This window comes from Triticum urartu, chromosome 3, assembly GCF_003073215.2.
Source record: "Triticum urartu cultivar G1812 chromosome 3, Tu2.1, whole genome shotgun sequence".
Taxonomy (NCBI): Eukaryota; Viridiplantae; Streptophyta; class Magnoliopsida; order Poales; family Poaceae; genus Triticum; species Triticum urartu.
Window position 1 is genome coordinate 38,727,075 of NC_053024.1, and position 72,089 is coordinate 38,799,163.

Genomic DNA, 72,089 nt, shown 5'->3' on the forward strand with positions numbered 1-72,089 from the left:
AATAACAGTATAAGTTGGACTCCGTCGCCGCACGCCTCTGTACCTTTGAAATACCATATGGAGCCCTGTTTCAGCACCCTGCCGGAGGGGGAAATCATCAGCGGAGGCCATCTTCATCATCCCGGCGGTCACCATGATGAGGAGGAATTCTTGATTTGGCACGATCTTGATGTAGCGCGAGCTTTGGTAATATAGTTGGATAATATGGTGTTTTTCCCTCTCTATCTTGTTACAATTATTTGAGTTTTTACCTTTGAGGTTTCACTATTATCGGATTGAATATTTTTATGGATTTGAGAACACTTGATGTATGTCTTGCATATGAATACTCGTGGTGACAATGGAGTATTATATTAATTCACTTGATGTATGTAGTGGCACTTAGCTCGCGGATTCCTGAGGTGACATTGGGGTAATCTATGCATAGGGGTTGATGCATGTTTTTGTCCTACTTTCTCCGGTAGAAATATTGTGGCACTCTTCGAAATTCTTTGTGTTGGATTGAATATTATGAATCTGAAGTTGTTTGATGTGTATCGTATAATTGACTCATGAATACTTGTCGTGACATTGGAGTATCTAGGTGACATTAGAGATGGATGATGCGTATCATATGGTGTTATTTTAGTACAAACTCTAGGGTTGTTCGTGACACTTATAGGAATAGCTTAATAGATTGATCGGAAAGGATAACTTTTTGAGGTGGTTTTGTACCCTACAAACAATTTCATCTTATTTTCTTCACTAGATAAAAACTTTGGGGTGATTTTTTATCGCACATTGAGGGATTGTTATATGATTCAATTATGTTAGCATTGTTGAGATATGGAACTAGTGAAAGTATGAACCTTAGGCCTTGTTCTCAAGCATTGCAATACCGTTTGTGCTCTGTTTTATCACTTTCTACTTTTCTGTTTTTATATTTTCAGATTACATAAATCTATATCTACTATCCATACTACACTTGTATCATCATATTTTCATCGAACTAATGCACCTATACAATTACCATTGTATTTGGTGTGTTGGGGACACAATAAAGTTCTTGTATTTTGTTGCAGGATTGTTTGAGAGAGATCATATTTATCCCACACCTCCCACCGATTGATAAATCTTAAATCATTCACTTGAGGGAAATTCGCTACTGTCCTACGAAACTCTGCGCTTAGAGACCCAACACGAGTCTACAAGAATAAAGTTGTGTAGTAGACATCAGTCAACGACAGCCTGACCAGGCATGAAATCAGAAAAGCCCAGGCGCTGAAGCTAGGCAGCATACTTTTCCAAACATGAAGCTGAGAAAACGAACCAAACTCACCCTGCCTCCCTAATGGCATCAAGCCTGGAGTTACAGACTTGCCGTGCGGTGGAGACAAGACGAGGCAGACCTAATAATGTGAAAGGGGTTGTTCGGCAGTCACATGGTTTTCGCAACTCCTTCGCTCTGGTGTCGCGTGATAGCTTCTCAGTAGGAGTTGCCCATGTTAGGGCTGCAAAGGCATATCTCGCCTATTGCTACATACTAGAAGAGTTGGATGTGCTTTGCTGCATTGTTGGAGATGTTGGATTTTCATAATTTTTCTACTCCCTTTGTTTCAAAATAAGGTGTATTTGTTTTTCGAAAAGTCAAACCTCTTTAAGTTCGACCAAATTTGTAGGAATATTGTAAGTGCATCTAGTGCCCCTTAGTGATTTTGGTGTATTGAAGACTTATACATTAAGGGACTAATGCGTTTGTGAGTGTACACAAGTCTATAAGTCTATGAGGAGTTTGATATTTACAGAGAAAGTCGACCCCTAAAAATGAAGTTCTTCGACTGAAGACTTTGGATTTCTGAAGACTTTCTGAAGACTTTGAAAGTGAAGAAATTGGTGTGACCGTGAAGACTTGGTATTCATTCGAGGAACATGAAGCGTGAAGACTTTTGTTTTCGTAGTTTCATTTTCTCTCTCTTGAGTCATAGGAAACACCTTACTGTTAAAGGGGGTCGACGAAATACTAAGGAAAAATTTCCATGTGATGCTCAACTCAAAATCCTACACCTACCAATCCCTTCGAGTGAAGCCATTGGAAATCTCATACAGTCCAGTCATATTCTTAAGTGACAGAGACGAAGTTCTTCTAGTCTCTGAGGAATTTGTTCTGACTGAGGAGTTAGGAATTCGCCAGTGCGGATTTCCTACACAGTGAGGAACATGATAGCCCTGAGGATTTTGCTACTCAAAATTCCGACCGTTGCTGTGCTATGCGCCAGCTGTCCTAAAATATCTATCCACCTAACGGTCATATCATTGAAGGGCATTTATGTCTTATCATGTTGGGCTACTCCCTAGGTTATAAATAGCCGCCCCCTACAACCACTAGCTGGTTGGCTGTTCCGAGAGAAACTGACACTTGTCATTTGAGAGCAACCCATCCTCCGAGGACTTTGAGCGAAAATCATCAAGTGAGGAAAAACCCAAACCCAAACACCCACAACCCCCAAGTGATTGAGCATCACTGAAGAGATTGATCCTGCGTGGATCCGACGCTTGTTACCTTTGAAGACTGTCTTCTTCTAGACGGTTAGGCGTCATGGTCTAGAGCATCCAAGAGAAATTGTGGATCGCCGAGTGACCAAGTTTGTGAAGGTTCGGAAGTCATCTGAAGACTTACCACGAGTGATTGGGCGAGGTCTGTGTGACCTTAGCTCAAGGAGAATACGGTGAGGACTTGGTGTCCTGAGCTGCATGCTCAGGACTGGGTGTCCGGGACTGTGTGTCCTCGAGTTTAAATACTCAACCGCTCCAACCAGACGTACAACTGAGATAGCAGTTGGAACTGGTCTACCAAATCATTGTCTTCACCAAGCTTACTGGTTCTATTCCCTCAACTCTTTCATTTCCTCATAACTGTGTTGTGTGTTTGTTCATATTTGTGTTTAAAGACTTCGACTGAAGACTTTCTCAATTTCCTTAGTTCAATTTCTTCAGTCTGTTTGTCTTCATCCTATGTTATCCTGTGCTTATGCTTCTTGTACTCTATGCCTGTCTTCATTTCATCATGATGACTATGCTTGTATTCTGTTATGTTTACTTTTGAGTGCTTATTCTGCTGCTAGTAGTTCTTTGCTAAGAAATTTCCTCACCGGCAAATTCCTTAGTGAAGAATTTCATAAAAATCGCCTATTCACCCCCCTAGTCGATATAACACACTTTCAATTGGTATCAGAGCAAGGTACTCCCTTATTCTGTGTGATTTTGGTTTAACCGCCTGGAGTTTTAGTTATGTCGACCGCAGGTATGATCAAGGTCTCTGCTGGGTGTCCTACCTTTGATGGGACGGACTACCCCTACTGGAAGAATAAGATGCGAATGCATCTTGAGGCAATTGACAACGATCTCTGGTATGTTGTGGAAAATGGTGTTCCCTCAGTCACACCTTCTCTGAATGCTGCTGATGTGAAGAGATTCAAGCAACTCGACTCTCAAGCAAAGAATATCATATGTGGCCATCTGAGCAAAGGACAGTATGACAGAGTGAGTGCTTTGGAGACATCGAAGCTTATCTGGGACAGGTTGTCCAAAGTGAATGAAGGAGTCTCAACACAGCGTGACTCTCGAGTTGATGTTCTTCACAATCTCTTCAACCGCTTCAAAAGACTCGACAATGAAAATGTTCAACAAACCTTCGATCGCCTCACTGACATCTCAAATGAGCTTCAAGCACTTGGTGCCACTGACATCACCGACCATGAGGTGGTGAAGAAATTGCTGAGATCAATCGATTCCTCATTTGACACTCTGGCATTGATGATACAAGAACGTGCTGATTACAAGTCACTTGATCCCGCTGATATTCTCGAGAGGCTAAATACTCATGAGTTCCAACTTGCTGAAAAAAGAGATCTCTACGGTTCGAGCTATGGCAGATCACGTGCACTGAAGGCCAAGGCAGTATCTGAGTTTGAAGATGAAGACTTTGGTAGTAGCCTTGGTGATCCTGAAGAACTAAGCCATGATCTAGCTCTCCTTGTGAAGAAGTTCCAAAAATTCTCAAGATGTGGTCGCCTTGGAAGACCCTCAAGGAGCAATGATTCCTCATCCAGTGACTACAAAAGGAGGCTCTGTCACAAATGCAAGAAATCTGGACATTACATTCAAGATTTTCCACAGTGGGAAAGGAATCAAAGAAGAAGAAATATAAGGATTATAGTTCTGATGATGCAAAGAAAACAAAGAAATCCACAAAATCTTCATCATCAAAATCCTCGAAGTCTTCATATCACAAGAAGAGCAGCTCCAAGAAGGCTAGGGCATTCATTGGCAAGGAAATGGACTCTGAGGCTGAATCTGAAGAAAATGAGGAAGAGGAGTCACCTGAGGAGTCCGAACCCGGAGTGGCGAGCCTAGCTCTCGCTACTGCATTCGTCAGCAAGTCTATCTTCAACACTGAAGAAAATGACCTCACCAACAAGGCTGATGAAGGCGATGATGACTACGCTCCCACCTATTGCTTCATGGCAAAGGGTGCCAAGGTACTCAAGTATACCTCCTCTGAATCAAGTGAGAATGAATCTGATGAAAACCTTAAGCCCAGTTATTCTAAACTTGCTAAGATTGCTGTAAAACAACAAAGGGCTCTTGAAAAGGTTCAAAACATGCTAGACAAAAGTGATGATATGTTGGGTGAAGAAATGGATCGCACTAAAGCCTTGACTGAAAATCTTCAGAGACTTCAGACTAGGTTTGACAATCTTCAAGGTCATCATAACACTCTCTTATCTGATCATGAGAAGCTTTCTTATGAATTTATTCAAAGAAAGCAAGACCTTGAGAAGTTAAGAGTGAGTTATGAAGATCTTCAGAAGGAGCGCGATTCATTACTTGCTCAACAAATCAGCGCTTCTCAGGAAGAATTTGTTCCTCCATGCTTGAAGTGCATTGAACGTGAATCTGCTAATTCTTCACCTGAATGTTCAAATGCTGCTAATGTTTCAAATTCTTCACATGCCTCTGTTATCACTAATTCCTCATCTAAGGACATTGCTAGTATCACTGACGATGCAGGGCTGAAGGAATTGTACATGACAGGCATGTACAAAAGCCTCAAAGGGCATCAGACTCTTTGTGATGTGCTTAAAAAGCAGATCCTCAACAGGAACCCTAGGAAAGAGGGTATTGCTTTTGAGAGGAAACTCAATGCTGATTGTACATATTGGAAGCCTGAGCAGTACCCCAAAACTACATGGGTTGCTGCAAAGGGACCTCCAGTTGATCCATCTAACTTATCTGGATTTGCATGTGAATCTCCTCGTTCTGATGATGAGTCATTTGACTCCAACTATAAACTGTTCAAAAATCAGAATGGTGAAGTATTTGCTAGATATGCTGGCACTAACTGCAGGAACGGTCCTCCTATGAAGAAAATTTGGGTTCCCAAAAGATGCCTTGAAAATCTTCAGGTGAATGTCATCATGATGCCACCTGTGAAGAATAGGAACCCCAGATCAAATTCTTCATATGGACCAAATTCTTCATATGGATCCAAGTCCTCATACGAACCAAACTCCTCACATGGATCATATTCCTCAAAAGGATCAAAGTTCTCATATGAACATCATCGTGCTAACCCATCTGTTTCGCAGGAAAGATCTAAGAATTATGGATATGTGCACTATTCTTCAAATCATTATGTCCATAAGTCCTCGAAGAATTTCTCTGCTTACTCTTATGCTTACTCTAACCCCTCTTATGTGAAACGAAATGGACTGACATCTATGCCACCTTTCTCTTATGGAGCTCGCAGAATGATGAACTCTTTGCCACCCCTTCACATGTGGGTGGTGAAGAAAAAGAATTAATCTCTTTGCAGGGTCAGGTCTCCAGACGTACATAATCGTCTGAAGAATTTGCTGGAGACCTGAGCATGCCTGAAAGAACGCAGGCTAATCATGAAGAAATGAACTTTTATTTCTCACGTCCTCATACTGCTTTATCTGTTTTGTTGCTTGATGAAATTGATCTAATGAATGGATGTCATATTCTTCACTGATGAAGTATATGAGTTTGTAAGCTGCACTAATTCATCTGCAGGATGATCAACCCAAAGCCACTGAGTGGGTCCTCGATAGTGGATGTACAAATCACATGACTGGTAACAAGAATCTATTGATGGATGCTCCATTATCTCCGTCGCATCTGAAGCATATCATCTTTGCCGACAAAGGCAAAAGTCAGGTATTGGGTCTAGGTAAGGTTGCGATCACAAAGGATCGACACATGGACAAAGTCATGCTTGTTGAGTCCTTAGGATACAACCTTATGTCTGTCTCAATGCTTTGTGATCTTGATATGGTTGTTGTCTTTGGCAAGTATCATTGTGTTGTGGTTATGGAAGCTGACAATTCCAAAGTCTTCGAAGGCTTTAGGAGAGGAGACCTGTATATTGTTGATTTATCTACAGGACCACAACCAGCCGTGTGTCTACTTGCAAAAGCTTCAGAAGGCTGGCTCTGGCATCGACGACTTGGTCATGCAGGCATGAGGAATTTGCACACGCTTGTGAAGAAGAAGCATGTCATTGGCATCGAGAATGTCAAATTCCTCAAGGATCACCTATGCGGAGCCTGTGAAGCTGGGAAGGTGACAAAGGCCAAGCATCCAACGAAGACTATCATGACCACTACTCGCCCATTTGAATTGCTTCACATGGATCTCTTCGGTCCTAATCATTATTCTGCTGTTTCAAATGAAGCATCTCAATATGGCTTTGTTATTGTTGATGATTACTCTCATTACACATGGGTACACCTTGTTACTTACAAACATGAAGTGCAAGAAGTCTTCAAACGATTTTCCTCGAGGGCTTCAACCAACTTTGGTGTGAAGATCAAACACATCAGAAGTGACAATGACAATGAGTTCAAGAATTCTGGTCTCGATGACTATCTTGATGAACTTGGTATTACTCATGAGTTATCTGCTCCTTACACTCCTCAGCAAAACGGCGTCGTGGAGCGCAAGAACATGACTCTTGCTAAGATGGCTCGCACTATGCTTGATGAATATAAAATGCCTCATCGTTTCTGGACTGAGGCAATTGATACTGCGTGCCACATCATCAACAGAGTATATCTTCACAAATTCTTCAAGAAGACTGCCTATGAACTCCTCACTGATAAGAAACCCAATGTAAGTTATTTCAAAGTCTTCGGTGCTAAATGTTGGATTAGAGATCCTCATCACAACTCAAAATTTGCACCGAAAGCACATGAAGGTTTTATGCTTGGTTACGGAAAGGACTCGCACACCTACAGAGTCTTCAACAACATTCTTCACAAGGTTGTTGAAACTAATGGCTCGCAAAGAGAGCACCTACCTACTGTGATAGATGAACCAGCACCTGAGGAAACTATCAAGTTCAAGGCTACCAAGGATGTCATTCCTACTGAAGAATCTGCTAAAGAATTCATTCCAGAACATGAATAACATCGAGCTAATGCACCTGAAGAAAATGGTGCTGAAGAGAATGTTGATCAAATTCCTCAACGACAACCAGCTCATCCTTGAAGGAAATATGCCCTAGAGGCAATAATAAAGTTATTATTTATTTCCTTATAATCATGATAAATGTTTATAATTCATGCTAGAATTGTATTAACCGGAAACATAATATATGTGTGAATACATAGACAAACAAAGTGTCACTAGTATGCCTCTACTTGACTAGCTCGTTAATCAAAGATGGTTATGTTTCCTAACCATGAACAATGAGTTGTTATTTGATTAACGGGATCACATCATTAAGAGAATGATCTGATTGACATGACCCATTCCATTAGCTTAGCACCCGATCGTTTAGTATGTTGCTATTGCTTTCTTCATGACTTATACATGTTCCTATAACTATGAGATTATGCAACTCCCGTTTACCGGAGGAACACTTTGGGTACTACCAAACGTCACAACGTAACTGGGTGATTATAAAGGAGTACTACAGGTGTCTCCAAAGGTACATGTTGGGTTGGCGTATTTCGAGATTAGGTTTTGTCACTCCGAATTGTCGGAGAGGTATCTCTGGGCCCTCTCGGTAATGCACATCACATAAGCCTTGCAAGCATTGCAACTAATGAGTTAGTTGCAGGATGATGTATTACAGAACGAGTAAAGCGACTTGCCAGTAACGAGATTGAACTAGGTATTGGATACCGACGATCGAATCTCGGGCAAGTAACATACCGATGACAAAGGGAACAACGTATGTTGTTATGCGGTCTGACCGATAAAGATCTTCGTAGAATATGTAGGAGCCAATATGGGCATCCAGGTCCCGCTATTGGTTATTGACCGGAGACATGTCTCGGTCATGTCTACATTGTTCTCGAACCCGTAGGGTCCACACGCTTAAGGTCACGATGACAGTTATATTATGAGTTTATGCATTTTGATGTATCGAAGGTTGTTCGGAGTCCCGGATGTGATCACGGACATGACGAGGAGTCTCGAAATGGTTGAGACATAAAGATTGATATATTGGAAGCCTATATTTGGACATCGGAAGTGTTCCGGGTGAAATCGGGATTTTACCGGAGTACCGGGAGGTTACCGGAAACCCCCGGGAGCTATATGGGCCTTAGTGGGCTTTAGTGGAAAGGAGAAAGGGGCAGCCCAAGGTGGCTGTGCGCCTCCCCCCTTCCCCTAGTCCTATTAGGACTAGGAGAGGTGGCCGGCCCCCTCTCTCTCTTTCCCCCTTCAAGGAGTCCTATTCCAACTAGGATTGGGGGGGGGGGGAATCCTACTCCCAGAGGGAGTAGGACTCTCCTGGCGCGCCACCCTTGGCCGGCCAGCCTCCCCCCTCTAGTCCTTTATATACAGAGGCAGGGGCACCCCAGAAACACACAAGTTGATCCACAGCCGTGTGCGGCGCCCCCAGCCACAATAGTCCTCGATAATACTGTAGCGGAGTTTAGGCGAAGCCCTGCTGCTGTAGTACATCAAGATCGTCACCACGCCGTCGTGCTGACGGAACTCTTCCCCGACACTTTGCTGGATCGGAGTCCGGGGATCGTCATCGAGCTGAACGTGTGCTCGAACTCAGAGGTGCCGTAGTTTCGGTGCTTGATCGGTTGGATCGGGAAGACGTACGACTACTTCCTCTACGTTGCGTCAACGCTTCCGCAGTCGGTCTGCGTGGGTACGTAGACAACACTCTCCCATCTCGTTGCTATGCATCACATGATCTTGCGTGTGTGTAGGAAATTTTTTGAAATTACTACGAAACCCAACAGTGGCATCCGAGCCTAGGTTATTTATGTTGATATTATATGCACGAGTAGAACACAAGTGAGTTGTGGGCGATATAAGTCATACTGCCTACCAGCATGTCATACTTTGGTTCGGCGGCATTGTTGGACGAGACGACCCGGACCAACATTACGCGTACGCTTACGCGAGACCGGTTCCCCCGACGTGCTTTGCACATAGGTGGCTTGCGGGCGACTGTCTCTCCAACTTTAGTTGAACCAAGTATGGCTACGCCCGGTCCTTGCGAAGGTTAAAACGGAGTCTATTTGACAAACTATCGTTGTGGTTTTGATGCGTAGGTGAGATTGGTTCTTGCTTAAGCCCGTAGCAGCCACGTAAAACTTGCAACAACAAAGTAGAAGACGTCTAACTTGTTTTTGCAGGGCATGTTGTGATGTGATATGGTCAAGACATGATGCTAAATTTTATTGTATGAGATGATCATGTTTTGTAACCGAGTTATCGGCAACTGGAAGGAGCCTTATGGTTGTCGTTTTATTGTATGCAATGAAATCGCGATGTAATGCTTTACTTTATTACTAAGCGGTAGTGATAGTCGTGGAAGCACAAGCTTGGCGAGACAACAATGATGCTACGATGGAGATCAAGGTGTCACGCCGGTGACGATGGTGATCACGACGGTGCTTCGGAGATGGAGATCACAAGCACAAGATGATGATGGCCATATCATATCACTTATATTGATTGCATGTGATGTTTATCCTTTTATGCATCTTATCTTGCTTTGATTGACGGTAGCATTATAAGATGATCTCTCACTAAATTATCAAGAAGTGTTCTCCCTGAGTATGCACCGTTGCGAAAGTTCTTCGTGCTGAGACACCACGTGATGATCGGGTGTGATAGGTTCTACGTTCAAATACAACGGGTGCAAAACAGTTGCACACGCGGAATACTCGGGTTATACTTGACGAGCCAAGCATATACAGATATGGCCTCGAAACACGGAGACCGAAAGGTCGAGCGTGAATCATATAGTAGATATGATCAACATAACGATGTTCACCATTGAAAACTACTCCATCTCACGTGATGATCGGTTATGGTTTAGTTGATTTGGATCACGTAATCACTTAGAGGATTAGAGGGATGTCTATCTAAGTGGGAGTTCTTTAATTAATTTGATTAACTGAACTTAAATTTATCATGAAACTTAGTACCTGATTAGTATCTTGCTTGTTTATGTTTGATTGTAGATAGATGGCTTGTGTTGTTGTTTCGTTGAATTTTAATGCGTTCCTTGAGAAAGCAAAGTTGAAAGATGATGGTAGCAATTACACGGACTGGGTCCGTAACTTGAGGATTATCCTCATTGCTACACAGAAGAATTACGTCCTGGAAGCACCGCTGGGTGCCAGGCCTGCTGCAGGAGCAACGCCGGATGTTATGAACGTCTGGCAGAGCAAAGCTGGTGACTACTCGATAGTTCAGTGTGCCATGCTTTACGGCTTAGAATCGGGACTTCAACGACGAACGTCATGGAGCATATGAGATGTTCCAGGAGTTGAATTTAATATTTCAGGCAAATGCCCGGATTGAGAGATATGAAGTCTCCAATAAGTTCTATAGCTGCAAGATGGAGGAGAACAGTTCTGTCAGTGAGCATATACTCAAAATGTCTGGGTATAATAATCACTTGATTCAATTGGGAGTTAATCTTCCAGTTGATTGCGTCATTGACAGAATTCTTCAATCATTGCCACCAAGCTACAAGAGCTTCGTGATGAACTATAATATGCAAGGGATGACAAGACTATTCCCGAGCTCTTTGCAATGCTAAAAGCTGCGGAGGTATAAATCAAGAAGGAGCATCAAGTGTTGATGGTCAACAAGACCACTAGTTTCAAGAAAAAGGGCAAAGGGAAGAAGAAGGGGAACTTCAAAAAGAACGGCAAGCAAGTTGCTACTCAAGAGAAGAAACCCAAACCTGGACCTAAGCCTGAAACTGAGTGCTTCTATTGCAAGCAGACTGGTCACTAGAAGCGAAACTGCCCCAAGTATTTGGCGGATAAGAAGGATGGCAAGGTGAACAAAGGTATATGTGATATACATGTTATTGATGTGTACCTTACTAATGCTCGCAGTAGCACCTGGGTATTTGATACTGGTTCTATTGCTAATATTTGCAACTCGAAACAGGGACTACGGATCAAGCGAAGATTGGTTAAGGACGAGGTGACGATGCGCGTAGGAAACGGTTCCAAAGTCGATGTGATCGCAGTCGGCACGCTACCTCTACATCTACCTTCGGGATTAGTATTAGACCTAAATAATTGTTATTTGGTGCCAGCGTTAAGCATGAACATTATATCTGGATCTTGTTTGATGCGAGACGGTTATTCATTTAAATCAGAGAATAATGGTTGTTCTATTTATATGAGTAATATCTTTTATGGTCATGCACCCTTGAAGAGTGGTCTATTCTTGTTGAATCTCGATAGTAGTGACACACATATTCATAATGTTGAAGCGAAAATATCCAGAGTTGATAATAATGGTGCAACTTATTTGTGGCACTGCCGTTTAGGTCATATCGGTGTAAAGCGCATGAAGAAACTCCATACTGATGGACTTTTGGAGCCACTTGATTATGAATCACTTGGTACTTGCGAACCGTGCCTCATGGGCAAGATGACTAAAACACCGTTCTCCGGTACTATCGAGAGAGCAACAGATTTGTTGGAAATCATACATACAGATGTATGTGGTCCGATGAATATTGAGGCTCGTGGCGGATATCGTTATTTTCTCACCTTCACAGATGATTTAAGCGGATATGGGTATATCTACTTAATGAAACATAAGTCTGAAACATTTGAAAAGTTCAAGGAATTTCAGAGTGAAGTTGAAAATCATCGTAACAAGAAAATAAAGTTTCTACGATCTGATCGTGGAGGAGAATATTTGAGTTACGAGTTTGGTGTACATTTGAAAAATTGTGGAATAGTTTCGCAACTCACGCCACCCGGAACACCACAGCGTAATGGTGTGTCCGAACGTCGTAATCGTACTTTACTAGATATGGTGCGATCTATGATGTCTCTTACTGATTTACCGCTATCGTTTTGGGGATACGCTCTAGAGACGGCCGCATTCACGTTAAATAGGGCACCATCAAAATCCGTTGAGACGACGCCTTATGAACTATGGTTTGGCAAGAAACCAAAGTTGTCGTTTCTGAAAGTTTGGGGCTGCGATGCTTATGTGAAAAAGCTTCAACCTGATAAGCTCGAACCCAAATCGGAGAAATGTGTCTTCATAGGATATCCAAAGGAAACTATTGGATACACCTTCTATCACAGATCCGAAGGCAAGACTTTTGTTGCTAAATTCGGAAACTTTCTGGAGAAGGAGTTTCTCTCGAAAGAAGTGAGTGGGAGGAAAGTAGAACTTGACGAGGTAACTGTACCTGCTCCCTTATTGGAAAGTAGTACATGACAGAAAACTATTTCAGTGACACCTACACCAGTTAGTGAGGAAGCTAATGATAATGATCATGAAACTTCAGATCAAGATACTACTGAACCTCGTAGATCAACCAGAGTGAGATCCGCGCCAGAGTGGTACGGTAATCCTGTTCTGGAAGTCATGCTACTAGATCATGATGAACCTACGAACTATGAAGAAGCGATGGTGAGCCCAGATTCCGCAAAATGGCTTGAAGCCATGAAATCTGAGATGGGATCCATGTATGAGAACAAAGTATGGACTTTGGTTGACTTGCCCGATGATCGGCAAGCAATTGAGAATAAATGGATCTTCAAGAAGAAGACTGACGCTGATGGTAATGTTACTGTCTACAAAGCTCGACTTGTCGCAAAAGGTTTTCGACAAGTTCAAGGGGTTGACTACGATGAGACCTTCTCACCCGTAGCGATGCTTAAGTCTGTCCGAATCATGTTAGCAATTGCCGCATTTTATGATTATGAAATTTGGCAAATGGATGTCAAAACTGCATTCCTGAATGGATTTCTGGAAGAAGAGTTGTATATGATGCAACCAGAAGGTTTTGTCGATCCAAAGGGAGCTAACAAAGTGTGCAAGCTCCAGCGATCCATTTATGGACTGGTGCAAGCCTCTCGGAGTTGGAATAAACGCTTTGATAGAGTGATCAAAGCATTTGGTTTTATACAGACTTCCGGAGAAGACTGTATTTACAAGAAAGTGAGTGGGAGCTCTGTAGCATTTCTGATATTATATGTGGATGACATATTACTAATTGGAAATGATATAGAATTTCTGGATAGCATAAAGGGATACTTGAATAAGAGTTTTTCAATGAAAGACCTCGGTGAAGCTGCTTACATATTAGGCATAAAGATCTATAGAGATAGATCAAAACGCTTAATTGGACTTTCACAAAGCACATACCTTGACAAGATTTTGAAGAAGTTCAAAATGGATCAAGCAAAGAAAGGATTCTTGCCTATGTTACAAGGTGTGAAATTGAGTAAGACTCAATGCCCAACCACTGCAGAAGATAGAGAGAATATGAAAGATGTTCCCTATGCATCAGCGATAGGATCTATCATGTATGCAATGCTGTGTACCAGACCTGATGTGTGCCTTGCTATAAGTCTAGCAGGGAGGTACCAAAGTAATCCAGGAGTGGATCACTGGACAGCGGTCAAGAACATCCTGAAATACCTGAAAAGGACTAAGGATATGTTTCTCGTATATGGAGGTGACAAAGAGCTCATCGTAAATGGTTACGTTGATGCAAGCTTTGACACTGATCCGAACGATTCTAAATCGCAAACCGGATATGTGTTTACATTAAACGGTGGAGCTGTCAGTTGGTGCAGTTCTAAACAAAGCGTCATAGCGGGATCTACATGTGAAGCGGAGTACATAGCTGCTTCGGAAGCAGCGAACGAAGGAGTCTGGATGAAGGAGTTCATATCCGATCTAGGTGTCATACCTAGTGCATCGGGTCCAATGAAAATCTTTTGTGACAATACTGGTGCAATTGCCTTGGCAAAGGAATCCAGATTTCACAAGAGAACCAAGCACATCAAGAGACGCTTCAATTCCATTCGGGATCTAGTCCAGGTGGGAGACATAGAGATTTGCAAGATACATACGGATCTGAATATTGCAGACCCGTTGACTAAGCCTCTACCACGAGCAAAACATGATCAGCACCAAGGCTCCATGGGTGTTAGAATCATTACGGTGTAATCTAGATTATTGACTCTAGTGCAAGTGGGAGACTGAAGGAAATATGCCCTAGAGGCAATAATAAAGTTATTATTTATTTCCTTATAATCATGATAAATGTTTATTATTCATGCTAGAATTGTATTAACCGGAAACATAATACATGTGTGAATACATAGACAAACAAAGTGTCACTAGTATGCCTCTACTTGACTAGCTCGTTAATCAAAGATGGTTATGTTTCCTAACCATGAACAATGAGTTGTTATTTGATTAACGGGATCACATCATTAAGAGAATGATCTGATTGACATGACCCATTCCATTAGCTTAGCACCCGATCGTTTAGTATGTTGCTATTGCTTTCTTCATGACTTATACATGTTCCTATAACTATGAGATTATGCAACTCCCGTTCACCGGAGGAACACTTTGGGTACTACCAAACGTCACAACGTAATTGGGTGATTATAAAGGAGTACTACAGGTGTCTCCAAAGGTACATGTTGGGTTGGCGTATTTCGAGATTAGGTTTTGTCACTCCGAATTGTCGGAGAGGTATCTCTGGGCCCTCTCGGTAATGCACATCACATAAGCCTTGCAAGCATTGCAACTAATGAGTTAGTTGCGGGATGATGTATCACAGAACGAGTAAACAGACTTGCTGGTAACGAGATTGAACTAGGTATTGGATACCGACGATCGAATCTCGGGCAAGTAACATACCGATGACAAAGGGAACAACGTATGTTGTTATGCGGTCTGACCGATAAAGATCTTCGTAGAATATGTAGGAGCTAATATGGGCATCCAGGTCCTGCTATTGGTTATTGACCGGAGACATGTCTTGGTCATGTCTACATTGTTCTCGAACCCGTAGGGTCCGCACGCTTAAGGTTACGATGACAGTTATATTATGAGTTTATGCATTTTGATGTACCGAAGGTTGTTCGGAGTCCCGGATGTGATCACGGACATGACGAGGAGTCTCGAAATGGTCGAGACATAAATATTGATATATTGGAAGCCTATACTTGGACATCGGAAGTGTTCCGGGTGAAATCGGGATTTTACCGGAGTACCGGGAGGTTACCGGAAACCCCCGGGAGCTATATGGGCCTTAGTGGGCTTTAGTGGAAAGGAGAAAGGGGCAGCCCAAGGTGGCTGTGCGCCTCCCCCCTTCCCCTATTCCTATTAGGACTAGGAGAGGTGGCCGGCCCCCTCTCTCTCTTTCCCCCTTCAAGGAGTCCTATTCCAACTAGGATTGGGGGGGGGAATCCTACTCCCAGAGGGAGTAGGACTCTCCTGGTGCGCCACCCTTGGCCGGCCAGCCTCCCCCCTCTAGTCCTTTATATACAGAGGCAGGGGCACCCCAGAAACACACAAGTTGATCCACAGCCGTGTGCGGCGCCCCCAGCCACAATAGTCCTCGATAATACTGTAGCGGAGTTTAGGCGAAGCCCTGCTGCTGTAGTACATCAAGATCGTCACCACGCCGTCGTGCTGACGGAACTCTTCCCCGACACTTTGCTAGATCGGAGTCCGGGGATCGTCATCGAGCTGAACGTGTGCTCGAACTCGGAGGTGTCGTAGTTTCGGTGCTTGATCGGTCGGATCGGGAAGACGTACGACTACTTCCTCTACGTTGCGTCAACGCTTCCGCAGTCGGTCTGCGTGGGTACATAGACAACACTCTCCCATCTCGTTGCTATGCATCACATGATCTTGCGTGTGCGTAGGAAATTTTTTGAAATTGCTACGAAACCCAACAATCCTCGGATTGCAAAAGAAGTGCAAGTTGAAAAGATCATCAATGACATCAAAGCACCAGGTCCTCTCACACGCTCAAAAGCTTCACATTTATCTAACTTTTGTGGGCACTATGCCTTTGTCTCTATCACAAAGCCCACTAAGGTAGATGAAGCATTTCTGGAGCCTGAGTGGATTCAGGCCATGCAAGAAGAATTACATCAGTTCAAGCTCAACAATGTCTGGGAACTGGTCAAACGTCCAGATCCTCGCAAGCACAATATCATTGGCACAAAGTGGATCTACCGCAACAAGCAAGATAAAAATAGCCTTGTGGTGAGGAATAAGGCACGGCTCGTAGCTCAAGGCTACACACAGGTTGAAGGAATTGACTTCGATGAAACTTTTGCACATGTTGCTAGACTTGAGGCTATTCGCATATTACTTGCTTATGCTAACCATCATGATATCACTTTATATCAAATGGATGTGAAAAGTGCATTCCTCAATGGTAAGCTTGAGGAAGAAGTATATGTTGCTCAACCCCCAGGTTTTGAAGATCCAAAGAATCCTGACAAAGTCTTCAGACTCAACAAGGCCCTCTATGGCCTCAAGCAGGCCCCTCGGGCGTGGTATGATACCTTGAAGGAATTCTTCATGAAGAAAGGCTTCAAACCCGGTTCACTCGACCCTACTCTTTTCACTAAATCTTATGATGGTGAATTGTTTGTGTGCCAAATATATGTTGATGATATTATCTTTGGTTGTACTGACCAACGTTATAGTGATGAATTTGCATATATGATGAGTGAAGAATATCAAATGTCTATGATGGGAGAGTTGAAATTCTTCTTAGGTCTTCAAATTCGTCAACAACGCAATGGCATATTCATATCTCAGGAGAAATACCTCAAGGATGTACTGAGGAAATTCGGCATGCAAAGATTGCAAAGGCGTCAAAATTCCTATGCCCACAAATGGCCATCTGTGCACTGATGAAAATGGTATTGACTTCGATCATAAGGTATACCGCTCCATGATTGGTTCTTTATTGTACTTATGTGCATCTAGGCCAGATATAATGCTTAGTGTTTGCATGCGTGCCCGATTTCAAGCTAGACCAAAGGAATCGCACCATAAGGCTGTGAAGCATATTCTTCGATATCTAGCTCACACACCAACACTTGGATTATGGTACCCCAAGGGCTCGGTTTTTGATCTCATTGGATATTCTGACTCTGACTATGCTGGTGATCGTGTGGACCGCAAGTCAACATCCGGTATATGTCATTTCCTCAGACGATCTTTGGTCTGTTGGTCCTCGAAGAAACAGAACTGCGTATCACTATCTATTACTGAAGCTGAGTACATTGCCGTTGGTTCTTGCTGTGCTCAATTGCTATGGATGAAGCAAACTCTCAAGGACTACGGCGTCAACATGAAGAATGTGCCTCTCTTCTGTGACAATGAGAGTGCCATCAAGATTGCTCACAACCCAGTTCAGCACTCGAAGACTAAGCACATTCAGATTTGTCATCATTTTCTTCGTGATCATGTGTTGAAGGGAGACATTTCTATTGAGCATGTGAAGACTGAAGAACAGCTAGCCGATATCTTCACAAAGCCCTTGGATGAGAAGAGATTTAGCAAGTTGCAGTGTGAGCTAAATATCCTAGAATCTTCGAATGTTCTTTGAAAAGGACACTCATCCTAACACTTATGCAAAATTGATGACTTAGATGTGCAATACATGAAGAAACGTTTTTCTTCAAATCAATGAAGAATAACACTCTTAGTGTGAAGAAATTAACGAAGAATTGATTCTCAGAACCCTACGATAATTGTATGCGGTGTCTGAAATCATCATTCTTATATGGTGGGTCACGCCACCACCAAAAGTTGGAATTCCTCAGTTATTCATATTCTTCAACTTTGCATTGTCTTTACTGTTTCCGTCGTTTTTCTTCATTGGCTATATATATATATTAGTTTATGTCCTCTACAGCATTCACTTATTGCTAATTCTTCAAGTTGGTTTTTCTGCTAAGTGAATGTAATCGGACCCTTCCCCCTCTATGCTAAACTCAACCCAATCTGTTCACAAATTCTTCATGTGCGTTCTATTTGAAACTCGTTTAAAATCTTCACTGTGTCCTTGTCAGCTGAAGAAATTGCGAACGGAATTTTAAAACCTATCTTATCTAAATTTTCGGCTTTGCCGCTCAAACCGTTCCGCATCCCACGATACACTTATCCATTTACCCACGATCGTACACGATCTCCACCTCTCAGTACGTGAGTGACACATGTCATGCGAATGAGAAGGGTCAGGGGCACGTTCGTCCAATTTCGGGCGAACAGTTTTTCACCGTGGCTATAAATACCCCTCTTCCCCTTCCTCACTTCTTTTACTCCGCTCGACCTCTCTCCAGCTCGAGCTTCTCAAACCCTAGCACCGCCGCTACTTCATCGTCGTCGGTGAGGAAGAACTTCACTGCCTCGACCTCGTCGCCGCCGTACTCGCGCCGGCCGCGGAAATCCTCACTCCACCGTCGCCGCAGCCGTCTTTCTCCACCGAGTTAGGGCGTGGAAAATCTACACAGATGAATTTCACCTCTCCACCTCACTGTTCATCGTGTTCTTCATCCAGGGTAATTAAAAGTTACTTTTGCTACCCTCGTTGATTCTAATGATTATCTACAAAATCTTCAAAGGTGTTTTTCTTCATATCTTCACACACTAAAACACCTCTCATATCATCTGCTCTTGATTCGTTTCTCTAAGCTATGTTTTTCTTCAAGATTCCTCAAATGTGTGGATTTTTGATCTACACATCTCTAGAACCTAAGACAAAGAACACTTAGTGAAATTCTTCAAGACTCATCTGGTCAAATTCCTCAAACTTGTTGTTTTTACAAAACCTTCTGAGAACGCATATGACCTCTCCAAATTCCTCGCAACTATACTCTGTTCATAGGTACTCATGTCAGCTACTGAATCACTAGGTTCTCATCAACTTAACTCATTTGCAGCGTTCCTCGAAGAAAAGTTGCATACTTCTTCAGAGAATTCAATTGTTCAAATTCCTCAACTGAAGAAAATGGCCGACGGTAAGAAGCCACATAAAGGAGAAAAGAGAGCTGAGGTCAACACAGCGTTTGAGATCCCTGATGATATATATGTTGGGTACTGCACACCTCCTGAGGAAGACAAAAATCAGTGCAAGGTGCGCATTCAGAAGATAGAGAGGAGATAAGCAAGAGAGTGGAGGGAGTACAGATATGTCACTCCCAAATACATGAAGAAATTCGCACTCAATCCTCCATGCCCAAGACCTCCATTGGCACCTGGCCAAATAGCTGATCCCACCAGCCTCAAGCGTGGTGAGGACTATCCTGATGAATGGGCCAAGCGCCAAGCCAAGTTGGCTAAGCAAGCCAGAGAAGCAGTGAGGAAATTCAATGAAGACTCTGCTACTGCTGCTGCCTCTGTTGTCAAGCCGAAGAAGGCTATGTCAAAGAAGCCTGCACGCAAGCCAAGTGCTTCACAAACAGTGCACTCAAGGCCAAGTTCCTTAGCAATGCCCTCACGGCCAGAATCCTCAAAGCCCTCACGGCAAATTCCTCATGCTGCTCCTGCTCCTCAAAAGTCCTCAGCTCCTCCGCCAAAGTCTTCGGCCGCTCCAACAAAGTCCTCTGCACCTGTGCATCTCGCCACGTGCCAAAGGACTACTGGCATCTCCATTGCCTCAGGTGTCTCAGCTAGTTCCTCAGCTGCACCAAATTCTTCAACGGGACCCTCTCTACTGAAGACAAAGGCCATTGCTGGACGAGGCCCTCGCCCTAGTCCTCAGAAGAAGCAGGTCGCCTTCCAAGTGCCGTCTGAAGAAGACAAACCTAATGATGATGAACTTGCTGAAATCATCAGAGATAGGCAAGTCAGGGCCGCTAGAGCCAAGGGAACAGATGTGCCACTACTTTTGGATCCTAAGTTGATCCTTGAATACATTGACGTTTGGCACAAGGACCCCAACACTCCCATGTCTGACTTCAAGCTGACTCCTGGCCAAAGTCACATGCTGACTCACTTCATTCAAGAAGAAAAATGGAAATTTGAGAAGGCCAGGTAGATCAAGAAAGCGCAGTACAAGAATGAGCGATATCTGAAGAAAAACGTTGTCTCTATGACAACTGAATAACTTGTCACTACTCAATCTGAGATCAAGAAACTCAGTGATGAATTTGACGCATACCATGCTGATTGGCTTGGAGCCAAATTTCGTTTTGTGAGACTCGCTGATAACTTCACCTCAAATGTTGCAGCCCCAACGCAACAGGAAGTTCCTCAGGCTGAAGCATCTGCTTAGCCGACTGAAGAACATGCCAGCACCGCTGATGAAAATCAGGCTGCTGAAGAAAATGTGAGTTCCAGGGCTGATGACTGCATTCCAACCGCTGAAGAAATTGCCAGGGCATCCACTAGTGGTGCGCCTGAAAAAACTGAAGAAATCGGGGCAACTGCATTAGTTGTGCCTAAAGAAAATCAACTAGATTCCTCTGCTCCTCCTGCGCCAACACCAACTCTGATCCTTCCATCTGCATCAGATGTGAAGAAAACCAAGGCTGCAGAGCGTGCAGCAGTGAAGAAAAGGAAAGCATCAGCTACTTCAGATTCTTCAGCTCCGAAGAAGATGAAGCCTTTGATCAGTTCATTTGCTAATCCCATTGATGTTGTTCCAATCTCAACCATGCCATCAAAGGACCTTATTCCTTTTGGTGAAGAATATGAGATCCCTAGCGGATCTGATGAAGAAAATCATTCTGCTGCTTCGTCAGAGCAGATTGATGAAGAAATTGAAGTGGATGCGATCCCTTCAACACCTGCTATCTTCTCGCCTATGCCTTAGTTCATAACTGAAGAGGCTGGCGTTGAAGAAATGGAAGATGAAGATGTGGACGTTGGCTGCTCCACACCCATGATGAGTGATGAATTCTGGGAAAGTCTGCATCCAAACTCTCCAATGTTCACACCGTTGCAGCAAATACCTCAGCCCCCCGCACAAACTGTTCAAATGGGCTCTGAAGAAACTCACCACACTTCATCTGTACATGAGGAAATTCCAGCCACTAGTGCTGAAGAAACTGCTGCTGCTGAACATCTGAAGACGTAGCTTGCCACTGAAGAGGAACCAAAAATTCCTCAGCCTGAAGAACCTGAGATTGCGATTCCTGAGGTCGTGATGCAACTCACTGACACTCCTCTGCCCAAGCCAAAGAATATATTCTCACGCAAGCAAAAGTTCAAGGCTAATGATTTCTTCGGCGAGCACGTCTTCTTCGAAGACTACAACCCTTATAACTCTGCTCGCATTAGGAAGAGGCGTTTCTAGACTGCTAGTCAAGCCAATTTCTATTCCTCAGTGTTGTTCAACAAAGAGAAAATCTTCTACCATGAGCACATTCCTCACGTGGATATGGAATCTCTGCCGTGTTTCGTGCCAGTCCTTAGTGTTCTTCATGACGCTGGACTGTTAAACTTTTGCTCTGACATCTGTGATTGGAATGAAGAACTGATTCTTCAATTTTATGCAACGCTGCACATCACAGGAGATTCTGAAGATGTGAATTCATGGGTGCTGGACTGGATGTCTGAAAACACTCACTACACAACACCAGCTTCTGAATTGCTTCATGCCTTACCACTCAGTCCTCCCCTTGAAGAAGCTCATTGCATCTACAGTGAACCTAAGCTTACAAATCACTACATGCAGGTTCTGATGAAACCTTTGAAGCCAGGTTAGGCCCCACGAACCAAATTCCTCGTGAAGGAATTACTTTATGTGCCCAGAACTGTCTATCGTATTCTTACGAGGACAATGAGTCCTATCAAAGGCCACGACTCATCTGATGAGAAAATTGTTGGCATCATGAAGAATATGGTATTCAACATCGTTCATGGCATTCCTGTCAATTATCACGATTTCTTCATGAGGACTCTGGCAAATGTTGCACTGTCTCCGTTTGAGCTGAAGCCTTATGCACCTTGGATTATGAGATTCCTCGGGACAAGGTCTTCACTCAACTACAAAGCTGATTTTCAGAATCACCTCAGCTACTTGCCCCCGATTGAAGTCCTCAAGCAGACCTATTCATCATGCATTTCAAATTTTTCACTGTTATATGTCAAATGCGTGTATGAATTACAAGATATAGGGGGAGATCTCCATGATTCAACTCTTCAAGTGTGCTTTGCTTCAAAAGCAAATTCCTCACTATGCACATCTTCAGGGGGAGTTTTTCTATATCTTGCAATCAAATTCCTCAATATCAGTATTTACACTTCATATGTTTATCCCCGTTGAAAACTTAACATATATTGTCATCAATCACCAAAAAGGGGGAGATTGTAAGTGCATCTAGTGCCCCTTAGTGATTTTGGTGTATTGAAGACTTATAGGTTAAGGGACTAATGCGTTTGTGAGTGTACACATGTCTATAAGTCTATGAGGAGTTTGATATTTACAGAGAAAGTCGACCACTAAAAATGAAGTTCTTCGACTGAAGACTTTGGATTTCTGAAGACTTTCTGAAGACTTTGAAAGTGAAGAAATTGGTGTGACCGTGAAGACTTGGTATTCATTCGAGGAACATGAAGCGTGAAGACTTTTGTTTTTGTAGTTTCATTTTCTCTTTCTTAAGTCATAGGAAACATCGTACTGTTAAAGGGGGTCGAGGAAATACTAAGGAAAAATTTTCATGTGATGCTCAACACAAAATCCTACACCTACCAATCCCTTCGAGTGAAGCCATTGGAAATCTCATACAGTCCAGTCATATTCTTCAGTGACAGAGACGAAGTTCTTCTGGTCTCTGAGGAATTTGTTCTGACTGAGGAGTTAGGAATTCGCCAGTGCGGATTTCCTACATAGTGAGGAACATGATAGCCCTGAGGATTTTGCTACTCAAAATTCCGACCGTTGCTGTGCTATGCGCCAGCTGTCCTAAAATATCTATCCACCTAACGGTCATATCATTGAAGGGCATTTATGTCTTATCATGTCGGGCTGCTCCCTAGGCTATAAATAGCCGCCCCCTACAACCACTAGCTGGTTGGCTGCTCCGAGAGAAACTGACACTTGTCATTTGAGAGCAACCCATCCTCCGAGGACTTTGAGCGAAAATCATCAAGTGAGGAAAAACCCAAACCCAAAAACCCAAACACCTACAAACCCCAAGTGATTGAGCATCACTGAAGAGATTGATTCTGCGTGGATCCGACGCTTGTTACCTTTGAATATTGTGCCTCTTCCAGACGGTTAGGCGTCATGGTCTAGAGCATCCAAGAGGAATTGTGGATCGCCGAGTGACCAAGTTTGTGAAGGTTCGGAAGTCACCTGAACACTTACCACGAGTGATTGGGCAAGGTCTGTGTGACCTTAGCTCAAGGAGAATACGGTGAGGACTTGGTGTCCTGAGCTGCGTGCTCAGGACTGGGTGTCCGGGACTGTGTGTCCTCGAGTTTAAATACTCAGCCGCTCCAACCAGACGTACAACTGAGACAACAATTGGAACTAATCTACCAAATCATTGTCTTCACCAAGCTTACTGGTTCTATTCCCTCAACTCTTTCATTTCCTCATAACTGTGTTGTGTGTTTGTTCATATCTGTGTTTGAAGACTTTGACTGAAGACTTTTTCAATTTCTTCAGTCTGTTTGTCTTCATCCTGTGTTATCCTGTGCTTACGCTTCCTGTACTCTGTGCCTGTCTTCATTTCATCATGATGACTATGCTTGTATTTTGTTATGTTTACTTTTGAGTGCTTATTCCGCTGCTAGTAGTTCTTCACTAAGGAATTTTCTCAGCGGCAAATTCCTCAGTGAAGAATTTCATAAAAGTCGCCTATTCACCCCCTCTAGTCGATATAACGCACTTTCAAATATAATCGGTGTCATTAGATTCATTATGAAATTAGTTTTTATATTTTACTTATTTGGTATGGTCGGTGTCGATGTTTAAAAAAATATAATACGAGTGGGGAAGATGATGGAGTGTGTTTTTATTTATTTATAATGTGGTGTTTTGGTGGGGCTTTCAAGGTGTGATTTTGTGTTAACTCATACTTATGTGCAATTTTTTTTGCGTTGGTGGCTGCATGTACTACATTTATGCTACAATATCATATATTGATATTTTATTTTACTAGCTGGTGAGTCGGTGCCCGGGATTGATATATTTTTGTAGGTCGGCTGCTGCCGATTGATTCGAAAAACTATTGATTCAGCCTAAATCCTGAACCAAGCCCAAAATTAAATACCTCAATCGAATGAAAGAGATTTAAAATTAGGAAGCATGGTAAATTAGAAGAAATGATTGAGAGAGCTTCTTGAGAGAAAAAATATTGTTGACCCGGTCAAAATCAGGTAACCAATTTCAAATTGGATTCCTGAATTGACTATGAGACCTCAACAATTGGGGAGTATTTTTCTAAGTGGTGAGAGGGTGCACGGGATTGATATATTTTTTAGGCCGGTTGCTGCCGATTGATTTGAAAAATCATTGACGCATCAAAATATGAATCAAATCCAAAATTAAATACCTCAGTCGAATAGGAAAGCTTCAAAATTAAGAAGCATAGTTAAATAAAATAATCGATTAAGAGAGCATGAAAAAATGTTGACCCGGTCAAAATTAGCTGGTCCGATCTTAAATTGTAGACCTGAGTTGATTGTGATGCCAATGTATGTAATATAAGCCCGCGCCCCAATGCAAACTAGTAGCGAAAAGGAAGATGTGTTTTCATTTGATTTTTATAACTAAAGTTTATGTGTTGGTTTTCTTGGACCAAGCGGCAGAAGGCAAATGTTGTTTGCTACAAAAAAAATTTGGACCATGTTTTTTCATACTCCCCTCCGCTTCAAAATAGGTGCCGCGGACTTCATACAACATTCACCTATTTTGGGACGAAGAGAATATTATTTTCTTTTCTTTGAGGTTTTTTGCAATTTTATTTTTTATTTCTCTAATTGCTGACATTTTTATTTCCTTCCTATTTTCTCTTTTCTTTTTATGCTTCTTTACTGGTTTCCCTTATTTTTGGTTTCTTGCTACAATAAATGAATAAATGTTTTCAAAAAATATAAACAATTTTCTATAATTGTGCAAACACTTTTTAAATCACACAGACATTTTCTTAGAAAGGCATGAGCATTTTTTAGGTTCATGAATATATTTTATGTTTACATGAACAGTTTTTAAAAAAATGTGCAGCACAATGTTTTTGTTTCATGATGAACATCTTCTAAAGTACATATTTTTTGGCCCCAAAATACGTGAACATTTAGAAATGTACATAAGTGAACATATTTTTATTCTTTTTGTGTTTACGTTTTCCTACTATTTTTATCTTTTCTATTTATTATTTTTATGTTTTTCACTCTTCCCTGTGTTTTTGGAATTTCCCCTTTTAACACTTTTTTTTAAAACATGATGAACATTTTTGAAAATTTTGATGAATATTTTTAAAAATATGAGATGATTTTTTTATAAACAGAATGGAGAATTTTTAAATACATACTATTGAATAATTTTTAAATACGTGATGATTTTATTTTTGCGCATGAACCTTTTTTAGAACACGCTCGGCATTTTTAGAGCTCACAAGAAGCGAGTTATAGAGGCACCCTTTTCGGGACGCTGGCCTGTGCAGCGCAGCTCGGGCCAGGGAAAAGGAGCCCAGGACCAAGAAGGCGACGGGGTAAGGACAGCTGGACGTCGGCGAGGTCGCCCCGCTGGGATCCGGCGAGGGGAGATGGAGGCGACGGGATGGCGGCCGGGAGTCGGCGTGCTTGCGCTCGAGACTCGAGAGGAGTGGCCGTGGCGGGGTCGCGGCTCGGCTCGGCGGAGTGGCGGCCGAGAGGAGGGAGAGGAGGCGGGGTGGCGGCTGGGCTCCGACTGCCCGCATGCCGACGCCGTCGCCGTCGCTGGAGAGAAGCAGAGGGCCAGGATGAGGGTGAGATCAGGAACAGGAGAGGGCGCAGCCAGCCAGGTAACCTCAGCTACACAATTTTTTGTTGAATACTAATAATGCATCGGGAGGATTTCTCTGCGCAAGAAAGATTGCACTATCTGTCTAGATGATGAGGTGGGCACATTAGGTACAACAATTTGTATACTCAAATTAGGACTGGCATAAGTCAATAGGATCCCCTTTATCAAAAAAAAAAAGTATGACTGTCTTGGCCTAATCTATGCATCATTGGGCAGTTGGCAGTGACGAATGCTTACAACTAAATTACTACACAGCAATGAATTAATACTAAGCAGCTCGCCAGTCTCTTTCACAAGACTAAGCACACCATCGCAGCTCGCCGCCTTTGTTGAATAGGCTGTTTGTTTTACCCTGCATTTTTTCTATACTAGAGAAGCAGAGGAGGGGGACTAGTTTCTACCACCTAGTGTTGTCTCTCTGGGTATCCATCCAGTGCTTTATGTGCTCTCTTGCTTGTATCCAGTAGGCAGGTAAGGCATCAGGAATTCAAGAAGAGAATTTGAAGATATTGTTCGCCCTATTCTCTCCCGTTGATCGCGGTATGCATCTACTCAACTCTGAGGAAATTTTGTCTCGGCACGCGTGTTCGTTCCTTTGCTCTTGGTCCACTGATCACTAACTGAAGCTAGATTCAGATGGTCCGGTGGAGATAGGAAACAGTTTGTGGATCTGTGCTAACACGCACCGTGCCTCTCTCCTCTTGCAGCACGCTCATCAGTGCCTTATCAGTTTAGTTACTGACCCATATTCAGGTATATATTCCATCTCAATGGTCTGCACCTTGATCCATAATCGCGGCACTGCTTTTGTTCACTACTTTTTAGATGATCTACTGCAGGTGATGGCAGCATGGTTTTATTCTTGGTGATTTGATTGATTTTCTTCTCTTCTCTATTTTTATCCTGGCCTGCGCTCAACCTTGTGAGGTCTTGAAAGCAGTGATGGGTTGATCGAAGCAAACCGTGTCTTCAAGGTCATCAATATTGATTCCTACTGTCGATGGTTTTTTCCCTGTTGGAAGACTGCTTTCTAAGGTAAAGACTAATCTATCTGTTTAATAGATTAAGATGTAACACTTAAAGCAACGTTTTCTCTGGTTCAGTATGTACACTGTTTTGAAGCTGCCATGGGATGGCCCTTCAGCTGAGAAAACATATACCAATAAATCATTTTAACTTACAAAAATAAAGCACGTGTAAATTTTGTAGAACACAAAAAATGAGAATATATAATGCCAACTCAGGATTTTAGACCACAATATGTGGCACTACTCAGGGTGCTGAATATGTTGTACGTTTCAGAGCTTCATTATGCTAAATTTATTGAAAATGTAAATAGCAACTCAATAGTGATATTTTTCACGCCTTCTAAGACTTGTCTCGGTTCTGAAAGCATGTTTACCTTGTGAATTCGTTTTCACCCTTTAGTTTTGCCATCCCCCAACAGGTCAACCTGATGTTTTTGGTGGGCCTCCTGAGCTGAGTTTCTCAGAGCAATGGCAACCATACTAGAATCTTTGCTTGGGTCATGTGCCAATAAGTTGCAAAATATTATTAGTGATGAGGCCATACTAATCCTAGGGGTGGAAGAAGAGCTTGCAGAAGTGTTGAGACGGGTAGAACTAATACGTTGTTGTATATATGATGCTGAGAAAAGGAGGACAAAAGAGCTTGCAGTGAACAATTGGCTTGGTCAACTGAGAGATGTTATATATGATGTTGATGAAATTTTGGACATGGCTAGATGCAAAGGAAGCAAACTACTGCCTGACCATCCATTATCATCAAGCAAATCAGCTTCCTATAAAGGACTTTCAGTTTCCTCTTGCTTTTGTAACATCGGGTCACGCCACGATATTGCTGTTCGGATTAGAAGTCTGAACAAAAGGATAGAGAACATTTCAAAAGATACAACATTTTTAACATTCAGCAGTAGTTCACAACCTACTGGAAATGGTCCAACAACCAAATTGATAAGAAGTTCCAACCTTGTTGAGCCCAACCTTGTGGGTAAGGAGATCATATATTCAAGCAAGAAGTTGGTAGACTTAGCACTTGCTCACAAGGCAAATAAGTCTTATAAGCTTGCTATTGTTGGAACAGGAGGAGTTGGTAAGACAACACTAGCTCAGAAAATATTCAATGACCAAAAAATAAAAGGAAGCTTCAAGCTACAGGCATGGATTTGTGTTTCGCGGGACTACAATGAAATAACTGTTCTAAAAGAGGTTCTTCGAAATATTGGTGTGTATCATGAGCAAGGCGAAACCATAGCAGAACTGCAGAGAAAGCTTGCAGAAACAGTTGAAGGGAAGAGTTTCTTTCTGGTTTTAGATGACGTGTGGCATCCCAATGTCTGGATGGATTTATTAAGAACCCCATTCCATACAACAAATTCTGGAGTAATATTGGTAACCACGCGAGATGATCAAATTGCAATGAGAATAGGCATACAACATACCCATCAAGTTGATCTCATGTCAGCAGAGGTGGGATGGGAGCTACTTTGGAAGAGCATGAACATTGCCGAAGAGAAAGAAGTGCATAATTTGAGAAACACAGGCAAGGAGATTGTTGATAAATGTGTTCGCCTCCCTCTTGCAATTAAGGTTACTGCTAGTGCTTTGGCAAGCAAAGATCTAACCGAGAATGAGTGGAGAAAGTTTTTAGGCAAATACTCTGGCTCCCAGGGGATGCTCTCTGATGAAATAGAAGGCACTCTATACCTAAGCTATGATGAGTTACCGCATCGTCTGAAACAGTGTTTCCTTTACTGTGCTTTGTATACTGAAGATTCTATCATTTACCGTGGTGTAGTTACAAAGTTATGGATTGCTGAAGGCTTCATTGAGGAGCAACAAGGCCAGCTACTAGAACACACAGCAGAAGAGTACTACTATGAGCTAATCCATCGGAATCTCCTCCAACCAGATGGCACAATTTTTAACCAGGCTCAATGCAGAATGCATGACCTCTTAAGACAGCTTGCTTGCAAATTATCACGGGACGAATGCTTTATTGGAGACGCTGAAACATTGAGGGGTGAGAATATGTCAAAATTGCGACGCCTTTCTGTTGTCAATAAGAAGGATAAATTAGTGTTAACTAGCATGGATAACATGGTAGTTAAGGTGAGGACATTCCTTGCTTTTTATGGTCCATGGAAAATTGAGGATACATTCTTCAAGAGATTTCTACTTCTTCGTGTTCTGGCCCTGAATTACTCAATTGTGCAAAACATTCCAGATTATATAGGAAAATTGATCCATCTACGCCTACTTGATCTTGGTCATACGGGCATATCTCATCTTCCAGAATCCATTGGATCCCTAAAGAACCTTCAAGTATTGAGCTTGATAAATTGTTATGCTCTGCAGAGTCTTCCGTCGGCGATGACCCAATTGTGCAATCTACGATGTCTTCGTCTTACTGGTACAAAAGTAAATCAGGTTCCAAAAGGGATAGGAGAATTAAATTTGCTCACTGAATTACGCGGATTTCTTGTCGGCGACATAAGTGATAATGCTGATGTACAAGATGGGTGGAAGTTGGAAGAGTTGTCTTCTTTGCCGCAAATGATGTATCTTAATCTTGTTAAATTGGAAAGAACGGCTCATTTTCATACAAATGTAGTGCTGGAGGACAAAAAACATCTAAAAGAATTGGTGCTAGAGTGGACCACACATGGAGAGGGACCATATTCAGAAGATGTTTGCAATGCTGAGAAGGTCTTTGAGCTGCTAGTACCTCCATGCAACTTGGAAACCCTCTATATCTTTGGATTCTTTGGTCAGAGGTATCCCACGTGGTTTGGTACCACCTGTTTGTCTTCAGTAACACACTTGTTCCTAAAAAATCTACAATCATGCGTGGATCTTCCACCGGTCGGACAGCTACCAAACTTGAAGTTTCTGAGAATTGATGGAGCACATGTAGTTACCAAGGTTGGACCTGAATTTGTTGGCTACAGGGTGGGTGAACCCATAAGCAATGAGTTCATTGCTTTCCCTAAACTTGAATGGTTCTTCGTCAAGGATATGCCCAACTGGGAGGAGTGGTCTTTTTTTAAGGAAGTGGAAAATGTTGTTGATGAAGGAGGAGACGATGGTGGTGATGAGATTCGTAACGGTGATGCCCAATCTATACGATTGCAACTGCTGCCTCGTTTGGTGAAGTTGAAAGTCGAAGGTTGCCCAAAGCTGAGTGCTCTCCCGCGACAGCTTGGCGAGGACACCGCCAGCTTAAAGGAGCTCTTGTTAATTGGAGCGAACAGCTTGAAGGCCGTGGATGACCTCCCAGTGCTTGAGCTCCTTGTGATTGAGGATTGTGAAGGCATGGAGAAGGTCTCCAACCTCCCTGAAGTGTCAAAACTACAAGTACGTGGTTGTCCAAACTTAAGCCATGTAGAGGGGTTGGGCAATTTGCAGCAGCTGGGGTTGGGCGAGGATATGCAGGAGATATCTTCCCGTTGGGTGCCTGGGCTTCAAAACCAGCGCCAGCGACTTCATGGCGAAGACCTGGATGTCTACACACTATCTACCGGTTAGATGGCAAGGAAAGCACAAGGTATGAACACTGCATATATACTGGTTGTTGTTCTGTGTCTTTGATTGTGTGAACCACAATTAATTTGTATTCTTAGTTTCTTGCAACACAATTTTCTGCCTCATCATATTGGATAGCTGCATAAATAGTACATATTGGGCCATTATGCTTGTGCAACAGAATTGCTTGGATCTATTGTGATTGTAGATGTCCACATGGATGTACCCCCTACGCTCATGCTGGACTGCCACACGTTTGTCATCATATTGTCCTTGCTTTTGATTAACCCAGGAATACATTTCTTGTAATGGATGCCTTGTTTTTATTTGCTTGTTGTAACTACTTCTGAATATTGTTTGTTCCCTAATTCAAACAATATGCTGAGCAAAACTGTGTCAGCCAGGACCGGTGCCACAGCTCGCTTCGACAGGCAAAACGCACGTGACACATACTAAGCCTGTCAATGGTAAGGATGTGCAAATACCTTGATCTGTAGCAAGCTGGGCAGGCTGCACTATATCGAATTTCCTCTTGTGTTTTCTTCCTGAACTTGAGCCGGAGACCTTTGCTGTACTTAAAATGTGTGTCATGACGTTCTTTGGATGAAACCAACCTATTTCATTTTATTTCTTTCTGAACTTGGTGCCAGAGGCCTTTGTTGTACTGAACCTGTCTTTGAATGCTTGAATTTCTTGAAATAGAAGTATAGAACTGGCGTTTCGTTTCGTTCGTTTCTGAACTTGGGTCGGATTGTAAATTATACCCTGGTTTGTTGCAGGAAGTGGTTGGTGGATGGGCCATGCTGCTAAGCTGACAGAGCTGACAGAGCTGCAGACTGAACACGGCACGACGTGTGCATGAATTTCGGGAGGTCAATGATGGGAACCTCAGCGGAGAGCAGAAATGCAGAAGATGACTAAGGCAGAGGCGCGCAGCCGCACTTTGAAGTAGCTGTCTGTGGAAAAAGCATCAAGTATGAAGGGCAAGCTCTGTTCTCTGCAACCGGAATATTAGATTATTTAGACTGCTGGCTGTGATTAAACTGAAGCGAGGTGTGTCTTTTGTGTAGTACTAACTTTGTATTAAATCAGCCACACTTATCTGGGGGCAGAGGGAATATTTGTTTACGCATGGATGGTCCCACATGGATGATCCATCTTGTGCTTAGGACAAAGGTTAATCAACGGCTGCACTAAAAGACAAACCGCAATCACCATAAGTTTGTAGTGTTCTTCTTTTTTCACTGCACGCAATTAAGTTTGTGATCTACTGTTTGAGCATTTTTCATTGGTCACTGGTCATCAGCAAGTTAAATATGACAGTTGGACCGAGCATATATATTATTCTTGTTCATTTTTGAATGTTCAAATGTATTACTCCCTCCGTTCACTTTTGTAAGTCGTTTCAGACAGGTGAAATTGTGCTGTTTTGCACATTATCTGAAACATCTACAAAGCCTAGAGAGAGTATTAAGCCTGTTTTTTCAAATAACAATATACTCCAATTTAAGTATTCAGCTTTTTCTGTTTCTATAAAACGAAAAACTAGAGCTCGGGTACGGGCCCAAGAATTGGCCCGAGGCTCATGTCGTCGGCCTGGACTACCCATGCCAAGGTTTATACCGGCCCCTCCAAGCCGGTAGGAAGTCTCACTATGGTCATTGGCGCTGCTAGCCACCCTGCCCGCGTCCCATTCATCGCGCGTCCTACTTGAGGCGATTTGAGCATGTTTTCTCCGGGTTTTTATTTCCTTTTTCTCATTTATTTCTTCATCTCTTTTTTCATTCTTTTTTGCATTTGTTTCTTCAGTTTTATTGTTCATTTTCTTTTTTTGTTTCTTCTTTGGTTTTCTTTATTCTTTTGGTTTTCTATATGTCAACAATATTTTTCTAATACATGTCTAACATTTTTCCAATACATATTCAATATTTTTTAATACATGGTCAACATTTTTCTATACATATTTTAAACATTTTTCAAATGCTTGATTAACATTTTTCAAAAACAAGATTACAATCTTTTAATACATGGTCAACATTTTTCCTATACACACTATTACATTTTTTCAAATGCTTCATTAACATTTTTCAAATACAAGATTAACATTTTTCTAATAAATGCTCAACATTTTTTATATGCATATTAAACATTTTTCAAATACTTGATTAACATTTTTATACATAATCTCACATTTTTTTTAATGCATGATCAACATTTTTCTAAACACATTTAACATTTTTCAAATGCTTGCTTAACATTTTTCAAACACTTGTGAAATATTTTTTTCAAATGCTTGATTAACATTTTTATATACATGATAAAAAAATGCCATCATTTTTCGTCAACATTTTTTCTATACACATCTAGGATTTTTTAAATGCTTGCTTAACATTTTTCAAATACTTTTCCAATTTTTTTCAAATGCTTGATTAACATTTCTATATACATGATCAAAATTTTTCATTATTTTTTAATACATGGTCACCATTTTTCCAAATGCGTGATTAACATTTGTTCAAAAAAGTTCAAATGCTTTATTAACATTTTTTAAATACACGATCAAATTGTTTCATACACATTTTTATATACATTTTTCGTATACGTGATTATCATTTTCTCTATACACATTTAATATTTTTTGAATGCTTGTCAACAGTTTGCAAATGTTTTTATGTAGAGTAATTTTTTAAATATATTTATTTAGAATATTACGAAGTGTAAACAAAGGTAAAAAAAAGCAGAACACGAAACAGAAAAAAAAACAAAAATGAGGCTACTTTTCCGTACAGCTGGGCGGGCCCAATTGGCGCCACCCTTCGGTGAGGGTTCCCACCGTCTCGCTTATTGCAATACATAGGGGCGCCCCTCCAAGCTCAATCTAATTTTCTTCAGAGTCGATCCCTGTTCTCACACACAGATGCCCTCTTTTCGCGCCCACCACCTTCCACATCGACGACACCCCTGGAGCCATTGCCTCACCTTTCCACCATAGTAGATAACATGGATTTCATGCACCAGATGAATAGGTAATCAAGGGGAAAATAGGAAACAAATTAATTTTTTTTGTGTGATAAACAATGTTGAGTGTTTCACATCGGTATTGAGTTTGTTTATATGATAAAAACATTCGTAAAGCTCATGGTGAAAAAACGATGCTTCAAGAAAGCTGTTTTTGAAAGCATTTTGCAGCAGTAATTTTGCCTTTTTTCTCCGATAATCAGGATTGTCTTTCTATCATGAAAAATTGCACGTAAGCGAAAAACTAAGCAATGTTTGTTGCAAGAAAGAAAAAAGCCAAAACCGTGCGGAAGAGCTCATTTGGGTTAAGCCGCCAGCTGCCTCCACCGGTCGTGCAGCCCGAGCAGCTCGACGACATGAGGAGGAGGCGGCGGCCATGGCTGAGGCCAGCATCGGTGCCTTCGCCCGAGCCCATGCAATAGTCCGACGACCGAGACCGCTATCAAGGCTCGGGCATAGTGTGTGCGGCCGCCGCACAGGGCCCCATTTGCGAGGGGAGTTGGTATAGTGCCATGCTGCGACCGTTAAGGGAGCGATTTGCTCATGTGCGCGGGCGTTGGTAGGCTAGCCCAATACTTTGGATCAAGCACTTGTACAGAAAGCGTAGATTTGATTTGTGGGGTTTTGTTTTCTATTAATTCTTTCCACAACATCAAAAAATTAAATGTGTTTAGAATATTTTATGAATTTTACAAAATATAAAAGATTCATGAATCTGAAAAAATGATCACACTTTAAAAAAATGTTCATGAATTTGAATAAGTTGACAAATTCAAAAAATGTACACATATTTGAAAAACTGTTTTCACAGATTGAGAAAAAACGTTCGCGATTCCAAAAATTGTTTGTGGATTCAAAAGTGTTCATGATTTTGTTTACAGATTTTAAAAATGTTCATGGATTTGGAAAATGTTCACAAATTCTAAAAATGTTCACAAAATTGAAAAGGCCTGTGTAAATCATTTTCCCCTAAAATACGCACCGCATTTTTAGTCACTTCGGCATCGCAAGTAGGGCGTTCACCGACAATCCATCCCCAACGAAGGAACGTTCTCCAGATAAACACGTAAAAAAACTGTCTTTTTACCGAGCCCAGCCATCTCTACTCGCCCGGGCGGGCCCAAACCCAAACCCAAAAGAAAAGAGGCGGGAAGCCTCAAACGCGTCCCGCCTATTCGGCGGGAACGGGCTTCCATTTCCAGGCGCCACATAAATAAAAGCGAACACCACTCCTCTGCTCCCACCCTTTCTTTCCCCCCAAATCGCCCGGCACCTCCAATCCCCGTCGCCCCCCGCCCAGAAACCCTAACCCCAGCCCCCGCCCCCGCCCCAGCCCCGATGGCGAGGCCGGCGAGGCGCCGCGTCGTGGAGGAGGAGGAGGAGCAGCAGGACCAGTCCGACGCCGGCGGCTCCGGATCCGGCGAGGAGGCGGGAGGGGGCGACGCGGAGGAGGAGGTCGACGAGGAGGAGATCGAGGCCGTCACCACCGGCGCGGGCGACGACGAGGAGGAGCAGGAGGACGGCGGGGAAGAGGACGGGGAGGAGCCGGAGTCCGACGACGACGACGAGGTGAGCGTGGGGGCTCGATTTAGAGGGTTTTGGTGCTCGATTTAGAGGGTTTGGGTCCATTGATAATTAGTTTGGTTCATAGTTATCTGCATCCCGTCCCAGCTTCAATAATAATTTGGAAGCATTTTTGTATAGTAGTACTACTAGTAATAATAACAATAATAAAAATAAAATAGAAATAATTTTTTAACAATATATAGTAGCAGCAGCAGCAGCAGTAGTAATAATGATTTTGAGACATTACCAGGTTTGAATATGCCCTGGATCTGGACTGAATTGAAGCTACTGCTTTGAAAAAGTGGCCCTTTCCATGCCTTACAATGCAATGCAGTAGTTGTCTAGGTGCTTGCAGTCTTTGTATTCTTGTGCAAAGTAGGAAGCATGGCAAAGGTGGCTGCAATGATGTTTGAGCTTTACCAGTTTATGTGCTTTCGTAATATTTGCACTATTTGCGCCTGCCTAACTGTTTCCGTTGCAGGCCGAAGACCCTGTTGGAATTCCAGAGGTAGGGAAGCAAGAACGAGCCAGGCTCAAACAACTTCAGAAACTGAAGAAGCAGAAGATCCGAGAGATATTACAGACCCAGAATGCTGCAATTGATGCTGACATGGTGTGTTTCTCCTTTTGTGAGATCCCCTGAATATAAATGCCCTTCTGCAACTGATTTGCATCGTGTGCGCATTTGATGCACATTCTTTGGTGTATATTGCATTCTCATCGTGGTTTTGATCACAGAACAAGAAAGGGAAAGGGCGATTGAAGTACCTGCTGCAGCAGACAGAAATATTTGCCCACTTTGCAGAAGGAAGCCAGACTAAAGAGAAGAAGTCGCGTGGAAGGTGATTCTTGGTTATGTTTTTTTTTTAAAAGCAATCCTTGGTTATGTTAGTGCCACTATATAGTACTTTACTATGAACACCCATCTTGGATGACCAATAGAAATTGCAGCCACATGTGCACCGATCTAATTTGAAACATCAATGAAAATTGAAGAAAAAAAATTCTCTCATAGCACTACTTCCATTTGCATTCCCCAAACATATGGTTCTGTCCATCCTCATTTCCTGTCTTCCCTAATAACTATCATTAAGTTATAGGGTTGCTAACAGCAGTTTGCGGTCCCTCTTCCCATTGAGCTCCACCATTGCAGCAGCAGCATGTAGCCCTACTGCACTGGCGTTGTTGCAACAGCAGCGTGTCACTGTACAGTGACTGCAGTGCAGATGCACACGCGGTACAGGGTCAATGTCCATCTTCAATCATATTGCAGAACGACGAGGCGACCTAAAATCTTGTCTCCTTTTCTGGTTAATAGTATGGAATTTCCAGGAGTGCACTTCTTGTGAGGGAATTCATTTACTTTTTATTTGTATTTCTAGCTGTGCGATTATTTTGGATTCTAAGTACACCTGTTAATTGTGGCAGTTTATTTTATGTTATAGTAAATTAGCAATAGCTTTTAGCTTAATGTTGTGGGTGCTCCTGTTATTCTGTATGCTGGGTTGCGAGTGTAGTCCATTTACTCCTAGATTCCTGTGTCTCTTTATTCTATTTGTTGCTAATGTGGGTCACACTCTAGGGGACGCCCTGCGTCAAAGAGGAGGGCAGTAGAGGAGGACGATGAAGAGTACCTCCAAGAGGAGGAAGATGCACTTGCTAGTTCAGTTGGAACACACTTGCTTGTGCAGCCATCATGTGAGCCTTTCCTTGTTGACCATTGGTAGCTGATTTATATTACAGTTCACTTCACCTTAATAACCAACTTAAGCCGACATATGCTACTCTTTTCTTGCTAGCTACATGGATTTCTTTCCATAAGATCAAAATGACAATGAAATATGACATACATTCAAAAAACACATAACTGAACAGTTTATTGTGGCAATGAACCAACTTTGTTCTGTAGTTGATTATCAGCAACTTGTTTTCCAAACCATGCAAACATATATTTGATGGCTTAATAAATTATAAATCAGCAGTGTATCTATTTGAGTGGAACTCCTTGTACTTAGATTAAACATCATAATGTTACATTTTTAAGAGACCTTTATGTACCATGCCAACTAGAACTTTAAAGTTTTGGTTGATGTGGCGAAGCTAGGGGATAGAAGAGCCCCCTTCAGTTCCCCTTGGGGCTGTGCATCCATATGAGAACATGTTTTTTTGACTTGTAGCAATCTATGTATTCACTGTGACAGGCACAAATGAGCATGTGTTACAAGTGGCTGGGTTGGTTAGCAACTTAGCCTGTTGACTCTAACATGATTTTGTTTAAAATTGTGTAAGTGAATGTATGCTAAAGACTTCCGTTTCGTAAAAAGAACATCATATTTTATTTGTGACAGGTTGACCAAATTATCTGTAGTTCTAGACTTCTAGTTCCATGAAACTTAATTATTAGTGTATTTTGATTTCTAACTAAATGTGAACTATTTATAATGGATGGATCTTTTGTTTTATTTCCACCAATTATTTCATATAGTCAAAAACATGCTGACGCTATCTGACCCTGTTCTTGTTAAAATCAACTAATGGCACCAAAGTCCTTTGTAATAGGATGACATCTTCAATTTTCTCTAGCATATGTTAACTACCATGGTCGTGCACTTATTATGTTTGCTTTGCAGGCATAAATGGACAAATGCGAGATTACCAACTAGCTGGGCTTAATTGGCTCATACGGCTGTATGAAAACGGCATTAATGGAATATTGGCTGATGAGATGGTATGTTTGATGTGTTAACCACACAATAGGCTAGTCGCTAAAACCTTTTCAGTATTTTATTCATTCAGTATGGTGGTAATGTTCAATGCAAGTTACTAACCTTATCCTTGTCTTGCCATTTATTTACTCAGGGTCTTGGGAAAACTCTTCAAACTATTTCACTGATGGGCTATCTGCATGAATTCAGAGGAATAACTGGTCCTCACATGGTTGTTGCGCCAAAGTCTACTCTTGGTAACTGGATGAACGAAATTGCTCGTTTTTGTCCCATTTTGCGTGCTGTGAAATTCTTGGGAAATCCAGAAGAGAGGGTTGGTCTTACATCCCTGCTTTTCAACTATAATTGTTACTTCAGCTGGCATGTTAACTATACTTTATTACTGTTTGATCAGAATCATATAAGGGAGAAATTGCTACAGCCAGGAAAATTCGATGTGTGTGTGACCAGTTTTGAAATGGCAATCAAAGAAAAAAATTCATTGAAGCGTTTCAGCTGGCGCTACATTATTATTGATGAAGCTCATCGGATAAAAAATGAGAACTCTCTTCTTTCTAAGACGATGAGGCTTTTTAGCACTAACTATCGTCTACTCATCACAGGCACTCCACTCCAGGTAGGTTGCCTTTGGCAGTGCTATTTCTTCTTATTATATATGTACAGCATGCATTGCAACCACTGAATATATTGTTTTATATTCGTCAATCTTATTTTCAGTTTCATCACTTACCGATGTAATGTATTGCAGAACAATCTCCATGAGCTTTGGTCTCTACTCAATTTCTTGCTGCCTGAGATATTTAGTTCTGCAGACACCTTTGATGAGTGGTTCCAAATTACTGGTGAAAATGATCAACAGGAGGTTGTTCAGCAGCTTCATAAGGTAGGGATGTAACACTCATGCTCAATGAGTGCCAGTATGTTTGAATTAGCATTATAATTCATGTTTGTAATTTTTTTGAAGGTTCTTCGCCCATTTCTTCTCCGGAGGCTTAAATCTGATGTTGAAAAGGGTTTACCTCCAAAGAAAGAAATTATCCTTAAAGTTGGGATGTCTCAGATGCAAAAGCATTACTATCGAGGTCTGCTTCAGAAAGATTTGGAGGTTATTAATGCTGGTGGTGAACGTAAAAGATTGCTTAACATAGCCATGCAGTTACGGAAGTGCTGCAACCATCCATATTTATTCCAAGGGGCAGAACCGGGCCCACCTTACACAACTGGTGACCATCTTATTGAGACTGCAGGTATGTTTTTTATGCTGACCATTTTGTTGTTGCAATTCTATAATCCTGCTTTGGTTGCTTAATAACAACTCTTGTGATATATACTGTAGGGAAAATGGTGCTCTTAGATAAATTGCTGCCCAAATTAAAGGACCGTGACTCCAGAGTGCTTATTTTCTCACAGGTGATCATTTATCATTTACCATACAGATTTAAATATCGCATATTAGGAAATCATGGTCACACGTGAGTTACTAAACACATGCACCTTGTTACAGTTCATTGATTCCCCCCAAAGTACCTTGCTTTATTTGACATATCACTATCTGCAGATGACCAGGCTTTTGGATATCTTGGAAGATTATCTTATATACAGAGGGTATCAGTTTTGCCGAATAGATGGAAGTACAGGTGGACAAGATCGTGATGCATCCATTGATGCATTTAACAAACCAGGAAGTGAGAAGTTTGTTTTCTTGCTTTCAACCAGGGCTGGTGGACTTGGTATCAACCTTGCCACTGCTGATGTTGTGATTCTTTATGATAGTGATTGGTAAGCTGGTTTTTTAGACTGCAAACTATACATCTATAAGTTGAATCTGATGTTTTTTATGGTTCTAATGTATCTGCAGGAATCCACAAGCTGATCTTCAAGCTCAAGACCGTGCGCATAGGATAGGTCAAAAGAAAGAAGTTCAAGTTTTCCGATTTTGCACCGAGGTTTGTTAAGTTATGTTGAGAATATCAAAATATTGCTTTTGGCAGGTGTCTGTCTAACAATGAAACTAAATTGCAGTATACCATTGAGGAAAAAGTGATTGAGAGAGCGTACAAGAAGCTTGCATTGGATGCTTTGGTTATTCAACAAGGACGATTGTCAGGGCAGAAAAGTGAGTTTTTGCTGCTTGTTATTGCTATCTTTTGGAAGATTTTGTTGTTGTAAGTAGGATATGTAATAGTTTGACCTTATTGTTTTCTATGCAGCTGTCAATAAGGATGACTTATTGCAAATGGTTAGATATGGTGCGGAAATGGTGTTCAGTTCCAAGGATAGCACAATAACAGATGAGGATGTTGACAGAATTATAGCTAAAGGAGAAGAGACAAAAGCAGCGCTGGATGCAAAGATGAAAAAATTCACAGAGGATGCCATTAAGTTTAAAATGGATGACAGTATGCACCTCTCTCTCTCTAAATGTAACATGGGTGATAGTATGCACCCCTAACTAATATCTCTCAAATCGTTTTTTTCTCTGCAGCTGCTGAATTGTATGATTTTGATGGTGATAAGGTAATGATCTGCTCACTTGATCACGCACTTGAAATTTAGTTAAATGTCTTGTCAAGCACCAACTGACTCTGCTTTTCGATTGCTTAAAGGAGGAAAACGAGGCTGATTTTAAGAAAATTGTTGCTGAGAATTTGGTGGTCGAGCTACCTAGGAGAGAAAGGATAAGGAAGTATGCCACTCATATTTGGGGTGTTGCATTATGTACTGTTCACTTGTATTTACCTAACTTTGACTTATTGTTGTAGTTACAATGAGTCTGAATACTTCAAGCAAGCACTTCGCCAAGCAGCGCCAGCTAAACCCAAGGAACTACGGATTCCAAAAATGCCAACTTTGTAAGTTCTTTCAGTGTTACTATCTATTTTGATTTTCTTAAAAGAAAAATCAATCCTGCTTGTTGCTTGGTATTTCCTGCTTGTTGCTTGGTATTGCCTGCTCACTGCCTATGTTTTTATGTTAGGCATGATTTCCAGTTCTTCAACAGTCAAAGGCTGAATGAGTTGTATGAAAAGGAAGTCCGACACCTTGTGGTAATTTCTCAGCTAGATTTATGTTGAGCAACAGCTTAAACGTTTTTTTTTGCTTCTTTTGTGCTTGCCCCACTACCCAGTCCATTGTTTCCCAGTTGTCATTGATAATTGTTGCCCAACTTTATAATATCTTTACAATGCAGCGAACCAACCAGAAGAAAGATACCATTGATGGTGAAGATGAAGGTACTGGTACTGCTAACTCTTGCTTCTCTAAGTGCATTACAGCATCTAACTACACCATGCTAATGATATTATTCTTCTGCAACACTCAGATCAGGTGGAACCTTTTACTGCAGAGGAGCTGGAGGAGAAGCAGCGGTTATTGGAAGCGGTAGGATTATATGCAATATGAAAGAAACATCAATCATCTTTTTAACTCTCCTGACATTCTTGTTTACTATGATACAAAATTTAGGGTTTTGCAACATGGACTAAGAGAGACTTCAACACATTTATTCGTGCATGTGAGAAATATGGTCGTAATGACATAAAGGGTATATCCTCTGAAATGGAAGGGAAAACAGAAGAAGAGGTTCAACGATATGCTGAAGTTTTCAAGGAGAGATACATGGAGCTGAGTGGTAAGCAATTGAGTCAGTTCATCAGACATCATGAAATATAGGGTTATTATGTGAGTGGTCAACTGTAAATGAATGTTCACGTGTTTGTCCCTGTCTAATCAGATTATGAGAGAATTATCAAAAACATCGAAAGGGGTGAGGCAAGGATAACTCGCAAGGATGAGATTATGACAGCCATTGGGAAGAAGTTGGACCGCTATAAGAACCCATGGTTAGAGCTGAAAGTTCAGTATGGCACAAACAAAGGGAAGTTCTATAACGAGGAATGTGACCGTTTTATGGTATGCCCTCTCCCTTCTAATGCATACCGCTTCAAGTTTGTGACATGATCATAACAAGAACCTGTTATGTTTCAGCTATGCATGGCGCACAAGCTTGGTTACGGGAAGTGGGATGAACTTAGATCTGCCTTTCGCAAGTCACCCTTGTTCCGATTCGATTGGTTTGTGAAGGCAAGAAGTGCACAAGAGCTGGCTAGGCGGTGCGACACGCTTGTCCGTCTAGTTGAGAAAGAGAATCAGGAATACGATGAGCGAGAAAGGCAGGCACGGAAGGAGAAAAGGCTTGCTAAGGTAGTTTCTTACTGTTGACCATCCTCGTCTTGATTTTGTTCTTCTTACGACATTACTAATCTTGGTGATCATTCCTTTGTCATGCAGAAGATGACACCAACAAAGCAAAAGATGACACCAACAAAGCAGAAGATGACGCCAACAAAGCAAGCTGCATCAAGGGCTTCAGACGGTGAGACGGCTCCAGCGAATCCATCCAAGAAGGTAGCAGTTTCTTATTGCTGAACATCACTGGTCTTGATTTTGCTCTTCTAATGACATTACTAATCTTGGCGATCTGTTCCTTTGTCATGCAGAATAAGACACCAACAAAGCAGAAGATGACACCTACAAAGCGAGCTGGTGAGACGGCTCCAGTGACCTCATCCAAGAAGCGACGGCAGTCCCTCATGGACGACTTTCTGGGCTCGGTATGTCCAAGCAAAATCCTTTTTGTCAGTCAGTCAGTCCAGCACAATCTGGAGATGCTTCTTCTGCTGCTTACTAACCTAGCTAAGCTGAAAACAATGTTGCAGGGAAAGAAGGGGAAGGCGTAAGCGTGGGTGGTGATCCCATGTTGCCTTGTCAGGAGATGTTTTGGACTCTGGCCTCATCCAGCGGTTAAAGCCTCTTATCTTATATATGCTCGACGAATGGTCGGTTAGGTTAATCACTGTCCAAGTAAGTTTAATGCATGTGTTGTGGTGCCACCTGTGGTGAGTGCATCAGGATCGGTTGAACTTTGAATGCTGGCCTGGTCTTTTGGTGTTTGCACATGAAAAATGACTTCAAAAATGGTTTTGGAAAGGAACTGCATTGAATTTCAATTTGCTCTAGATGAACCATCTCCAGTTCTCCACAGTATTTTTCTAACACAACCCAGTACAGGCTCACTTGAAGCCTTCCGTTGCATTTCCATGTTCAGCGCCGGTGAGGCCCTCCGCCCTCGGCTGCTGTCGGAACGACCTTGTTAGCCGGAGTGCTGGTGGTGCTGCCGTGCGCGGTGTGGTGGAATATCCCCTCGCCGGCAGGTGGCATGCCGCTGTGGGGGGTTCATTAGACTTGGCAGATTCTGTTACATCTGCTCAAAAAAAAGGCAGATTCAGTTACATTTGCTAAAAAAAGGCAGATTCAGTTACAATACTTGGCTAAATAGCTCCTTCTAAATGGCATTCTACGTCACAGTTTTGCTCAACGGTAGTGGACTTAGGCAGGGTGATGCCCTCTTGCCAATGCTTTTCATAATCGTCATGGACTCTTTATGCAAGCTTTTTGAAATGGTGAGGAATGTGGGATTTTGTACCCTTTTGGAAATAAACACTTGCATCCCGCAGCGATTGTCCGTATACGTAGATGATGTGGTTGTCTTCCTAACAGCCAAACACAATGATGTTGCTACTGCTAAGCTTCTTCTAGAGATTTTTGTTGTTCTTCAGGTTTGGAGTGCAACCAACGTACAAATGCTCTATTTCCCCAATCTTTTGTGAGGATCTGATTGGTGAATTTGAAAGTTTGCTGAACTGTCAAACTGGCAAAGAGAAACTTCAGTATGGCCGTGTGCATCTTTTGATGCAGAGGCCGAGGGTTCAACTGTCTTTTTACAAAAAAGGAGAGAATTTTCAATGCTTATTGATAAATTAAGAGATAGATTTGGGCCATGGTGTACTGGTTTTTCTGTACCAAAGTGGTCGTTTAATCCTAGTGCAAGTTGTGTTGCTGAGCCTCGTCCTCCACTTTCTTTTGGCCAGCAAATTTGTTTCCAACTCACTAGGCAATGACCACCACTAACCGCTTTCTTACCTTTCCAAAGAAAGGCTCTCCGAATCTTGTCAATCTAAACACCCATGGAGGGGGGTCAAGTGACATTAAGTGAAAAGTCAAAATGGCCAGCAACACAACTTGCACTAGGACTAAACAACCACTTTGGTACAGAAAAACCAGTACACCATGGCCCAAATCTATCTCTTAATTTATCAATAAGCATTGAAAACAAATTTTCTGTACCAAAGTGGTCGTTTAATCCTAGTGCAAGTGCAAGTTGACTTCCTATTTCGCGCGGTACACACTTGAAACAACCACCCCTGCTCCCTTGTGCGGCCCATGTGCTGGGCGGCAAACGTCGTGTTTCTCTCATTTCGTTTTTTTTTTGCCTTTTGTTTCTCCTTTTCTGCTTTTGTTTTTTCTTCAAAATAATTCAGGATTCCGAACAAGTTCCAATTTTTTAAATGCAAACATTTAGAAAATAATTGAGAAATTATAAAATGTTTCGAGATTTCAGATAATGTTTGGAAATCGTAAAATATTCGAGGATTAAAGAATGTTCATGATTTTGAAAAAATGTTCACATATTAAAAACTGTCAAGGTTTTGAAAATATATTCGTCAAATAAAAAATGATCATGATTTTTTAAAATGCCCCATATTCAAAAAATGCCCGTTGACTCAGTTTTTTCAGAATTTTAAAAAATATTAACGAATTTATAAAAAAATCTAGCGAATTGGAAAAGGCTTAGGATTTAAAAATGCTCATGAATTTGTAAAAAATCTTCATGATATGAAAACAATGTTCACGAATTCCAAAAAATATTCATGAGTTAGAAAATGTTCACAATTACAAAAAGTGTTCACGAACTTGAAATATGTACATAAAATGAAAAGGAAAGGAGAAAAAGAAAGAAAATAAGTAAAACAAGAAAGAAAATAAAAAATAAATATAAAAGAAAAGTCAAAAATAAAAAAGGAAATAAAAATGGAAAATGAAAAAAAAGGAAAAACCAGAAAAGACCAAATGTATGTTGCATTTAAACAAATGTTCATGAGCTTCAATAATATGTTCTTAACATTTCTTAAAAATGTTTATACAATGTAAGTAATGTTCACATAGTTTTTTTAAAAGTTTGGTATCATTAAAAATATTACAATATTTACTTAATTTTTTCCAACACAAATGAAAGTATATATTCTAAACAACTACTTGAAAAAATATTCTTCATTTATTTTAAAATATTAAACATGTATAAACAAATGTTTTATGTGTATACTAAAAATGTACAACGTGTATAAAAAGTAATAGACATCAAGGTGTATATTTGAAAAAAAGTTAATCAAGTATTTAAAAAATGGTAAACATGTACTAGAAAATGTTGCTAATGTTTACAACGTGTGTAGAAAAAATGTAGACATATATTAAAAAAATTAAACAAAGGAAAAAAGAAAAAGAAAAATACGAAAAACGGTGAAAATTAAAGAAAGAAACGAAAAAACCTAAGAGAAAAAGAAATTCATATAAAAACCGATGCAACAGTCAAAATCCTATAAGGAAACTACGGAAAAAAACTAGCGTGACAGCTACAGTACCGGGCAAGAGGCGAGCCGGAGCTACATCTTGCAATAAGTTACACACAGCGGGTGCGTCTATACCTCGCTTGGGGTGACTTAGATTGGTCTCTCGCTGAAGCTAACTCGCGAGTGGGCTCGCCCGCGAGGTGTTTATACAGACCTAGTGAACACACCGAAAAACTAAAAACGGAGTACCTGGTCGCATCAATATTTTTTTAATCTTGTATCTGATAAATGTTAAGTCAGGCATTTGAAAAATATTAAATGTGTATGGGAAAAATGTTGACCATGTATTCAAATTTTTTAATCTTGTATTGAAAAAATGTATTAAAAATGTACAATGTGTATGAAAACAGTAGACATAGATTTTTTTTTAAAAATGTTAACCAGTTATTCAATTTCTTTAATCTTGTATTGAAAAAATGTTAAACGTGTATTAAAAATGTACAATGTGTATGAAAAAAATAGTCATAGAAAAAGTTTTCAAAAATTGTTAATCATGTATTTAAAAAATGTTTAACATGTATATGAAAACTGTTTTCTGATGTATATAGAAAATATTGATGTGTACTGAAAATAACTTAACATGCGTTGAACATAAAGGAAAACCAATGAAAACTGTTTTCTGTTTTCCTTGAACATGTTTTTCCACTTTTTGACAGTAACTGTGATCATCCATCATATATGGTTGACATCAGACCATATAGCATTATTAGAGATGTGCTCACTTCTAGTTTTCCCAATGCGCCAGAGGATGCAAGCACAAAAGAAATTGGAAGCAACATGATTATCATTTGGAGTCCACTATGTAGCAAAAGAGATAAAATCTACACCTAACGGTTTATCATCGTATATTGCAACTGCTTCCCAAATTTTCCTAGCAACCGCACATTTGAAAAAAACCTGGTCTATTGCCTCTGGTTCGGGTTCAGAGAAGAACACACATTGTATCACCTTGATATTTCAATTCAATGAAATGCCCTTTATCGAAAAAATCTAAAGGCTTGTCCACGTGACAGTTTCTCTAGATTATCTATGGTCATGAGTTTACTGTTACTTAGGAGCCAGAGTGAAATTTACAGTCTAGCGGAATGGACCATACAGAAGGGATGTACTCCCTCCGTCCTATAATGTAAGAGCGTTTTTGTGTCAAAAACACTTTTATATTATGGGACGGAGGGAGTGAATAGGTTGGACACCTCTGGAACTGATGTCACTCTTGCATTGTCCTCAACAATCATTCATCTCCCCGCACCCTTTTGGGCGGCCTATGTGCTGGGCAGAACGCGTCTTGTTTTTCTCATTTCATTTTTTTGCCTTTTATTTCTCCTTTTCTGTTTTTTGTTTTATCTTTAGAATAATTCAGGATTCCAAAAATAAGAAAATAAAAAATGGTGAAAATTAAAGAAAGAAACCAAAAAACCTAAGAGAAAAAGAAATTCATAGAAAAACCGATGCAACAGTCAAAATCCAATAAGGAAACTACGGAAAAAAACTAGCGTGGCAGCTACAGTACCAGGCAAGAGGAGCTTGCATCTTGCAATAAGTTACACACAGCGGGCGCGTCTATACCTCGCTTGGGATGACTTAGATTGGTCTCTCGCTGAAGCTAATTTGCGAGTGGGCTCGCCCGCGAGGTGTTTATACAGACCTAGTGAACACACCGAAAAACTAAAAACGGAGTACCTGGTCGCATCAATATTTTTTTAATCTTGTATCTCATAAATGTTAAATCAGACATTTGAAAAATATTAAATGTGTATGGGAAAAATGTTGACCATGTATTCAATTTTTTAATCTTGTATTGAGAAAATGTAAAAAAATGTATTAAAAATGTACAATGTGTATGAAAACAGTAGACATAGAAATTTTTAAAAAAATGTTAACCAGTTATTCAATTTCTTTAATCTTGTATTGAAAAATGTTAAACGTGTATTAAAAATGTACAATGTGTATGAAAAAAGTAGTCATAGAAAAAGTTTTCAAAAATTGTTAATCATGTATTTAAAAAATGTTTAACATGTATATGAAAACTGTTTTCTGATGTATACAGAAAATATTGATGTGTACTGAAAATAACTTAACATGCGTTGAACATAAAGGAAAACCAATGAAAACTGTTTTCTGTTTTCCTTGAACATGTTTTTCCACTTTTTGACAGTAACTGTGATCATCCATCTGAAGGAAATATGCCCTAGAGGCAATAGTAAAGTTATTATTTATTTCCTTATATCATAATAAAAGTTTATTATTCATGCTAGAATTGTATTAACTGGAAACATAATACATGTGTGAATACATAGACAAACAGAGTGTCACTAATATGCCTCTACTTGACTAGCTCGTTAATCAAAGATGGTTATGTTTCCTAACCATGGACAAAGAATTGTCATTTGATTAAACGGGATCACATCATTAGTTGAATGATCTGATTGACATGACCCATTCCATTAGCTTAGCACCCGATCGTTTAGTATGTTGCTATTGCTTTCTTCATGACTTATACATGTTCCTATGACTATGAGATTATGTAACTCCCGTGTGCCGGAGGAACACTTTGTGTGCTACCAAACGTCACAACGTAACTGGGTAATTATAAAGATGCTCTACAGGTGTCTCCAAAGGGACATGTTGGGTTGACGTATTTCGAGATTAGGATTTGTCACTCCGATCATCGGAGAGGTATCTCTGGGCCCTCTCGGTAATGCACATCACTTAAGCCTTGCAAGCAATGCAACTAATGAGTTAGTTGCGAGATGATGTATTACGGAACGAGTAAAGAGACTTGCCGATAACGAGATTGAACTAGGTATTGGATACCGACGATCGAATCTCGGGCAAATAACATACCGATGACAAAAGGAACAACGTATGTTGTTATGCGGTCTGACCGATAAAGATCTTCGTAGAATATGTAGGAGCCAATATGGGCATCCAGGTCCCGCTATTGGTTATTGACCGGAGACGTGTCTCGGTCATGTCTACATTGTTCTCGAACCCGTAGGGTCCGCACACTTAAGGTTTCGATGACAGTTATATTATGAGTTTATATGTTTTGATGTACCGAGGAGTCCCGGATGTGATCACGGACATGACGAGGAGTCTCGAAATGGTCGAGACATAAAGATTGATATATTGGAAGCCTATGTTTGGATATCGGAAGTGTTCCGGGTGAAATCGGGATTTTACCGGAGTACCGGAAGGTTACCGGAACCCCCCGGGAGCTATATGGGCCTTAGCGGGCCTTAGTGGAAAAGAGAAGAGGCAGCCAGAGATGGGCCGCGTGCCCCTCCCCTCCCTTGGACCGAATAGGACAAGGAGAGGGGGCCGGCCCCCCTTCCTCTTTTCCCCCCTCCGCGAATCCTATTCCAACTAGGATTGGGGGGGAATCCTACTCCCAGAGGGAGTAGGACTCCTCCTGGCGCGCCTCTCCTAGGCCGGCCGCACCCCCCCTTGAGCCTTTATATACGGAGGCAGGGGCACCCCAGAGGAACACAAGTTGATCCACGTGATCATATTCTTAGCCGTGTGCGGCGCCCCCTGCCACTATAGTCCTCGATAATATTGTAGCGGTGCTTAGGCGAAGCCCTGCGACAGTAGTACATCAAGATCGTCACCACGTCGTCGTGCTGACGGAACTCTTCCCCGACACTTTGCTGGATCGGAGTCCGGGGATCGTCATCGAGCTGAATGTGTGCTAGAACTCGGAGGTGCCGTAGTTTCGGTGCTTGATCGGTCGGGCCGTGGAGACGTATGACTACATCAACCAAACGCTTCCGTTGTCAATCTACAAGGGTACGTAGATCACACTCTCCCCTCTCGTTGCTATGCATCACCATGATCTTGCGTGTGCGTAGGAATTTTTTTGAAATTACCACGTTCCCCAATAGTGGCATCCGAGCCTAGGTTTTATGTGTTGATGTTATATGCACGAGTAGAACACAAGTGAGTTGTGGGCGATATAAGTCATACTGCTTACCAGCATGTCATACTTTGGTTCGGCGGTATTGTTGGATGAAGCGGCCCGGACCGACATTACGCGTACGCTTACGCGAGACGGTTCTCCCGACGTGCTTTGCACATAGGTGGCTTGCGGGTGACAGTTTCTCCAACTTTAGTTGAACCGAGTGTGACTACGCCCGGTCCTTGCGAAGGTTAAAACAGCACCAACTTGACAAACTATCGTTGTGGTTTTGATGCGTAGGTAAGATTAGTTCTTGCTTAAGCCCGTAGCAGCCATGTAAAACTTGCAACAACAAAGTAGAGGACGTCTAACTTGTTTTTGCAGGGCATGTTGTGATGTGATATGGTCAAGACATGATGCTGAATTTTATTGTATGAGATGATCATGTTTTGTAACCGAGTTATCGGCAACTGGCAGGAGCCATATGATTGTCGCTTTATTGTATGCAATGCAATCGCGCTGTAATGCTTTACTTTATCACTAAGCGGTAGCGATAGTCGTGGAAGCATAAGATTGGCGAGACGACAACGATGCTACGATGGAGATCAAGGTGTCGCGCCGGTGACGATGGTGATCATGACGGTGCTTCGGAGATGGAGATCACAAGCACAAGATGATGATGGCCATATCATATCACTTATATTGATTGCATGTGATGTTTATCTTTTATGCATCTTATCTTACTTTGATTGACGGTAGCATTATAAGATGATCTCTCACTAAATTATCAAGAAGTGTTCTCCCTGAGTATGCACCGTTGCAAAAGTTCTTCGTGCTGAGACACCACGTGATGATCGGGTATGATAGGCTCTACGTTCAAATACAACGGGTGCAAAACAGTTGCACACACGGAATACTCAGGTTATACTTGACGAGCCAAGCATATGCAGATATGGCCTCGGAACACGGAGACCGAAAGGTCGAGCGTGAATCATATAGTAGATATGATCAACATAGTGATGTTCACCAATGAAACTACTCCATCTCACGTGATGATCGGACATGGTTTAGTTGATTTGGATCACGTGATCACTTAGAGGATTAGAGGGATGTCTATCTAAGTGGGAGTTCTTTAAGTAATTTGATTAATTGAACTTAAATTTATCATGAACTTAGTACCTGATAGTATCTTGCTTATGTATATTTGATTGTAGATAGATGGCCCGTGCTGTTATTCCGTTGAATTTTAATGCGTTCCTTGAGAAAGCAAAGTTGAAAGATGATGGTAGCAATTACACGGACTGGGTCCGTAACTTGAGGAATATCCTCATTGCTGCACAGAAGAATTATGTCTTGGAAGCACCGCTGGGTGCCAGGCCTGCTGCTGGAGCAACACCAGATGTTATGAACGTCTGGCAGAGCAAAGCTGATGACTACTCGATAGTTCAGTGTACCATGCTTTACGGCTTAGAATCGGGACTTCAACGACGTTTTGAACGTCATGGAGCATATGAGATGTTCCAGGAGTTGAAGTTAATATTTCAAGCAAATGCCCGGATTGAGAGATATGAAGTCTCCAATAAGTTTTATAGCTGCAAGATGGAGGAGAACAGTTCTGTCAGTGAGCATATACTCAAAATGTCTGGATATAATAATCACTTGATTCAGATGGGAGTTTATCTTCCAGATGATTGCGTCATTGACAGAATTCTCCAATCACTGCCACCAAGCTACAAGAGCTTCGTGATGAACTATAATATGCAAGGGATGAATAAGACTATTCCCGAGCTCTTCACAATGCTAAAAGCTGCGGAGGTAGAAATCAAAAAGGAGCATCAAGTGTTGATGGTCAACAAGACCACTAGTTTCAAGAAAAAGGGCAAAGGGAAGAAGAAGGGGAACTTCAAGAAGAACAGCAAGCAAGTTGCTGCTCAAGAGAAGAAACCCAAGTCTGGACCTAAGCCTGAAACCGAGTGCTTCTACTGCAAGCAGGCTGGTCACTGGAAGCGGAACTGCCCCAAGTATTTGGCGGATAAGAAGGATGGCAAGGTGAACAAAGGTATATGTGATATACATGTTATTGATGTGTACCTTACTAATGCTCGCAGTAGCACCTGGGTATTTGATACTGGTTCTGTTGCTAATATTTGCAACTCGAAACAGGGACTACGGATTAAGCGAAGATTAGCTAAGGACGAGGTGACGATGCGCGTGGGAAACGGTTCCAAAGTCGATGTGATCGCGGTCGGCACGCTACCTCTACATCTACCTTTGGGATTAGTATTAGACCTAAATAATTATTATTTGGTGCCAGCGTTGAGCATGAACATTATATCTGGATCTTGTTTAATGCGAGACGGTTATTCATTTAAATCAGAGAATAATGGTTGTTCTATTTATATGAGTAATATTTTTTATGGTCATGCACCCTTGAAGAGTGGTCTATTCTTATTGAATCTCGATAGTAGTGACACACATATTCATAATGTTGAAGCGAAAATATCCAGAGTTGATAATAATGGTGCAACTTATTTGTGGCACTGCCGTTTAGGTCATATCGGTGTAAAGCGCATGAAGAAACTCCATACTGATGGACTTTTGGAGCCACTTGATTATGAATCACTTGGTACTTGCGAACCGTGCCTCATGGGCAAGATGACTAAAACACCGTTCTCCGGTACTATCGAGAGAGCAACAGATTTGTTGGAAATCATACATACAGATGTATGTGGTCCGATGAATATTGAGGCTCGTGGCGGATATCGTTATTTTCTCACCTTCACAGATGACTTAAGCAAATATGGGTATATCTACTTAATGAAACATAAGTTTGAAGCATTTGAAAAGTTCAAAGAATTTCAGAGTGAAGTTGAAAATCATCGTAACAAGAAAATAAAGTTTCCACGATCTGATCGTGGAGGAGAATATTTGAGTTATGAGTTTGGTGTACATTTGAAATGATGCGGAATAGTTTCGCAACTCATGCCACCCGGAACACCACAGCGTAATGGTGTATCCGAACGTCGTAATCGTACTTTACTGGATATGGTGCGATTTATGATGTCTCTTACTGATTTACCGCTATCGTTTTGGGGTTATGCTTTAGAGACGGCCGCATTCACGTTAAATAGGGCACCATCAAAATCCGTTGAGACGACGCCTTATGAACTATGGTTTGGCAAGAAACCAAAGTTGTCGTTTCTGAAAGTTTGGGGCTGCGATGCTTATGTGAAAAAACTTCAACCTGATAAGCTCGAACCCAAATCGGAGAAATGTGTCTTCATAGGATATCCAAAGGAAACTATTGGATACACCTTCTATCACAGATCCGAAGGCAAGACTTTTGTTGCTAAATTCAGAAAACTTTCTGGAGAAGGAGTTTCTCTCGAAAGATGTGAGTGGAAGGAAAGTAGAACTTGATGAGGTAACTGTACCTGCTCCCTTATTGAAAAGTAGTACATCACAGAAAACTGTTTCTGCGACACCTACACCAATTAGTGAGGAAGCTAATGATAATGATCATGAAACTTCAGATCAAGATACTACTGAACCTCGTAGATCAACCAGAGTGAGATCCGCGCCAGAGTGGTACGGTAATCCTGTTCTGGAAATCATGCTGCTAGATCATGATGAACCTACGAACTATGAAGAAGCGATGGTGAGCCCAGATTCCGCAAAATGGCTTGAAGCCATGAAATCTGAGATGGGATCCATGTATGAGAACAAAGTATGGACTTTGGTTGACTTGCCCGATGATCGGCAAGCAATTGAGAATAAATGGATCTTCAAGAAGAAGACTGACGTTGACGGTAATATTACTGTCTACAAAGCTCGACTTGTCGCAAAAGGTTTTCGACAAGTTCAAGGGGTTGACTACGATGAGACCTTCTCACCCGTAGCGATGCTTAAGTCTGTCTGAATCATGTTAGCAATTGCCGCATTTTATGATTATGAAATTTGGCAGATGGATGTCAAAACTGCATTCCTGAATGGATTTCTGGAAGAAGAGTTGTATATGATGCAATCGGAAGGTTTTGTCGATCCAAAGGGAGCTAACAAAGTGTGCAAGCTCCAGGGATCCATTTATGGACTGGTGCAAGCCTCTCGGAGTTGGAATAAATGCTTTGATCAATAAATGCTTTGATAGTGTGATCAAAGCATTTGGTTTTATACAGACTTTCGGAGAAGCCTGTATTTACAAGAAAGTGAGTGGGAGCTCTGTAGCATTTCTGATATTATATGTGGATGACATATTACTGATTGGAAATGATATAGAATTTCTGGATAGCATAAAGGGATACTTGAATAAGAGTTTTTCAATGAAAGACCTCGGAGAAGCTGCTTTCATATTAGGCATAAAGATCTATAGAGATAGATCAAGACGCTTAATTGGACTTTCACAAAGCACATACCTTGACAAGATTTTGAAGAAGTTCAAAATGGATCAAGCAAAGAAAGGGTTCTTGCCTGTGTTACAAGGTGTGAAGTTGAGTCAGACTCAATGCCCGATCACTGCAGAAGATAGAGAGAAAATGAAAGATGTTCCCTATGCTTCAGCCATAGGCTCTATCATGTATGCAATGCTGTGTACCAGACCTGATGTGTGCCTTTCTATAAGTCTAGCAGGGAGGTACCAAAGTAATCCAGGAGTGGATCACTGGACAGCGGTCAAGAACATCCTGAAATACCTAAAAAGGACTAAGGATATGTTTCTCGTATATGGAGGTGACAAAGAGCTCATCGTAAACGGTTATGTTGATGCAAGCTTTGACACTGATCCGGACGATTCTAAATCGCAAACCGGATATGTGTTTACATTAAACGATGGAGCTGTCAGTTGGTGCAGTTCTAAACAAAGCGTCGTGGCGGGATCTACATGTGAAGTGGAGTACATAGCTGCTTCGGAAGCAGCAAACGAAGGAGTCTGGATGAAGGAGTTCATATCCGATCTAGGTGTCATACCTAGTGCATCGGGTCCAATGAAAATCTTTTGTGACAATACTGGTGCAATTGCCTTGGCAAAGGAATCCAGATTTCACAAGAGAACCAAACACATCAAGAGACGCTTCAATTCCATCCGGGATCTAGTCCAGGTGGGAGACATAGAGATTTGCAAGATACATACGGAGCTGAATGTAGCAGACCCGTTGACTAAGCCTCTTCCACGAGCAAAACATGATCATCACCAAAGCTCCATGGGTGTTAGAATCATTACTGTGTAATTTAGATTATTGACTCTAGTGCAAGTGGGAGACTGAAGGAAATATGCCCTAGAGGCAATAATAAAGTTATTATTTATTTCCTTATATCATGATAAAAGTTTATTATTCATGCTAGAATTGTATTAACCGGAAACATAATACATGTGTGAATACATAGACAAACAGAGTGTCACTAGTATGCCTCTACTTGACTAGCTCGTTAATCAAAGATGGTCATGTTTCCTAACCATGGACAAAGAGTTGTCATTTGATTAAACGGGATCACATCATTAGTTGAATGATCTGATTGACATGACCCATTCCATTAGCTTAGCACCCGATCGTTTAGTATGTTGCTATTGCTTTCTTCATGACTTATACATGTTCCTATGACTATGAGATTATGTAACTCCCGTGTGCCGGAGGAACACTTTGTGTGCTACCAAACGTCACAACGTAACTGGGTGATTATAAAGGTGCTCTACAGGTGTCTCCAAAGGGACATGTTGGGTTGACGTATTTCGAGATTAGGATTTGTCACTCCGATCGTCGGAGATGTATCTCTGGGCCCTCTCGGTAATGCACATCACTTAAGCCTTGCAAGCAATGCAACTAATGAGTTAGTTGCGAGATGATGTATTATGGAACGAGTAAAGAGACTTGCCGGTAACGAGATTGAACTAGGTATTGGATGCCGACGATCGAATCTCGGGCAAGTAACATACCGATGACAAAAGGAACAACGTATGTTGTTATGCGGTCTGACCGATAAAGATCTTCGTAGAATATGTAGGAGCCAATATGGGCATCCAGGTCCCGCTATTGGTTATTGACCGGAGATGTGTCTCGGTCATGTCTACATTGTTCTCGAACCCGTAGGGTCCGCACGCTTAAGGTTTCGATGACAGTTATATTATGAGTTTATACGTTTTGATGTACCGAGGAGTCCCGGATGTGATCACGGACATGACGAGGAGTCTCGAAATGGTCGAGACATAAAGATTGATATATTGGAAGCCTATGTTTGGATATCGGAAGTGTTCCGGGTGAAATCGGGATTTTACCGGAGTACCGGGAGGTTACCGGAACCCCCCGGGAACTATATGGGCCTTAGTGGGCCTTAGTGGAAAAGAAAAGAGGCAGCCAGAGATGGGCCGCGCGCCCCTCCCCTCCCTTGGACCGAATAGGACAAGGAGAGGGGGCCGGCCCCCCTTCCTCTTTTCCCCCCTCCGCGAATCCTATTCCAACTAGGATTGGGGGGGAATCCTACTCACGGAGGGAGTAGGACTCCTCCTGGCGCGCCTCTCCTAGGCCGGCCGCACCCCCCCCCCCCTTGAGCCTTTATATACGGAGGCAGGGGCACCCCAGAGGAACACAAGTTGATCCACGTGATCATATTCTTAGCCGTGTGCGGCGCCCCTGCCACCATAGTCCTCGATAATATTGTAGCGGTGCTTAGGCGAAACCCTGCGACAGTAGTACATCAAGATCGTCACCACGCCGTCGTGCTGACGGAACTCTTCCCCGACACTTTGCTGGATCGGAGTGCGGGGATCGTCATCGAGCTGAACGTGTGCTAGAACTCGGAGGTGCCGTAGTTTCGGTGCTTGATCGGTCGGGCCGTGGAGACGTACGACTACATCAACCAAACGCTTCCGTTGTCGATCTACAAGGGTACGTAGATCACACTCTCCCCTCTCGTTGCTATGCATCACCATGATCTTGCATGTGCGTAGGAAATTTTTTAAAATTACTACGTTCCCCAACACCATCATATATGGTTGACATCATACCATATAGCATTATTAAAGATGTGCTCACTTCTAGTTTTCCCAATGCGCCAGAGGATGCAAGCACAAAAGAAATTGGAAGCAACATGATTATCATTTGGAGTCTACTATGTAGCAAAAGAGATAAAATCTACACCTAACGGTTTATCATCGTATATTGCAACTGCTTCCCAAATTTTCCTAGCAACCGCACATTTGAAAAACAGCTGGTCTATTGCTTTTGGTTCGGGTTCAGAGAAGAACACACATTGTATCATCTCGATATTTCAATTCAATGAAATGCTCTTTATCAAAAAAAATCTAAAGACTTGTCCACGTGACAGTTTCTCTAGATTATCTATGGTCATGAGTTTACTATTACTTAAAAGCCAGAGTGAAATTTACAGTCTAGCGGAATGGACCATACAGAAGGGATGTACTCCCTCCGTCCTATAATGTAAGAGCGTTTTTGTGTCAAAACACTTTTATATTATGGGACGGAGGGAGTGAATAGGTTGGACAGCTCTCAAACTGATGCCACTCTTGCATTGTCCTGAACAATCATTCATCTCCCTGTAAATTAAGTAGGTCGAAATTGTCCTGAATTTTCCTTTCCGTGAACTCGATCCCGACAATCGCCCTCTCTGTAAAATAAGTAGGTCGAAATTGTCCTGAATTTTCCTTTCCGTGAACTCGATCCTGACAATCGCCCTGAAAGGGAGGGGCCATGAACGATACACCGTCCTCTCACGCTTTACACTTCACAGATCCCAGAAGCGTGCCAAGAATCTTGGATATGACGTGTCGATCCGCATCTTCGGTTGTCCGACTCAACCAGGATGGTGACACAACTTAACGAGGGCCGACCGCATTTTCCCAGCTAGACATGGACAGTTTTTTGCAGTTAATATCGATAACTCAACTGAAGAACTGAAGAATCTCTACCCGTCGCTATAAATTCTAGTGCTACTCATTGCACGCTCCCTCTAGTCGTCTTCATCCTCCAGACTCCCACGGCCCCAACGGTGCTTCACTCCGATACAGAGAGCCCGATCCTTTTCTTTCATGTCCATCCCGTCGCTTAACTCTCGGTCTCCTCCCGACTCATCCCTCTTCCGCTCTCCCCATTCAGAGTTGAGCCGGCCATGTCCACCTCCTCCTCCGTCGTATTGGAAATGGAACTGGAAGTCCACAACAACGGCGACGCCACCATGGCCAGCTTGGAGCTGGAGGAGGCCAGCAGAAGCCAGATGGCGCGGCTAGTGTCTCCAGGCGCGTCGACGGAGCAGCTCGCGCGCGCGCTGTGGGTGCTGAGCTCTGCGACCCTCTTCGTGGGCGTCAACGCCGGGCTTCACCGGCCGGCCGCCACGGGTTCGGTGTTCGCACGCCACGAGGCCGCTTACTACGGCATCGTCGCAGCCATTCTCGCCGCCGTGCCCGTGGAGATGGCGACCGCCTTCTGGCTGCCCCGCTCCGACGGCCGGCGGTTCCACGCTTTCGCCGCGGGTCTCCAGCGCGTCGCCCTCGTGCTTCTTCTCCTCGTATCGGCCGTGGGTGGCGTCGGGCTCACTGTCAAGCTCTAATATACTCAGCTAGCTAGCCATTCATATATGTACTCACGCCTATATGTCCGTGCGAACGAGACGTCTCACTAGCACACATGTATGTGCGTCCCTAAACAAGTCATCGTGTCTTGTTAATATATATATAGGAGTATTAGTGGGTAACTTGTCTTGGAGCAAATTTGTACGTCTCTACTTGTGCATGCAGATGCGATGTTTGACTTAATTTTTTTTGCGAGGTTTTTTTTTTGAAAAACACCCAATCTATTTATCTTTAGTCATGGCAGTACAACGAACACCCAAAAAAAATCACATCCAGATTTATATACCACCTAGCGACGACTACAAGCACTGAAACGAGCCGAAGGCGCGCCGCCGTCATCGTCCCTCCCTCACCGAAGCTGGGCAAAACTTGCTGTAGTAGACAGTCAGAAAGTCGTCATGCTAAGGCCCCATTGAACAGCGCACCAGAACAGCAACCGTCGCAGATAAAGAGTAGCGTAGATTGAAAGGACCCAACCTGAAGACATACGAACGTAGATGAACAACGGACATATCCCAGCAATCCACCAAAAGCAGATCCGCCGGATACACATCTCCACACACCCACCGAAGATGCTAGATGCATCACCGGACGGGGGGCTAAGGGAGAAGAACCTTATTTTATCTTCAAGGAGCTGCCGCCGTCTGGCCTTCCTAAGCAGGCCACAAACCCTAATAAAACTTGAAAACATATCTAAAAACGGAGCCCTCCCACCGACAAGGGCCGTGATCCACCGCGTCTCCATGGCCCTAAGGCCACCGAAAACGAGGCGAACCGGCGGCTCCACGGGAGGCTGAGGAACCCTATTTTTTTTGTGGGGGGGGGGGGGGGGGGGGGGGAGCGGCTGCTTGAGCCCCTACGTGCGTGCGTTGTATGCCAACCAACGACTTTGCGAGGGATGTTTGACTTAAGCTGTTTAAGCAGCTCCGGTACTCTCCACGTATGTAACCGGTGGAATGCAGTCTCCAAAAGAGAAAGTGTATGCACTCTCCTTTCTTGCCCTTTATCAAGTGACCAAATATAGGCAGACATCTCCTATAAGAATGTGTAGGTTCGATGATCACAGGCGACACAGTGACACAGTAAGTCAGTAACCATCGTGATGGCTTCATTTGTGACACATAACGAATGGTGCAGCCCGGCGTCACGTATGCTGCAGCAATTTGCATGAAAGACAGACTTCTCTTGGCGGCACAGTGACACAGTAAGTCAGTAACGATCGTGATGGCTTCATTTGTGACACATGACGAATGGTGCCGCCCGGCGTCACGTATGCTGCAGCAATCTGCAAGAAAAAACGGACTTGTCTTGGCCGTGATGGCGATCTCACCTGGGAGAACCTACTCTACAGAGTTCGTGCCTTGCCTTGTTTCTTCGCGTCCAAGTTTCTGCAGGAAAGAGAGCGAGAGCAAGAGCTACGATTCCTTTACAATCCAGGACCAGGAAAATGACGGAGCTTAATTTCCTAAGCAAGCTTCATGCACGATTGGTTCAGCTCTGAGTAGAGCACTTGGTCGCTGAATACACTGTTCTTCTTTCTCCTTCCGCACCCATGTCCATCTTCTTGCTCCATCTGGTCGATAGACCTGCCCACCCGTGCTGGTTGCCATCTTGGAGTACACAAGATTAGTAGTAGTAGCTAGTCATTTTCCTCGTGCAGTCGGCAGTGCACGTACCCTCGTCCTTGGTTATCCCTCGACCCAAGTGGCGGTACCTTTCTTTGGGCAGTTAATTCATGTACGCAACGCTGTTAAGAATAAAGTAAAAAGGTAAACAGAATCCTAGTCACTAGATTCGATCCACCGGGGCACAAATGGTCCACCGTCCTCTTCACACATGTATGTACACACAATACACCATCATATGACACCACCTTTTGCGTAGAAACATCGCAGGGCTTATATAGAGCACGGCGAGAAAGTTTCATGCAGTGCAGTGTATTCACCCTGTTTAATTACTAAGCAAAGATCAGGGATGACTTTTTTTTTTACGCATCAACGGTGGGCTTACGCCTGCCCGAATCAGGGATGACTGTGAAAAGTAACAAGAGAATAAGATGTACTACCACAGGAGCAGGACCACCACTGGCCCCAAGGGCCGATGGTGACAACCAAAGTGGACTAGTTAGGTCGGTGACCCGGTGCTCGACCGAATGCACGATGGAGGTTGAGTTTCTTGCCAACGTACGTTTGCCAAATGACGTAGATGCATACGTTCTTCCTGGGCTGTCCTGTCGCGTCCGTGGGTGGCACTAGGAAATGGAGCCGAATTTTCTCTCTTGTTTTTGTTCCGACAACCACGACGATGCATGGGCAACAGCTAGCATCGACTTCTGCTGCTGCGTAAAGTGCTACTGCATGGTCACCTGAAGAGATTGTATACTTGGGGAAAAAACGAGATTTGGGCCTTGGATTTCCTATTATATATGGCAAGCGGCCAAGTCCCAAGTTTTTTTTTTGGTTTTTTATCTATTGTTCATTGTTTTTGGCCAAGTCCCAAGTGGTTCTTCAGTCTTAACGACAACGACGAGAGATCATCACCGTGTCTTTTGCCGCGACATGTCTTTATGCATGTGGTCATCTTATTTTATGAATGTTGGATGCAAGTCCAACTAGAGATAGCTTACTTCATTAGGGAAAACTGTAGTTTGTGTGCAGCATCACACCTCCTACCCCCTCCAGATTCCATGTGACGGTAGTATCCGGTGATTTTCCACAACCCAAATCTGCAGCCTGCTTAAGTTTTGCTGCTTTGGGATGTGACCCATGTGATGTAGTAAAACATTGTCGTCTCTATCCTTCCGACCTCTCTTCGTGACTCGGAACTGCACTAAGAAGCTAGTTTCGTGGTTGACATACGAACCGCTTGACTTCACCCAGAATAAGACCGCGACGTCGTGTAGATCCAGTCGCAGAAAGAGTGGGCGACCGGAAACCCTGTCGTGCCTGATTGATGAGTATATGTTGCACAGCAGCATGCATGTATGTTTTTGTAAAGCCCGAAAAAAGAACGTAAAGGGCAATATGCATCGGTTACGATGAAACGACGGCCATTAGGACTGTAAATGAAGTAAGTTCAAAGGTTAGCATTCTATGCTACATACTTCCTTTGTTTTTATTTACTCTGCATATCAAGTTTGACTGAAGTCAAACTTCGTAAAGTTTGATCAAGTTTATTAAAAAACAATATAAACATTCACTATAACTAATCTATATGATGTGAAAGCACATTCAATAATGAATCTAATGGCATTGATTTGTTATAGTAAAAATTATTTATAAACTTGACTTTGACCAAAGATAATACACGGACTAAATAAAAATGAAGGGAGTACGATTGATTGCATGCACACACACCCCAACGTATGCAACCTGTACAGATGGATACTGTGAAAACTTTCAATAGCAACCCGCACAACAAAGATTGGTCGCCGCTCTATTTGCTCGTATGGCGGACGCTTGGAAAAAAAGAAATGAGAGAGCCTTCAATAAAGCCAGTTGCTCGCCTGCTCCTCTCACATTGTCTTCCCAATACGTCGCCAAAAAAGGAGGCTCTGGGCATGACCACGATGGCATCACATGATGCTCAATGGAGCGGAACAAGCAGATGCTAATATCGATCCAGGCTGAGGGAGCAGTTTTCCTGATCCGTTCCATATTGAGCTCTTTTTTTAGATATAAAAGGGAGGAGCTCCCTGGGTCCCATTTCACTGAAAGGAAACCATGCACCCGAGTTCCACAAAACGCACGCAAAACAAAGTTTTTAAACTCTTCACTTGAGGTGAAGACAAAAAGAAGAAGAAAATGGTCTAAAGGTCCACAAGGCATACATGCCAGGACAAATCCAACATTCTAGCACACATGCAAGCAAAAATGCTCACGCTACATCGCTACAAGTGAGGCTAGAGCAGCCAAGTCAAGAGTAGACATGGGGCTCGGCGCAACGCTGAAGCGGTCGACTTGTGGCGGCAACGGCGGCCCGAACTTGACACCATGCAGGGCGCATTCTTCAGATCATGTTATTTCTGTGTTTTCATATAGCCGAGAGAACGGCTGCACTAAAGACATTAACATGATCTAATGATTTGCCAGCAATCCACAGTCAGGCAATAGATTCTGGGTTTTTATAACACTAGCAGCAACCCAGATTTCTTTTGCAACTACACATCCAAAAAAGAGGTGATAAACTGATTCTTTACAAGAGCAGGAAGCACATTCTTCAGGTTTTTGCAGGTTCGTCTTTTTCAAATTGTCTCTAGTCATACCGGTGGAAAATGTGCACCCTACTTGGCATAATAATTTTCCAAACCGAAGGAAAACAAACTTGGGTAACCCCTCTGAAATTTACAATAGTGTATAGAGAGCTAGAGGTATACTGGCCAGAACTTTCATATTGCCAGACCAAAGAGTCACAGTCTTGTGAAAGAACTATACTCTTAGAAACCTCCTGTAGTTGAGACAATTTTCCATTGGAGTCATTATCTTCTTCAGAAAAAAAATGTTACTAGTGCCTGGATATTATTCATTCCTACAGTGACATGTTATTGCCTCTCTTTCTTTTCTTAATTGTGCATGCTTTTGTGGTTTGAGCCCAGCATACTTCTTATCGGAAAAAAGCCCAGCGTGCTGGAGCCCAAATTTATTAGGCCAGACTACAAAAGGGCTAATAGAACCATGGCTCCGGCCCATGCTGGGAGGAGGCAGAAGATGTGCATCTCGTCTGTCGTTCCCTGTGTGGCGTTGATGATTCTTGGAAACACTCTCTCATTGAGTGCTCGATGAGTCGATTTGTTTGGAAGTTGGTAGACGGGGATCTGCTAGAGCATACGATGGCCATGAACGAACCCAACCACAAGTCATGTCGGGTTGATGATGGTTTGTGTGCCTCCAACGGTCATTTCAACACCCACATGGGTTCGCTCGTTGCTATAAATAGCCACGCCTCTCAACCATTTGTGGTGGGAAGCTCTGAGTGGTTTTACAAGTGTTGTCTAAGCAACCCATCCTCCCGAAGATTTGAGGAGATCGTAAGTGGCGAAAGGCAGCCTAAAAACTGCAAAGCGAGTGAGGATCACTGAAAAAATTGATCAAAGCTGAACCTAGACTTTTTACTCTTGAGGACTTTGCATCCTCTTGATTGTTAGAAGTTTGTTGAAGAGCATCCAAAGTGTGGATTCTCCAAAGGACTAGTATGGCAAGATCCAAAGATCACCTCAAGATCTACCACAAGTATTTGGATGAGTTTTGTAGAACTTAGTTCAAGGAGAACATGACAAAGACTTTCTTGCCTTTAGAGTTGTGGACCAGCCTCTCCAACGCGACGCAGAGTTGTGCCATCAAGTTGAACTAGGCGAACACTTCACGTTGTTTTCTATGAACAAACGAGTTCTATTTCTTCGCAATGTATTATATTTCCCCCCTCCGTGTTTTGAATCATTTCCCCTGTCCATCTTTGTCTGCTATTGGGACATCTATCTTATTTCATTGCATATCTGGATGCTTTGTACTCTATTTAGCTTTTCAAGTGTATCTTCTTGTTTGCTAGACTTGTCTATTGGTACTTCTACCTGGTTACATTTTTTGTATCGAACCAGTGAACTTTGTTTTATTTCTATATGAACTTGTGCCATGGGAGGGGGGGAGGGGACTCTGCTGTCCTGAACCTGCATCTCAGAGTTTCGTTCTTTGAGTGTAAACAATAAATTTCCCTTCATTTCTATCCGAACTTGTGGTTAGAGGCCTTTGTGGTAACAAATGTGCATCACATGGTTTCAGTCTTTGTACTAAACCAACGAATTCTATATTATTTCTGTCTAAACTTGGCCCGGGAGGATAATGCTATACTAACGCTCATTTGGTGACTCATCGATCTAGGAATATTTTGTTTCTCTAACTAATGTGTGTTTTAAAATCTATAACACCAAAATTGATGTTTAATTACTAGTTGTAACATACATTTGTTAATTATCCGCGTTTGCAATCAAGGTTGACATGTTGTTTCTCAGCTTCGCAGTTGGGATGCCCTATGTTTTGTTTAGTTACGACTAAGCTTATAGCCACTTGCACTCACGAACTAAGATCATAGGAGCAACAACACCGGATTGTGTGGCTATTCTATGTTTTGTTCCGTTAGGACTATGCTTAATCACTTGCACTCATGGACTAGGATATATCATGGCAGTAACACCACTGGCCGGATCACATGGAATCTTCTATGTGTCTTTTAGTTAGGACTAAACTTAACCACATGCACTTTTGGACTAAAATCATGACAGCAACATCACCGGATCGTGTGGCATGTCCTATATTTTGTTTAGTTAGGACTAACCTTAACACTTGCACTCATGGACTAGGAACGGGGCACAAACAACACCGGGATCGTGTGGCATACTCTATGCTTCGTTTAGTCATATGATAAACTTAAGAGAAAAGTATACTTTTCGTCCCTCAACTCTTCGTAAAGTTTAGTTTTCGTTTCTCAACTCAAAAACCGGACAAAGTGCACCCCGAACTCTCGAAACCGGTCACTTTTCGTCCCTGCTGCTGAGTCAAACCAGTTTTGACCGCGCGTAAACAGTACACCGATGAACAGTAAATTCGAAAAAAATAGCAAAAAAAATCTGAAATTTTATGGCATCGAAAATACTCAGGTGCGCCACGTGCGTGCAAATTTTCATCATGTTTGGAAGTTCGAGAAGCACGCAGCAAAAAAAACAAAAGTAAATGTACACTGAAGTGAACAGTAAAATAAAAAATAGCAAAAAAATTCAAAAATTTCTGAATTTTTTTGGCATCGAGGATGCTCAGTTGGGCAAGGTGCGTGCAAAATTTTGTGGTAAAATGACATCCGAGAAGGTCGTGCCAAAAAAACAAAATAGCGTACGTGTCCGTGCCGCTTTGGGTGGTTTCCAAACCCTCCGATCTTATTTTACCACAAAATTTTGCACGCACCTTGCCCACCTGAGCATCCTCGATGCCAAAAAATTTCAGATTTTTTATATTTTTTTGCTATTTTTTTATTTTACTGTTTACTTCAGTGTACATTTACTTTTGTTTTTTTTGCTGCGTGCTCCTCGAACTTCCAAACATGATGAAAATTTGCACGCATGTGGCACACCTAAGTATCTTTGATGCCATAAAATCTCAGATTTTTTTGAATTTTTTTCAAATTTACTGTTCATCTGGTGCACTGTTCACGTGTGGTCAAAACCGGGTTGACTCAGCGGCAGGGACGAAAAGTGACCGGTTTCGAGAGTTCGGTGAAGGGGAACGTTGTAGAAAACAAAATTTTTCCTACTCGTTTCACCAAGATCCATCTAGGAGTTCATCAAGCAACGAGTGATCGGATTGCATCTATATACCTTTGTAGATCACGCGCGGAAGCGTTCAAAGAACGGTGATGATGTAGTCGTACACGACGTGATCCAAATCACCGATGACCAAGCGCCGAACGGACGGCACCTCCGCGTTCAACACACGTACGGGACGGGAGACGTCTCCTCCTTCTTGATCCAGCAAGGAGGAAGGAGAGGTTGATGAAGATCCAGCAGCACGACGGCGTGGTGGTGGATGCAGGGCGTCACAGTAGCAGGGCTTCGCCTATACTACGAGGGAGAGATGTAACGGGGAGAGAAGGAGGCGCCAGGGGCTGGTCTGAAGTCCCTCCTCTCCCCCACTATATATAGGGGTGCCAAGGGGGGGGGCGGCCCTAGTAGATGGATCTACTAGGGGGGGGCGGCGGCCTAGGGTGGGGGGCTTGCCCCCCAAGCAAGGGGGCGCCCCCTCTAGGGTTTCCCCTCCAACCCTAGCCGCATGGGCCCTTGAGGGGTGGCGCCCCAGCCCACTATGGGCTGGGTTCCCTCCCACTTCAGCCCATGGGGCCCCCCGGGATAGGTGGCCCCACCCGGTGGACCCCCCGGGACCCTTCGGTGGTCCCGGTACAATACCGGTGACCCCGAAACTTGTCCCGATGGCCAAAACAACACTTCCTATATATAATTCTTTACCTCCGGACCATTCCGGAACTCCTCGTGACGTCCCGGATCTCATCCGGGACTCCGAACAACATTCGGGTTACTGCATATACATATCTTCACAACCCTAGCGTCACCGAACCTTAAGTGTGTAGACCCTACGGGTTCGGGAGACAAGCAGACATGACCGAGACGACTCTCCGGTCAATAACCAACAGCGGGATCTGGATACCCATGTTGGCTCCCACATGCTCCACGATGATCTCATCGGATGAACCACGATGTCGAGGATTCAATCAACCCCGTATGCAATTCCCTTTGTCAATCGATATGTTACTTGCCCGAGATTCGATCGTCGGTATCCCAATACCTCGTTCAATCTCGTTACCGGCAAGTCACTTTACTCGTACCGTAATGCATGATCCCGTGACCAGACACTTGGTCACTTTGAGCTCATTATGATGATGCATTGCCGAGTGGGCCCAGTGATACCTCTCCGTCATACGGAGTGACAAATCCCAGTCTTGATCCATGTCAACCCAACAGACACTTTCGGAGATACTCGTAGTCTACCTTTATAGTCACCCAGTTACGTTGTGACGTTTGGTATACCCAAAGCACTCCTACGGTATCCGGGAGTTACACGATCTCATGGTCTAAGGAAAAGATACTTTGACATTGGAAAACTCTAGCAAACGAACTATACGATCTTGTGCTATGTTTAGGATTGGGTCTTGTCCATCACATCATTCTCCTAATGATGTGATCTCGTTATCAATGACATCCAATGTCCATAGTCAGGAAACCATGGCTATCTGTTGATCAACGAGCTAGTCAACTAGAGGCTTACTAGGGACATGTTGGTGTCTGTTATTCACACATGTATTACGATTTCCGGATAACACAATTATAGCATGAATAAAGACAATTATCATGAACAAGGAAATATAATAATAATGCTTTTATTATTGCCTCTAGGGCATATTTCCAACATTCGGGGTGCACTCTGTCCGGTTTTAGAGTTGAGGGACGAAAACTAAACTTTGCGAAGAGTTGAGGGACGAAAAATATACTTTTCTCTAAACTTAACCATGTGCACTCATGGTCTAAGATCATGACAGCAACAACACCGGATCGTGTGTCATGTTCTATGTTTCGTAAAAACAAATCTCATTGATATACATTACAACTGATTCTCACAACAATACACATGGTATTATCCAGTTGACTAAGATCGTGGCAGCAACAACACTGGATTGTGCGGCATGCTCTATGTTTTGTTTAGTTAGGATTAAACTTAACCACTTTCACTCATGACTAAGATCCTGGCATGAACACCACCTGATCGTGGCAATAATTGAGAAACTGCTGACCGACATGGTGAAATATCCACATGGGCACGGCTTTAATCTCAACCATTGATTTGCCTTGGGAGTTGTATATATTTTGTAAGGAGGGTGTACATAAGCACACCTTTTTTAAACGCAGTATTAGACGCAACCACTCGTACACACGCATATACATTCACCTCTATGAATGCCCACACACCTCACCCCGATGAGCATTTTCAAGAGACTGAGCCAGCACAACATCTTGAGATCGACGAAGTCATCACAGGTGCCTACGTAGTCAACGGGGACATCTCCTTCCACTGAACATAGGCGCTTGCATAGTCAACGGGAACATCTCCTCCCACTTAACAAATATCACCGGAAAGACTGAAATAAATCCAGAAAAATACAAGCACCTATCCCAAGTCTAGGACTTGAACCTTAATGGTCTGATTCCACTACAACGATCCCAACCATCTGAGCTCTCTTCGACATACACGTGCATGATGGCATATATATTTCCATATTAAAAACCCTACAAAAGAGCTAACCTAGTGGGATCAAATATATGGGGATTAATTGGTACTCCTCTACTCGGCCGCTTGCATGCCCATAACTACACAGGTAGACACGTTAATTAGCTCGAGTAAACATTTATTTTCTTTGAAACTGAAAAAACTGTTACTACAATTTGAGAGCTGTAATAAAATAACACAAGAAATATTTTCTATGTAGAATACTTTCTGATAGAATTGAAATTGCCAATGCTGGATCGTGGCCTTCTACTCGGATCTGACATGTTTTGTTATGCAATTAGCTCTTCTCTCTTTCTAATCCGATCCAAGAGCTACCTCCATCCATGGCACGTAACCGAGTCAATTAAATTGTATGCACGATTGAAGCCTAACTTGATCTCGCGGTGTGATTAGATATTTGCATGTCCGCGCTTGGTTTAATCCGGCCATCATGCTGGCTAATATTTTATACAAGGAAATTTTGGCCTCTATGATTTCAGATATGTAAGCATGTGCACAAGCATTACATAGCTGGTGCAATGCCCCGTTGGCTACCGGATGATTCCGCTTTGGTGATGTAAAAAACCTGATTGCATGATAGCCTCAATCATCGTATGGTTGGACAAGATTTTACTCTAAATTAATATGGGTGGACTAGACGTGGGAGACATGCCTTGTCCACACCACCTGAATCACCACTTTCTTCCCTCGTCTCAGTGTGCTTCATCTCGGTTACTATTTTCTTCTTCCTCATTGAGCAGCTGCCGCCTCTGCAAGAGGCCGCTACCTCACACGAACCTCCGTTGTAGAGTCCGAGCCGAGCTGGACCAGCGGGGCAGCACGTTGGCCATGCCCTCATGCATGTTACTTCTTTCATACAGCAGCTGATTTAGTTGGGCTATAAAAGCACCACAACCTAGCTGAGCATGAGAGCATCCAATCACCATCAACACATTAGCATTATCATCAAATGACTGGTCACACGATCATGTTCTCCACGTCTAGGTGTTCTTCTTTAGCGCTATGTGTGCTCCTTGCCACCAGCTGCCTGATGCTAGCCGGCTGCTCTTCTGAGTCGTTGCCGACAAGCGATGATTTTCCCCATGAGCGCTCCGACATCGGCACCGACGACCACCATGATCTGATGATGAGCCGTTTCCACGTGTGGATGACGGCACAGAACAAATCCTACTCCACCTCCGACGAGAAGGCTCGCCGGTTTGAGGTATACAGGAGCAACATGAGATACATAGAGGCTGTGAATGCTGATGCGACTACCTCTGGGCTCACGTACAAGCTTGGGGAGGGTCCCTTCACTGACCTTACAGATGAAGAGTTCATGACGCTTTATACTGGGAAGATTCCGGAAGATGACGAGCAGATTATCACCACCCGTGTTGGCCCTGTCAATGGCGTGGACACATATGAGGGTGTCACCGTGTACGCCAACTTCTCAGCCAGGGCGCCGAGTAGCGTGGACTGGAGGAAGAGAGGCGCCGTCACCCCGGTTAAAGACCAAGGGAAATGCGGTACGTGCAACATCTCTTGTTAATCTTCTAGCTATATATAATTATGACAATTGAGAATGACAACTTGACAACAAAGTAACAACAACGGCTACAAATTACATTTTTACATACACAACTAGCTCAATGATTCAGTTAAGCATTGTTATGCAACTGCAGGATCTTGCTGGGCATTCGCCGCCGTGGGTGCAATCGAAGGACTACACAAGATCAAGAGAGGGACCCTGGTGTCTCTGTCGGAGCAACAGCTAGTAGACTGTGACTCCTTCGACAGCGGTTGCAATGGCGGCCGGGCTAGCAGAGCTTTCCAGTGGATCCAACAGAATGGAGGGATCACCACCACATCCTCCTACGGATACAAGGCAGCCACTGGTCGGTGCAAGATGAACCGTAAGCCGGCCGCAAAGATCACTGGCTCCGGGAGAGTCGAGGGCAACAACGAGGTGTCGCTGAGGAACGCCGTGGCTAACCGACCTATAGCCGTTTCGATCGCGTCAAGTGGCAGCCACTTCCACCACTACAAGGGAGGCATCTTCAACGGGCCATGCAGCACCACAAAACTGACCCATGCCGTCACCATAGTAGGCTATGGGCGACAGGCACAAGATGGTGCCAAGTATTGGATCGTGAAGAACTCGTGGGGGGTGACATGGGGCGACAAAGGTTACATACTAATGAAGAGGGGCACAACGAATCCATCAGGTCAGTGTGGCATTGCGACACGCCCAGTCTTTCCCCTTATGAAAGTAAGAGAATCGACTGATTAATACGCACAAAGTTTGTATTATTGACCTGCAAGTGCAAAGTGCCTACACGTATGTTGCATATATTTGCCGCTATATGTCTAGGCGTGTAATTCGTTTTAACAATGAAGGATCTGTACGAACTTTGTAAGTTATGTTTATTTGGTTTCAATGTAAGATGTTAACTTATTGGTAGCACTATCATGCACATCACGTCATCCTTTAAAAAAATGCACATCACATCACGTCATGTGCTTAGTGCATCTACCTACTTCCATCCTCTATATAAAATGGAATGTGTTGTTGAGGGTCAAAAGAGTGGTAAACCTTTGTCTACACAGGAACAGAATATCTATAAATCATGAGCAGAACCAATGAACTAAAAAACTATGACCATGCCCCTAAAAAAACTACAAGAATAAATTACCACTCCCTCTAATCCCAAAAAAAAGTTCCGCAGAACTAAGTTCAAAACTGCGACACCTTTTTTGGATCAGTGGGAGTATCCTTTTAGGCCGAATAACTCAGAAAACCATTGTATATCACCCTGCTTACCATGCGTGGAGCCATCGCCCCCGACATCAATGACATGGCCCATCACAATTATCGGAAGGGAATAAAATTACAGATCAACTTTCATGGTTTCTTCAGCCCCATGGGTGCCTTCCGCAAAGCAATTTTCTCATGCAAATGGGATCAATTCTGTCTCTGTTTGGACCTTTGTTGAACCTTGTTGTTACTTTGGCGGTTTGCTTTATTTATAAAGCGGGACGAAAGCCTTTTTTAGTAAATGGATCAATTACTGAGTTGTGTACTTTACGCGTTATTGTAATAAATCGGCTCTGGAAAGCCCAAGGTCCTTCATTATTAAAGGTTTTTCTTTGGCGCTTAGCACCCTATAACCAATCTCCTTCTGCATTGAAACATGACAAGTACAAGTTGCCGTGAGCCTGCGAGATTTGCGGGGCTGAGGACTAATGGTGGCATTCACCATTGAATGCACCATGGCCCGCTGCGTGTGGGCCTTGGGGAAGAAGAAGTTGTTAAATATGTCTCTGTCACTATAGAGCCTAGCACTAAACAATGGATCTTGACCCTAATAGATTGATTCATTGTCGCCTGATCAGTTTACACGGGCCCTGGTCACCATGTGGGCAGGTGGACGGCACGCCGCAAAGACATCCACGAAGGTAGTTCCATTTTGACCTCTCTCCACTCATACGGCCATCCTGAGATTATTGATTAAGGAAGCGGACCACGAGGCCTTCGACGCTATGGTGTCCAAGATTCGGACCATGGCTTCCTCCTTGGCGCACTGGCATCGAGAGGCGTCTTAAATCTTGTTTCTTTCTATCATATCCTTTTAGGGCTGGCCTGCATGCCATGACTGGCTGGGTTGCCATGTATGCGACTTATTCTATCTGCTGTTCTGCTACTGTGTTTGATTGGTTGTGCTACTCTGCTTGGTGGCTTTATTTATAAAGTCGGGCGTATGCCTTTTATCTAAGAAAATATCACACCTCCAGGAGGCCTAGCCGACTCGTGAGAAAAAGGAAGTTTTTATTTGTTCTAAGACTCTCTGCAACAGTGTTGCACTTTATCAATCATGTTTTTGTTCACATCTCTCCAGACTGACCACACCACCAGAATTACCAACGAATTTTGAGTTTATCTTGCCACCTCTTGCAGCCTCACACTCATGAAGACCACCAAACGCAGGGCTTAGCATTAGTGGAAGTTTGAACCAATCTCCCTCGCAAAAAAAAAAGTTTGAACCAATCTAATTATTGATAGAAGAAAAGGTGTTCAAACCGTTGTCGTCTTGTGTCACATTCTTTGCAAAAACAACCAGCTGCATGCTTGAGCTGTCACGTCACATACATGGC

At 42.6% G+C, this 72,089-nt stretch overlaps 3 protein-coding genes across 16 annotated transcripts; all 3 read left to right on the forward strand.

Moving 5' to 3' along the window:
- Window positions 1-25,891: 25,891 nt before the first annotated feature.
- LOC125542631 (putative disease resistance protein RGA4) lies at window positions 25,892-32,075 on the forward strand. 13 transcript variants are annotated; one of them, XM_048705743.1, is made up of 8 exons: window positions 25,892-26,261; window positions 26,728-26,803; window positions 26,900-27,016; window positions 27,103-27,298; window positions 27,711-29,394; window positions 29,641-30,829; window positions 31,212-31,274; window positions 31,587-32,075. In XM_048705743.1, exons 5-6 carry the CDS (start codon window positions 27,760-27,762, stop codon window positions 30,808-30,810), a joined length of 2,805 nt encoding a protein of 934 aa, XP_048561700.1. In that variant the 5' UTR covers window positions 25,892-26,261; window positions 26,728-26,803; window positions 26,900-27,016; window positions 27,103-27,298; window positions 27,711-27,759; the 3' UTR covers window positions 30,811-30,829; window positions 31,212-31,274; window positions 31,587-32,075. The 13 variants fall into 13 exon arrangements, with proteins under 13 accessions (XP_048561700.1, XP_048561693.1, XP_048561688.1 ...); XM_048705736.1 differs by having other exon boundaries at window positions 27,089-27,298; window positions 27,711-30,829; XM_048705731.1 differs by having other exon boundaries at window positions 27,711-30,829.
- Window positions 32,076-35,073: 2,998 nt separating this feature from the next.
- On the forward strand, window positions 35,074-43,126 carry LOC125542633 (probable chromatin-remodeling complex ATPase chain). Of its 2 annotated transcripts, none has more exons than XM_048705745.1 (26): window positions 35,074-35,394; window positions 35,873-36,004; window positions 36,130-36,233; window positions 36,974-37,089; window positions 38,022-38,119; window positions 38,251-38,430; window positions 38,512-38,733; window positions 38,866-39,000; window positions 39,082-39,364; window positions 39,454-39,527; window positions 39,676-39,896; window positions 39,976-40,063; window positions 40,140-40,233; window positions 40,328-40,516; window positions 40,603-40,634; window positions 40,724-40,803; window positions 40,880-40,969; window positions 41,095-41,164; window positions 41,308-41,350; window positions 41,440-41,498; window positions 41,583-41,748; window positions 41,851-42,029; window positions 42,105-42,320; window positions 42,429-42,524; window positions 42,617-42,730; window positions 42,836-43,126. In XM_048705745.1, exons 1-26 carry the CDS (start codon window positions 35,164-35,166, stop codon window positions 42,854-42,856), a joined length of 3,333 nt encoding a protein of 1,110 aa, XP_048561702.1. In that variant the 5' UTR covers window positions 35,074-35,163; the 3' UTR covers window positions 42,857-43,126. The 2 variants fall into 2 exon arrangements, with proteins under 2 accessions (XP_048561702.1, XP_048561701.1); XM_048705744.1 differs by having other exon boundaries at window positions 35,075-35,394; window positions 42,408-42,524.
- Window positions 43,127-68,881: 25,755 nt separating this feature from the next.
- Window positions 68,882-70,401, forward strand: LOC125547833 (ervatamin-B-like). Its single transcript, XM_048711592.1, has 2 exons — window positions 68,882-69,463; window positions 69,620-70,401. Exons 1-2 carry the CDS (start codon window positions 68,905-68,907, stop codon window positions 70,225-70,227), a joined length of 1,167 nt encoding a protein of 388 aa, XP_048567549.1. The 5' UTR covers window positions 68,882-68,904; the 3' UTR covers window positions 70,228-70,401.
- Window positions 70,402-72,089: the final 1,688 nt, after the last annotated feature.

Excerpts from the sequence above, each read along its gene's own strand:
- LOC125542631 (XM_048705736.1), top strand. The coding sequence starts at position 27,760 with ATGGCAACCATACTAGAATCTTTGCTTGGGTCATGTGCCAATAAGTTG.
- LOC125547833 (XM_048711592.1), top strand. The coding sequence starts at position 68,905 with ATGACTGGTCACACGATCATGTTCTCCACGTCTAGGTGTTCTTCTTTA. Across the intron at positions 69,464-69,619 it reads TAAAGACCAAGGGAAATGCG|GATCTTGCTGGGCATTCGCC; the intron begins GTACGTGCAACA and ends ATGCAACTGCAG.
- LOC125542633 (XM_048705744.1), top strand. The coding sequence starts at position 35,164 with ATGGCGAGGCCGGCGAGGCGCCGCGTCGTGGAGGAGGAGGAGGAGCAG. Across the intron at positions 40,064-40,139 it reads TTTTCCGATTTTGCACCGAG|TATACCATTGAGGAAAAAGT; the intron begins GTTTGTTAAGTT and ends ACTAAATTGCAG. Across the intron at positions 42,321-42,407 it reads AGGAGAAAAGGCTTGCTAAG|AAGATGACACCAACAAAGCA; the intron begins GTAGTTTCTTAC and ends TTTGTCATGCAG.